This window comes from Vigna angularis, chromosome 2 (assembly GCF_016808095.1).
Source record: "Vigna angularis cultivar LongXiaoDou No.4 chromosome 2, ASM1680809v1, whole genome shotgun sequence".
NCBI classification, from domain to species: domain Eukaryota; kingdom Viridiplantae; phylum Streptophyta; class Magnoliopsida; order Fabales; family Fabaceae; genus Vigna; species Vigna angularis.
Window position 1 is genome coordinate 26,861,594 of NC_068971.1, and position 72,089 is coordinate 26,933,682.

General features: G+C 32.3%; 3 protein-coding genes and 1 long non-coding RNA gene across 4 annotated transcripts; 1 reads left to right on the forward strand and 3 right to left on the reverse strand.

Annotated features, from left to right (window-relative positions):
- The first annotated feature begins 7,400 nt into the window (after positions 1–7,400).
- Positions 7,401–8,673, forward strand: LOC108327716 (probable glutathione S-transferase). Its single transcript, XM_017561407.2, has 2 exons — positions 7,401–8,084; positions 8,187–8,673. The coding sequence occupies exons 1-2, from the start codon at positions 7,764–7,766 to the stop codon at positions 8,541–8,543; spliced, it is 678 nt and encodes a 225-aa protein (XP_017416896.1). The 5' UTR covers positions 7,401–7,763; the 3' UTR covers positions 8,544–8,673.
- Positions 8,674–23,047: 14,374 nt separating this feature from the next.
- On the reverse strand, positions 23,048–24,217 carry LOC128195204 (uncharacterized). The gene is made up of 2 exons (XR_008246772.1): positions 23,534–24,217; positions 23,048–23,448 (listed from the first exon to the last, which is right to left on the reverse strand). It is a non-coding gene; the product is annotated as an uncharacterized LOC128195204 (long non-coding RNA).
- Positions 24,218–27,072: 2,855 nt separating this feature from the next.
- Positions 27,073–28,330, reverse strand: LOC108327698 (probable glutathione S-transferase). The gene is made up of 2 exons (XM_017561385.2): positions 27,945–28,330; positions 27,073–27,624 (listed from the first exon to the last, which is right to left on the reverse strand). Exons 1-2 carry the CDS (start codon positions 28,263–28,265, stop codon positions 27,268–27,270), a joined length of 678 nt encoding a protein of 225 aa, XP_017416874.1. The 5' UTR covers positions 28,266–28,330; the 3' UTR covers positions 27,073–27,267.
- Positions 28,331–38,784: 10,454 nt separating this feature from the next.
- On the reverse strand, positions 38,785–39,960 carry LOC108327707 (probable glutathione S-transferase). Its single transcript, XM_017561396.2, has 2 exons — positions 39,591–39,960; positions 38,785–39,411 (listed from the first exon to the last, which is right to left on the reverse strand). The coding sequence occupies exons 1-2, from the start codon at positions 39,909–39,911 to the stop codon at positions 39,064–39,066; spliced, it is 669 nt and encodes a 222-aa protein (XP_017416885.1). The 5' UTR covers positions 39,912–39,960; the 3' UTR covers positions 38,785–39,063.
- Positions 39,961–72,089: the final 32,129 nt, after the last annotated feature.

Sequence of the window (72,089 nt, forward strand, 5' to 3'; positions counted from 1 at the left end):
TCCCTGCAAATTAACTTACATCAAACTATTCCAAACGATCTTGAGTTTAAGTTTTACTGGTCCATGTTTTTTAAGCTTTTGCTTAAAGTAAGAATACAAAATCAAAAGGGTATTATGTTTTGAAAAATATAATAAAAAAATGTCATGGGAAATCGTGTAAGCCACGGATCTGGCTATGATGACCAAATTTGTGATTCATCGTTCATAACTCTTGACTAACTCATTAATTACCCCTTAAAAACCTAAAACATTAATTAAACCAGTTAATTAGTCATCCTCATTTTAAAATTAGTAACTACTATTGCAGATTAGGGTAATGTCTTCACTTTGCAATGCCTACGCTCCAACATCCACTTCCTTCATTAAAGGGCCTCAACGAAATCACACTTTTGGACACCAGTTTCGGTAATAAAAGGGGTGTTCAATTAAATGTGAACAAGCAAGAAAATTGGATTCTCTTCGAGCACAGTTAAAAATAAAAAAGGAGAAGAATTTAAAATTGTTTGGCTCCTAATTGGAAGGATTAGAAAGTCATTTGACAAAAGTGATACACCCTTAAAAAGAAATGCCTCCAATAATTTTGGGGTTCCAAAAGAAATATATCAAATTCCCAATAGGGTACATTGGTAAAAATGCTTAATTAGGGTTTAGGGCTGCTAGGGTAGCTTGGTAATTCAAGATATAGATATGCTATTATTTTGTATTTTGCTCCCTTTATCTCCATGATTTTTCTCTTGGGTGGAAATATTTTGTTTTTAGATGTCATTCACGTTACGGCACAAATGACCACTATTATATATTTGGATTGTGAAATTGACATAATTGTAATTTGCAAACATAAGAAAATGTTTGGCTTGTGACCAATACTTTGGTGTGCTTCTAAAGAATATTAAAAGAAAAAACAGTCAGATCATGCAACACACAAAAGGGCACAACAACACAAACTGAATTAAGAAAAATGGTTTATAAATCCAAGTGAAAAGGACATAAGTTTATTAAGTGAGTTTGTGATTGAGATCTAATCTAATCAAATCAAAACACTTCAAATCATGATTATGATAATAATGTCTTTCAATTACATATTTTCTTACTTCCCTTTCAAGGCTTTTCCTAGTATCAAAACTAACATACATAGTTTTCTGATTTTCTCATGATGCTGGTTGTTCCAACAGAATTTGCAAAGGAAAAAAGGAAAGAGATCCCACCAACGGCTACCAACTACCAAACGTTTGAAAACCTTAAGAGGGAACAACAAAACTTAAGCCTCAAGAATTTTGAGATAGCATTAAAGCTACCCTTATTTACTTTCTTCCTTTTCCCTTTTGTTCATTTTCCTTCTTTTATTTACAAGTTCCCAAAGTCATCATATATTTAGATTATTCCTTCTTTTTATTTGAACCCACTTCGGTTCAAGTTTTGAATAAAAGGAACAACATTTGGTTTTCATTTCTTGCTTCTTCTGCCAAATAGTGTGCTTTTGATTCTCTATTAAATATGCATACGCTCAATGCTGTAAAAAGGCACGAACAATTAAAGACGAAATGGCTGTTTCTATCTTTTGAAATTTGAAATTTGAATATGAAAGAAAAAAGTTATGGACCAAACTCTCATACATTTGTCACAAAATCTGAAATTTATCTTTGTTACATGTATGATTCATTAAAGAATTGAACATGTTATGATGAAGATTCAAGATATTCACCAAAATGTAAGTCACAACCTAATCTAAAGAAATTGATGAGGATGAAAAATACAGCCACTTGTGTTACACGGAATCAGAAAGCAGATTAAAATTAAAATTAAAATTAAGAGTGATGAATAAAATAAATTAAAGATTGTTAAAGAAATAGACACTAATCAACATTATATTGATAGAATATGTCACTGGAACGAATATATTGTATTTTGTAATTGTTTCGGTTTTCGGCCCCTTCATGCCCAAGGTTCTGTTAGGCCCATTCGACATCGCAAAGGCCCAAGGTTCATAATAAGTTCGGTGTTGCTTTCTCCACCACCACCTCTTACTCCTTCCACCTTCCCAATTTATCTTATTTTCAAAACCACTCTTCTATTTTAACTTTTTTACTTTCATTTGCTTCCTTCCATTGTTGGTGTTGATTTGAAGAAGCGTAGAGAAGGAGCGTAGATCTAGCGGTGGATCTGGTTTTTCATCTTCATCCCAGATTAGTTTAAATATGTATGTCTGTTTATCATGTGCTGTTGTTGTGCTTGGTTGTCTCTCAGAGCCACGAAGGCCAAAACGGATGTCAACATCCGCTGAAGGATGCTCACTCCGTCTAAAGTTTACATTTTTATTTTAGGGTTTATTCTAGGATTGATTACGCACCTAGAGGAAGCACCACTGCACGCACTATCGCACCACTAAGACCAACACCGCTTGATCAATTCTTTCCACCACCACCAACATTTGCAATCTCTCACTAAGTATACCACTAAATGAAGAAGTCCAACATTAAAATGAAAGAAAAGCTTCTTGTTCATGTAGGGGACTAGTAATAGGTTATTAGTGGAATGGGTTGGGAATGGATAAAAATTCAAAAGTAATAACCTAAAAATAAAATTTTACTAAAGAGCAAAACAGTAAAAGGAAGGTGAAGAGAGAAAGGAGTGATGGTAGAGGGAGCAACACCTTACTAAGTTTTGTTTTCACAGCTTATTCCTCGAAAACTCCATAATAAATGTGAAGTTTGGTCAACATGTTGACAATGCTGCTTCAACCCACAACCACACATTTGTCACACCACAATTAAGTGTGAATACTATCTGACCCAACTAGTAACACAAAAAGTATCATAAGCGTGTGAGATTTTGATACTGTGTTTTGAATTCACACTTGCAGGTTTTTCTCCTCCAACCGGTGGTTTCATCTGTGAAAAGTTATACCAGTCAATAAATAAAGGAAGAATCATGCAAGCATGTTCACAACAAACATATTCAAATTTTGGTGGAAATATGTAATATAATTTAAATATAATAAATTAAAAATAAATTATCCTATTGTTGTTAAAGATTTAGCGTAATATTAATTCTAGAAATAAATGTTTTTTTTATTGACAAACAGTTTTCCACATTTGTTTTATTAATTACACATTACAATTACTTTTAAATCAAATCAATTATAATTGACTTTTAAATTATTCTCTTTTACATGAATGGGAGAAAGACACAACAAACACATCAATTAATTAAAAGTGTTTTCAGTATTTTGTTCTATATGGTCTTCTAAGACATTGATGTCTATAAGGTTTAGGGAATCGTTGCATAATATCCATTTAAAAGACTTCTTGTATTTTAAGATAAAAGTACATATAGTTTTTCTTTTCTCGTGCAGTAGAGTATTTTCTCTTTAAGGACTATTTATACATTTCTCCTTATTTACTTTTATCTTGTATTGTTATATTCTCTCCTTATTTACTTTTATCTTGTATTGTTATATTTTTTCAGGTTTAACCATTCATACAATTCCTATTTTCAGTGACTTTTCGCAATCAGGTCCCTCACTTTTTTTTGTCTCAATTGGATTCTTATTTTTGAAAAATTGAAACAATTAGGTCATTATTGTTAGTTTTGTACTAACACCGTTAAATAGGGTGCCATGTGTCAGCTAATTTTTTTTAAATTTTTTTTTAAATATTTTTTTAAATATTTTTTATTTTTTTAATTTTCTTTTAAAATAAAAAATAATTGTCACGTGTCAAGCTTACATTGTGCCACATGGCAATGATAGTGTGACGTGACACTAACAATGCCACGTGTCACTATCAGGTCATGTGTCATTGTATTTATCTCAATTTGGTCCCCATATTGTTATTTTGTCTCAATTTGGTCCCTACATTTTTATTTTGTCTCAATTTAATCCTCATTTTTTTTAAAATTAATCAATTATGAACTAACATACGACACATGTTTATTTATGTAGTACTAACGAAAATAACTTAATTGCATTACAGTTTTCAAAACAAAAACTAAATTGAGACAGATAAAAATAAAGAAACTTATTTAATTTTTTTTACAAAATTAAATAACAAATGGAATCATTTAACCTAAATAATATGAATGAGCAAATTATAAAAATTAACATTTCAATAATAAATATTTTTATGAAGGTGATCTACACAAAAATAGTTTCAATACCTGTTCAAGAATTCATAAAAAGTTGTTGGAGTTAAACATTAAGACTTATAATACATCATCACTAAAAATTCACTTAACAGAAAAAGATTTAAAGACAAGAATTTGGAAAACGTACATACCGGTATTTCATTTAGTTAAATCTAAGATTATTTGTGCGTCAACTTTCTCAAAACCCTTTCGAGCAAAAATTATATTTAATTTAATCTTTTAATCATTTAATGCAGGGACCAATTTGAAACAAAATAATAATACAGGGACCAAATTGGTTCAAAATAAAAATATAAAGACCAAATTGAGACAAAAGTAATGACACGTGGCCTAGCAGTGATACTTGGCACCGAAAGTGCCATGTCACATTGTCATTGTCACGTGACACAATGTCAACTTGACACGTGGCAATTTTTTAATTTTTCAAAAAAATTTATAAAAATAAAAAATTAAAATAGAAATAATTCAAAAAATATTTAAAAAATTCAAAAAACCAACGAACTTACCCGTGACACCTCTTTAACAGTGTTAGTACGAAACTAACGACAATGACTTAATTGTTTCAAATTTTAAAAAATAAGGACTCAATTGATATAAAAAATAAGTGAAAGACCTATTTGAAAAAAATCACCGAAAATAGGGACTATCCGAATTATTAAACTTATTCTTTATAATAAAAATTGTTAGGTTTGATTAATATTCTTTTATCCATATATATATATCTTATATTATTATTGTGGTTGTTATTATTATTATTATAATTATTAGTTATCTTTTGATTATTTTTTCTAACATTCTTAGAGAGAAAGATAGTTTTTTTTTTTAAATTTATTCATCATTCTTCTTATTATTATTATTTGTTTGTCATGAATATGTTTAAGTTACTTTTGTAAGTCTAAAAAATTTATGGATAAAATTGTTATCTTGGTAAATAAATTTGTGACTCATTGAATATTGTATATGTGATTTCTAGAACTACTGATTTTTTTTTCCTATTACATTAAGTAGTGCTTTAACATGTTATACTTCTAAAACATGTTTTTAGTAAAGATGTTTTATATCATGAGCATATTTTAAGTGTTTCGTATGATAAGATTTATAAAATGATTTTTCATACCAAAATTGCTATTGATCAGGGGAAGTATTTGAACTAAAATATGTATTTGTTAAATATATTTTTTTATCAGATTCATGAATTTAAAAATATTGTTTATTTATAAGGAATCATTTTACTTAACATTATGTTTACTACTTTTATGCGTACGACTTTTATGTTTTAAAAGTTATATTTAGGTTCCGATTCATGCATTTTGTTAAACATATATATTTAATATTTTTCTATATTTTATTTCTTTTCCCATTGCATTTGTTAGTAGGGTAAAATATCTAATTTAGAACTTAATAAGAACCAAGTTCATGGATTGATTCTAGGTTTTTTCCTATTCTACGTTAGGGAAAATTATTGGTTTTAGCAACAAAAAGGCAAGTTAACAAATGATTATGCTCAAAGTTTAAAACATATGCATGCAAATTTTCTTTTGGTGTTTTGCTTTATATTAAAGAAAAACATTACTTTTCTTAAAAATTTATTTAAAATTCTTAGTCTAATTCCAAACTTGGAACTAATACTAAGCTAAATTATGTTTTTACTCAAATAATTGACGTACAGACTATGTAGCTAATGTTCATCGTTTTTTTGGTAAGAACAACATTATGTGTGTCTCAATTAGACTATTTCTATTTCTACTCTATTTATTTTTATATTGTATTATTCTTTCTTATAAAAATGGTTGAGTCAAATTAATACTCTTTTATCCATATATTTGTGGTTATTATTATTATTATTATTATTATTATTATTATTATTATTATTATTATTATTATTATTATTATTATTATTATTATTGTTGTTGTGGTTATTCTTATTATTATTATTATTATTTTAACAGTTAGCACCTTAATAAAATCTACTTGCATGAAAAGTAAGGAAATTTAGTGCAAATGTTGAAATTTAGCAACTTATTCACCTAACGTAGAAGATTCACCAAAATTCATTTTTCGTTTTTCTTTTATGTTTCTCTTCTTAAATATTCACCTTTTTAAAATCTAACTTGCACGAAAAGTAACGAAAAGTAAGGAAAATTAGTGCAAAAGTTGAAATTTAGCAAACTATTCACCTAACGTAGAAGATTGACCAAATTCATTTATCGTTTTTCTTTTATTTTTCTCTTCTTAAATATTTGATTACATAATAATTACACGTTTTAGTTGTCATTTTGTTTTTCAATTAACATGATTTTAATGAGAATTGATTACTACGGTAATGTTAAACCACCCAATAATTCAGTACATTTTTTGAACACGCTCATTACCTTTGTTAAAGTTCACTTAATAAATAAAAGTTAAAATCGATAAATTTATAATAAATTTCAACTAATAAAAATGTATTTTAATAGGAAAAGGAAGGAAATATATTTTAAGAGTAACTTAACGATATAAATAAATCATTATATGGTACCAAAATATAAAAAAGCGTCAATATATTTTTAAGAACATATTTTTCTTCATCTAGATTCTTTTCTGAACTTCCATTTTCTTTAAAGGGCGAAGTGAGAGGAAATATAGTTTCGGAAACAAATTAAAGAACATATTTTTTTTTTCTAAATAAAATGAAAAACTTAAAAGAACATACAATCCCAGAATTTTTAATTTGAAAGATGATTTTTTACTGAATAATTTGAAACAGGAAGTGAGATGAAACACACACATTTAAGAGTAGAAAGAGTCAATTTAATATTAATACATGTGCAATTTTAAAGACTTATTCTACGTCATGTGTTTTCTCCATTTTTTTAATATTCTTGTAACAAAAAATCGTTCCATTTTATTAATTATTTTTCAAATTTTAAAATAACATATGTTTTAACTATATTCTTAATATATATATATAATAACACATACATGTATATTTGAATTTACGAAGTTAGACTAGATATATGAATTAAGTTAGTAAAATTAAATTACAAAAATAGAAAAATAGGATAACTTTATTTATTTTGCTTAGAAAATCGATACGCGAGTATCATAAAGAAATAGAAGAGGTATGTTACAAAATATTGAGTTCTTATTATATTTAAATTTATTTGTTTTGATGAAATAGTTAATGATTATTATTTATAACATTTAATTTATCACTAAATCGATTAACGTTGAAATAAAATATATAACATTGAATTGATGATTCCATAAAGAAATTTATGTATACGCGTAGGGAGTGGACTACACTTCAATTTTCTGGCATACCGGGGTTACGTAATCTCTTTGGTGTTTATTTGACATTGGGCAATAAGAATCTTGATGATGTGAAGGTTTGTTTCTAGATCTTTCTCATGTTCAATGTTCATGCTTTCACACGCAGCACCAATCAATTTCTTCGGCGCCTCTGCATTCAATGCAAATTCTCAATTTGTGAGTGAATCACGTTACGATTAGGTTTGCGCTGAATAGTTCTGGCTGGCTCTATAAAAGGAAAAGAGCTCAGGAATTATAGATCACAGACAAGCAAACAAATAACATGCTCTATAGATTGAATTGAGTGAAGGTTAGAGGTGCTACAAACAATGGCTACGAATCAGGAAGAGGTGAAGCTTTTGGGAGTTGTGGGAAGCCCTTTTGTGTGTAGGGTGCAAATTGCTCTCAAATTCAAGGGCGTTGAATACAAATTTTTGGAAGAAAATTTGGGCAACAAGAGTGAACAGCTTCTGAAATACAACCCAGTTCACAAGAAGGTTCCAGTCCTTGTTCACGGTGAGAAACCCCTTGCAGAGTCTCTTGTGATTGTTGAGTACATCGATGAGACATGGAACAACAATCCCATCTTGCCTTCCGATCCTTACCAGAGAGCCTTGGCTCGTTTCTGGTCCAAATTCATTGATGACAAGGTAACCCATATTTTCCTATTAATTAAGTTAATGAAGCATGTTTATTTGTTTGTATGTGAGTGAAACTAAACAGTCTGCCAACTATTTGATGAAATGAATCAGGTTGTGGGTGCTGCGTGGAAATCTGTTTTCAGTGTTGATAAGGACGAGAGAGAGAAGAATGTGCAAGAGGCATTGGAGGGTCTGAAATTTCTTGAGGATGAGATAAAGGGGAAGAAGTTTTTTGGAGGAGAGGAGATTGGGTTGGTGGATATTGGTGGTGTGTTCATAGCGTTTTGGATTCCAATTATTCAGGATATAGCAGGGTTGCAGTTATTCACCAGTGAGAAATTTCCTAATCTCTACAAATGGAGCCAAGACTTGATGAATCACTCTGTTGTGAAGGAAGTCCTTCCTCCAAGACAACCACTGTTTTCCTTCTTCAAAGCCCGCTACGAAAACCTCACTGCCTCAGCATAGATTGATTCAGAGATAATTGTGTGAACAACTTCTCCATCAATAATATTTTGTTGTTTCAATTTGATGTAAAATTCATACTATATCTGATTTCGTTACCTATTTCATAATATAAAGCTGTCTTGTTGTCAAACTATTTCTACACTAAAATTTACATTTTTTTTATGTTTCCCTTCTCGTAATCGACTCTTGGGATTTCCCTTCCGAAAATCCACTCCTCATAAATCGATTTTTGTGCAAAGTTTATATATATATATATATATATATATATATATATATATATATATATATATATATATATATATATATATATATACACACACACTTAGTGAACTTAGTTAAATATTATAGAAATGAAAATTCTATCATGACCTATATTTAACTAATTTATACTATACTGATATATAAATACTATTAAAAATTACTTGTAATGTACTTTTCATAATTAAAAAAAACATGCTAAAAGTTTAAAATGATTATTTTATTATTTCAAATATTTTAAATTTATAATTAATCTTAAAAAATAATATAATAATAGTTAATATATATTTAAAATTATGTTTATATAAAACGAATGAAAATATTTATAATATTAAAAATTATTCATGATTATTAATAATTAATTTGAAATTTTTGGTATTATTAAGTACAATTAACGATAATAAAAATGATAACTAATTCTTTAAGCATTATCCTAACATTAATAATAATGGATTTTATCTGATTTTATGCTTGTTATTAAAAAACATTACTAATTTAATAATGTGTATAAACTATTAAATTTATTAGTAATTTATAATGTGTAAAAATTAATCATAATTATCTTTACTATATAATAGTATAAATCAATATTTTAAATTTTATATTTTAAAATAAATCTTCAATATTTTAAATGCTATTATTAAATGTATAGTAATGCAATTTCAAAATCATTTATTATTATTATAAATGTATATAAATGGTTTTTATATATATTTAGCTGATATGCGAATAATGTTATAAATATAATATTTAGATTAAAAAGATTTAGTATGGATTACAATAAGTAGTATAATTAATTTTAAGAAATATTTATCGAGATTTTCCTTATTTAAAAATAAATTTTATATTTAAGTACATAAATATTGTAGGCTTATGATGAGTTTGCTTATGATGTTGGATATTGGATCTTGAAGTAATTATGACACCAGCAAGAAGTAAACAAAATTAGTAATGTACTATTACATTAATTTCCTTGTGTAGAACAATGATTTATTTATAGATTTAATGAGAAATTATCTATTAGACTATGTTTGTCTTGATTTTCAAATCTTTGTAGTCTTTTTTTTATATGTGACAACCTGAAGTCTATTTCTAAAAACAAACATGTTTTTTTTCAATATTTTATCAAAAGTAGGTTATACGAACTTTTCATCACGATTTTTGATGAGGAGAACATTCCATAACTATCTTCTTTGTCTATAACGTTCTTTTCTGACTTGTATATAATAAAGCATAAGAATATAGGCAATTGCAAATGCATGCAGGAAAATATCTCTTTTTTTTTATCACTTTTTATGTTTTGAAATGTTGTGCATTTCATGCTCTTTAATGTATGTTCAGAACAATATAAGCTTTTCAAATTTTTTATCATTAAAGATTTGAGCACTTAAACATTTATGTAGAGATACCAAACAGTTTTTAAGGGTTTCATCGTTGGATGAAAATGTCGTTTGGTACAAGGTATTGTTTGGCATATTCAGGGCGTTTACTAACAACACTTTGTTTAGTGATCTTAGTTTAGTTCAAGAGCGTGTTTAGCAAGATATCGTTCAACACATGTTTTTGGAGCTTTATTTATATCTTTTTGCTCGTTTACCAAAAACATTATTTTGCATATTATAGTGAGAGCTCATTTAGTATTGTCTAGCAAAGTATAACAAGAACACATTTAATAAGATTCTCTTATGACATATTGACATGTTTACTTAAAATCTCATTTGTTAATATGTTTGTCAAGATATCAGCGTGTTTACTAAAGCTTTTTATCTAGACTTTCAAACTTCATAAAGTTTTTTTCACAAAACGCTTGTATCTCAACGACATTATTTTTCATAAAGATAATACTTTGTCAAATATTTATTTTTCTCATCGTTGTTTGTTAATCCTCAAAACATATGAGGATGTTAGTCTTCCTCTTTTCTTATACTATTGATTAATTGTGTGTTAACAATGTTTTGTATTATATCTCTTCTTAGAAGTGAAATGTCGTCTTTTAAACTTAAAGATATATTCTTTCATTTTGTGCGTATGTTCTTTAGACGATGTTGTGACGCTTGTTTCATTTAACAGATTTTTATGTCTCTTACATAGTGAGATCTACTTAAACACTTTTATACCAATCACTTTGTGAGTGTGTATGTATCTTTTAAGCATAATTTCTTGATAAGCCTATGTAGGTTTTTCTTACTGGTTAGACGCTTTTGCTTGGGGATATGTTATGTCTTTTTAGCTTATCTCTTTCACTTTTTAATATTTGTGCACTTTATGTGGCCCAAGATAAATCCTTTGATCTCACTCTGATTTGGTTTTGCACTTAGATGATTCTATGTTGTTCATTATCCAGTGTTCAACCACTTTTCTTTATGACTACTCATAGTGGAATTTTGTTCTTTGCGAGATATATCTAAGTTCTTTCCATTTTCTTAGACATCTGATTACCTATGATTAGTTCGTTTAATATTGTTTGTTAAACTTCAAAATCAGAGATGCTTTAGACAAGCAGTCTCTTCTCTAGACGATCTTCTCTCAACATATACATCGGTCAAGAAACTTCTGGAAGCCGACTTCATATTGAGAAATTACATGTTGCTCGACTTCCTCCAACTCAACAACCAAGGAATTGCAGTGAATTCTGATCAGCTTGAAGCGTGAGTCGGAGGTAGTCATTTTGGCGTTAAGGGCATCAGTTCTCAAGGGACAATCTCTTTTCTTTTTCCACCAAGGCAGCAATCCTGGCAATGTAGTCATTTTTCCTTTTGCTCACACGGAGGATGGGCCGCCTTAACCTCTTCCACCAGGGATAAAAGTAACACATTTGCTTGCATGGCGGTGGCAAGACTCCCTTGAGCCTCTACCAGTTCTTTTTACAATCAGGCCTTCTCCGATCAGTCAGGTCCAAGTGCCACCCATTGATATAACACAATCTCACAAAGGTTTAATTCTTTTCCCACAATCAATGCTTTGGCCTCAAATAACCCCTTGAACAACTCCTTCTCCTTGGGGTTTAGATGGAAGGAGACTTTGTCTCCCATTCTGAAGCTTGTTCCAAAGATCCCCTTAACAAGGGGGGTCGAAGTCTTACCACCCTGGCAATTGTGCATTGGGGAGCGGGCGGGTGGTGGTTGACTGCTCATCATGCTTTATTTTTCTCTTCTTTCTCCTAGCTTCCTCTTCTTAGTCAGTGAGAGCAAGACGCACGATGATGACAGGAGGAACATTGAGAACTTGGAAAAGAGAAATTGGCGTTGCATTAGCAGGGTTGACCAATATTTGTAACAAAAAAGAAAACTTAGTCAAGTTAAAAAATAATCAAGAAAATAGACCAAACAAGGATAGACATGTTTACCAAAAACATCTGGGCCGAGATAACGAGAATAAGGAACAGTTTAAAAGTTCTTTGTTTAGGAGTTTATGAGACAATTGCTCCAAAACTCTAAGAGTAGTGAATTCCTCGAGGGTCATTGTGGAGGACTTCTACACGTCGATAGGAGTGAGATTTTCCGTCTAATATAGGGGGAACTTAGATCGATTTTCCCCATTAAAGAATAACTTGTGTCCTTTAGAGGTGATGGTGATTTTGAAGACCCCGTCCTTGAAGCCTTTATAGGAGGCCGCGAAGAGCTTATACAAGTTTCGATAGTTCTCCCTTATTAATGACACCCTTAACATTCGAACAAGTGCAGTAATGGTGAAGGAACAAAGCAGGGGGTATGATTGATACCCAAAGCTTAGCACAAGATGTCAAATGCCTGCATAGATGCCAAAAGTTCGTGTAGAGATGCGTGGGAGCAATGTTTAGTTCATGTAAGACTTTGACTTGGAAGTCATTGATTAGGATATGCACATAGAGGTTTGTGAAGAGGCAAAAGTAGACGAAAAAGAAGTCCAATTATGAATTCCCCTTATCATGGCATACCCGATCGTTCGCTCGGCAGGCATGAAGATGCATGATGTAACATCCCAAAAATACAGTATAAAACTATATCATAGAATACTCACAATTAACAATATTACAGTTCAGTCTGAGAGAAAAGAGATAAGCTTATTGCCAAACGACCTTACAAAATACTTCAGAATTTAAACTTTACAAAACAAACAGATTGGCCGAATGGTTCCAAAACTAGATTTAAACCGAACGGTTATACAAAATTAAACTAGTTCTAACGACCAAACGGTTCTATGGTTCAACTTTAACTTCCACTTCTTCTAGAGCTTCTTCCAGTAGACACTCATCCCCTTCTACTCACATCCACAAGATGATCATTGCAACAGAAAGGATAACCGGACAGATAACATGACATGACAGAAAAGTAAGGTAAGCTTATGTAATTTAATTAATTCAGTAAAACATATATTTCACATAAATCTGATATAATTCAATAGGTCAATCATGCAACAACCAATCATACATTTCCAACCATAACCATACATCAATGCATGCAATGACCAACCACTTTACTCTGACTGTCCGGACTGTATGAATTTTGTGTAACTACGAAGTTTTTGCACCCGGGTGATGTAGTAGCTGGGATGCCCTCAACAGTTGCCACCCGAGGTTAGTCCGTTATACATCGCCCATCTTAACCTTATGGACTACGACCTCCTGCCATTCTCACATAGGATTTACTCCTCTTTACTTGAGAATGAGTAATCATAGAATATCAGGATAAACGCCACCTTAGCATGACCACATTCATACTTTACCATTCCATAACAAATCCTAAGATATTCCTCCCTGGAATACTCTTTCATATCCATATTATTCCATTCATTTCACAATTTAAATACCATCATACTTCATCATCAATAATATGAGACTGAACACTGAAAACAAGATCCCATCTTATAACAGCAATGAAAGAAATAACTTCCATCTTAGAAGCAAGACCGAACGAGAGAATACCTTTTAGACTAATCTAACCGAACACTTAGTGTAAGATTGAACGGTCTTTCACTTATCCACATAATAAAACTTTGGTGACACAAAACGTTTACTCGATACTCAACAGTTATGATCTAACGGTCTTTACTAGACAGAACTCTAAGAATGTACGAAATACATATAATTAGACTTAACCTAAAATCATGAAAGCTTTAACCGAAACCAAAGAACTTAAACCGAACACCACAAGCTTTTAACCGAACACTACTGAGTTGGACCTACCACTCCTAGTTTCAGATATAAGTACATAATTGAGGATTATGACAAGACCGAGCGCTTGGTTCAAGTCCGAGCACTACTGAGACCGAGTGCTTGGTTCAGGATCGAGTACTACTGAGCTTATACAAAGAAGGAATATATTCTAAATACCCATACATATAACTTATTTTCAACAAAGGATAAATATAATATTGAAGAATTTAAGTATTATTGAATACCTTCACTAAGCTGATTTAAGAAGTAAAAATAGGAAACTATACGTAGACCGAACGCTTATTTACAAGTATGATAATATAAAATCGATCGGTCATTAACTGAAATTCTCTACAGAAGAAGAATCCAGTTCAGACTGAATGCTCGAAGGAAAATCGAACGGTCAAGACTGACTTTCGGAAACAATTATGGAATACTGCAGATTGAAACTCAGACTCTATTCATACCCAGTTTTCACCATGTATAACCATCACTCACATACAGACAATCATACAACATTTATAATTCATCTCAACCAAATATATATACAGAACATCAAACACCCAAGCCAACATTCAAAACAAAGAATCATAATTAAATTAAGTAAGTTTCCCTTACCTCTAAACTCAGCCGAACACTCACGGTTGCAGTATCTGGCTCACCACTACTAATCTTATACACCTAGAGTTTCCTGGTTTTACGAAACTAGACCAAATAAAAGACCATAACTGCTATTAGAATTTCGTAGAAGATGATAATCTCATGCAACCAGAAACTTTGTTTACATGTGCCAAAAAACAACAGTGCTAAGAGAGGAATGGACTTACCAGCTCAAACCAACAACTTGATCGGTGCAAAGTGAAGCTTTTGGCACCAGGAGATCTCAGACGTGGTTTGATTGTTAATCAGAAGAAGAAAAAAAATGAGGATTCGTAGAGAGAAGTATGAGATTTGTAGAGAGAAGGAGGAGAAAATGAAGAACTCAGAAGGTTGAAGAAGATGAGTGCATGCAGAAAAGTGGCACGAAATTTGAAAACTTCACTTATAAACTACTGTCAAAAACCGATCGTCCACTCTGCAGCTCACACCTGTCTTCCACTTTCTGAATTTCAGAAACCCTTGCACCTACATCTGTCTTCCACTAACATGGGGTTTTAAGGGTTCTGACACATGAAGTCGTCCATCACGTCATCCTTTAAAATCTAGGTCTGACCATAAAGCTCCACCAAATCAATTCCCCACTTGAAGCGTGTGGCATACCCATGCACCTCGTATAATGCCCTTGCGTGGCCAATGACTTTAAATAGGTTCTGTTCATCCCCTTCAGTACTGTATCCACTTGGATTTCTCGAACAATGTCACCACTTCTTTCCCTCGTAGCCTCCTCTCTCCTAACCTCCTCTCTCGGACCTTGTTCTTCGATCAAACCTTCTTCCTCGATTTAACCCTTATTATTAGGTGGGATGGGTGTTTTAATATTATTTACAGACATCAAACTTTTCTCCGATGACCCCGATCACTTGATGAAGACCTGAGCGACGACAAAGAAGACATAGACATTTTTACCTTAAGAAGAAAAAAAAAGTTTTGAACGGTGCACAGATGAGCGTCATAGCAAAAATGGTGAAATTGATGACATCATTTAGCCCCTATAGAAATCCTCAAGGACATGTGGCGCTCTCACAATTGTCATATATGGTACCATCCAACGACATAGGCAGGCGTCACTTTATATTCAACATCATATATTTGACCTAACAGTCATATTTTTAAACACAAACCGAATGGATGTAAACCTCAATGAAGCATCAACTCGATTTTCAGAGCAGCACAATCTTCCATCACCAACAATAGTATTAGAAAACCCTTTTCGCTTGTTAACTTAAGTCAAGCTCAAGGCTTGGAGGGTCTATGTACCGCATATGCACTGATGGACACATACTAACCAAACTACCCTAAATTGATTGTCCGAGCCAGGATGAAACTGATAGGTTTCAGTCAAAAGCAGTTAATCATCTAGTTAAGCTCAACAAATCAATAATAACATTTAACAGAATTGGATCGTGATTAGGTCGACCTTAATCAGAAATTCGTAGATAAACCTATTAATACATGTCAAATGTATGTTTACAACATCAGCATCATTGTATCTTTAACAATGATTGATTGAAGATTCAATTATCCAACCAAGAGAAAAAGGAGCTCGAGTGACATAAATGAATATTTTAAATAAAAACTCAATCTCGTACATCCAAAATATAATCTATAAAACAGTCGAACTTTTAATTGTAATAATTTATAATCTTTTATATTAATAACTTTAATACATATTATAATTTGGATTCATTATATAATTATCATAGTTTTAATTCTGATTATTTTATAATTTTTGTAAGTATTTCTATTAACTCAATTAACTGTCCACGATAGAATTATGAAGTTATTTTTTTTATTGTTTATGAAAAATATTTTTTTATAATTTTAATAATACTCTTTTATTTTAATAATTTTTAAGAATTAGTTTTTATCTTTTGTTTTCTATAATTAAAAAGTGGACACATATACATAATGATTGTATTTCTTTTAATAATATATAATTATTCGGTGTAAATTTTGTTTCTATAACATCTAAATAATTATTATAAAATGGATAAATATCTAAATAATATTTTCATTACATTTTAAAGACTTTTTAAAAAACTTTTTTTACAGGGAATTATAATAATTAGTAAAAATAATTTCTATATAAAAATTAGTATAATTTAATGTAGTGTAGTTTGATAAAAAAAGTAATTTAATTTAGCTTATTTTAACTAATTATCACTTCAGTTAATTCAGTTTAGATAAATTATCTTTTAATTCGGTATAATTTTTAACCGTTCATTCCGGTAGTCTTCGTTTTGTCTACGGAGAAACAGAAGTTTCAGACGAAGATGGATTGAGAGTAGCATTTGTGTGAAAACATTAAGAAAGTATATTCTAAAAGAAGGTGGGAAAGAGAAGATGGAAGAGGAAAAGGGCAATAAATAAGAGAGAGAAAAAGGGCAAGTGGGTGGAAAGGACAAAAGAAAAGAAGAATGAATAGAATATAAGGAAAAACAAACAAACGAATAAAAAAAAAAAAATAAACAAAAAGAGACAATAATATCAGCTGCACAAAACACGTTTATACTCCGTTTGAACGGTAAAAGTGAGAAAGGATAGGTAAAACAAAAACAATCAATAAAAACAGATAAAATATAAAAATAAAATTTAATTAAAAAAAAAGAAAAAAAAAGAAGAAGAATGAGATGAAGATAATAGTATAAAATACTAATAAAATCAATTTACTTTTTAATTTTTTATAGTTTTCATCAATTAAACTCGATGAAATTCATTATATTTTTGTTCTATTTCCAGTTTTCATCTTCTCCATGAATTCTTCAAATATGACAAATCCTTAATTTTATTTGGTAGAAGTAATTATTATTTTATGAAGACTTTTGGAGATTGATTTGTGAGAATCTATCTAATTGAGGTGAATTGTGATTAGCTATTGGAGAATTTTGAACAGACAATGAAGTGAAGAAAAGGAGAAAATGATGGGTTTATAGTGATTATTGAGTATATTATAAATTTATTTCTATACTCAAAATAAAAACAATTTTATTTATTAGAGTTTTCTTTATTTTTTATAAATATTATTGAAAAATGATAAACAATACATTTAAATAATTAATATTTTTAGGAGATAATTTATTTATTTTCAACTAACTTTTTATAACAAAAAAATTATATTTTAGAGAATACACCAAATGAGAATTTTGAAATTATAATAAAAATAAGGCTTAATATTATTGTCGGTCCCTATTTTTGTTAACTTTGTTTGATGTGTGGTTGATTTTTTTTAATGTTCAATGTACCCTTATATCCTAATTTATATTCAATTTTATCTTTTTTTGCTAACGACTTTTAACTGTTAATGGCAAAATGTCCAGATGACCTATCAATGGATGACTTGTAAGTTATTGACTGACTATAAGTTTTTCTATTTGGATGCCGTGATCGAATAAGAATTGATCGAATAATATAATAATGGAGAATGGATAAGAGGCTCGTGGGATTGCACGAAGGGCGGGGGGGCTATATTTCTGGGAGCGAACTCCAGTCGAATATGAATCGCCGGGATACAGGTGATGCCTTGGAATGAAAGAGAATTCCGAATCAGCTTTGTCTACGAACAAGGAAGCTATAAGTAATGCAACTAGGAATCTCATGGAGAGTTCGATCCTGGCTCAGGATGAACGCTGGCGGCATGCCTTACACATGCAAGTCGGACGGGAAGTGGTGTTTCCAGAGGCGGACGGGTGAGTAACGCGTAAGAACCTACCCTTGGGAGAGTTGACTAAGGATGGTTGTGCCAATGAGGGCTTGACATGTGGCAACCCCTTTCTTCATCCAAAAATTAGGGTTTCAGATTTGCATCTGCAGATTGGGGAAAAGCTTGCTCCAGTGCCATGTCATGCGAGAATAGGGTTTCTCCTTCACGGTGGTATTGGTGAACTTTGTGATAGTTGGTTTGCTTCTAGGTTTTTCTCCTAGAGGTGAATGGAGAAGGTGCGATGGAGAAGCTTGCAGAGAGGTGCTGGTGCGACGGTTGAAGATGATTGCGTGATTCGACTTTGCGTTTCTGCGATTTGGGTTTTGCTCGCGAGAGGTTGGTGATGATGTTGGTGGCTCTTCACCGTTGCGGCGCGAATCACGCTTCTGGTTTGAAGGAGATTTTTGGTTCTCTGGGTTTTGATCTTCTATGTTTCAGGTTGATGGTGACTGGTGTGGAGAATGAAGAAGCTTCACGACGACGTTGCTCAAAGGCTCGAGGAACTCGCTATTCGATTTTGCAATGCTTGTGGCGGTCCTACAGTGGCGTGTGGAACTCGCGAGGCAGTGGAGGATGTTCTGGTGGCCGTGGCGGCGCAAGACTGGTGGTGGTCCGGCGAGTCCTTCGCATGACAGCGGCGGCTAGGGTTAGGTGGTGGCTACGATTTCCGTGTAGGGAGAAATTAGGGTTTCTGGAGATAGGAGATGATGATGACATGTCAAAGGTGATATGTCCATGTCAGCCAATAACTATCATGTAATTCACTGATTAATGCTGTGAACATTTTATATTGAACATAAATTACGAAATTAGGGATTACATTAAACATTCGAAAGTCCCACATCAAACAATTGACGAAAATGAAGACAAAAAATGATATTAAACCTAAAAATAAGTTACCAATATTCATTAATTTATTAAAATCAATATACAAATAAAATATTTACTCATATACCATTAACTCAAACCATCCCATTTTTTATTCACTTTATCTTCAAATTCCTATAAGTAGATATCCTTCCTTTTTCTAATCTTCTAGGGTGTTTCACATAACTTTGTAAGCACGTAATCATTGGTGTGTAGAGTTTTTTTTTCTGCATAATGGTTATCCTGCACCTCTATGGATTCTTCCTCCACCTCCAACTTTTTTTCAAAACTTCTTAAAATGACAAATATAACCTTAAGTTAAAACAGGTTTCATTAAAATAATTTCTTTTTACTTTTCCTCTTTCTCTGACTTTCTAACTTTAAAGGTGGGTTGTCTAGCCGCTTTACCCCCTTCTTCAACCCTAAGCCCGTGTTTCCTTTCTCCACTATGTTCTTCTTCTTCTCATTTTCACGTTTTTTCTTTTCTCCTCCGTTGCTTCTTTGCTGGTTTTGTCCTTGCTGCCATACATTACCAAAGTAGTATATATGTTTGAAATAGGTTGATTGATCAACGCGAGTTTAAAAATTTCCAAAAGGCCTTAACTGGATTTTAAAAACCAGTTAAAGTTCCGTCGACTTTTAAAAATCAGTTAAGAGATCATCAACTTTTGAAAATCAATTAAAATTTTATGTTTTCGAAATCTATTAAAGTTTTAATCGAATTTTAAAAGTTGATTAAAAGTTTGCCCTGGATTTTAACTATTTTTGAAATCTGTTAAAATTCTAATTAGATTTTAAAAGTAGGCTAAGTTCGCGTCGGATTTTGAAATTCATTTAAGTCATCTACGTCTCCTTTTGAAATCCAAATTAATTTTTTTAATTTTATTTTATTTTTGTTTTGTTTTCTAAATTTATGCTTTCCAATATTGTGTTTAGGTTTATTATTATAGTTTTTCTTTATATATTTTGTTGTTTTTTTAATTATTTTTGTTTATCTTAATTTAACGGTTGTGAATAGGTTTTTAGGTTTTTTTTATATTTTGTTTTTTTTTCAAATTTTGTAATTTGTTTGTTATATATATTTTTTTTCGAAATTCGGTTAAGAGTTTAAACAATTTTAAAAATCGTTAAAATCTTAATCGGACTTCAAAATTACTATTAACCGAATTTTGAAAGTCGGTAATAGTTTATTGAATTTCGAAAGTCGGTTAATAATTTACCGAATTTTAAAAGTTGGTTAATAGTTCATCGAATTTCGAAAGTTAATTAATAGTTCAATAAATTTTGAAAGTTGATTAATAGTTTACTGGATTATGAAAGTCGGTTAATAGTTCATCTAATTATGAAAGTCGATTAATAGTTCATCGAAAATCAAAAGACGATTAATAATTCACTGAATTTTGAAAGTCGATTAATAGTTCACCGAATTTTGAAAGTCGGTTAATAGTTCACCAAATTTTGAAAGTCGGTTAATAGTTCATCGAATTTTAAAAATCAATTAATAATTCACCGAATTTTAAAAATCAATTAATAGTTCACCGGATTTTAAAAATTAATTAATATTTCATCGACTTTCAATAATCAGTTAAGAATTTAGTTGTTAGTTTTCGAAAGACATTGATTTCTTAATTAGCTTTCGAAATCCAACCAACTCTTAACAGATTTTAAAAATAAGTTAAAAGTTTTATGATTTTCAGAAGGTTTTGGATTATGAGTGTTGCCTTTGCACCTCACAAACACTGTGCGAACAAGGACCACTATGGACAACAACACCACACCATGAGGGAGCATGACCACCACTAAAAAAACCTAGAACCACCAAAGCAACCATGAAGATAGTGAAGAAGAAGAACGTGAAGATAGTGAAGAAGAAGAACGTGAAGATAGTGAAGAAGAAGAACGTGAAGATAGTGAAGAAGAAGAACGTGAAGATAGTGAAGAAGAAGAGTGAAAGACCATTTAATTATTTCGAGTATGTTTTTCTTTTTCCTATTTTATTTAGTTTAAAGGGCAAATAATCTTTTGGGAGGTGCAGGAAGAAGAGAAGGAGGTGCAGGCTCAAGCTCCCTTTTCTACATTATCATATGGCAATAAGTGTCTATAAGAGTGAATTTATAAACCTCTTCCTAGAGTTGAGAGCGGTCACTCGTTATTCCAATATAGATAATTTTAAATACGATTACATTCGAACATACTATTAATATTTAATTTATATTAGAATAATTAATAAAAAATAATGACTGCATTTAAAATATTGCTTTCCGGCAAAAAATAACAAAAAAATAAAAAACAGAGCATAAACTAAAACTTCGAATTCCCAAAACAACAAAATAAAATCTAGAAAATACTCACCAATCCTCTATTCTTTTTCTTTAAAAACTACTTAAAAAAAGTGCAAAAGAGAGAAAATCACACTCTTTGTCTAAAAAATACTTGTTTACTTTCTTTTATTTTTTTTTGTTGTACTTTGTACGAACTAAACACTATAATTTAAAGGTCATATATTTTGTTTTTTTACTAAGTTACAATATCTCCATAATATAATACAAATCATAATATATCAAACTATTAATACTTTCTCTCATAAAACATCAAAATATTATTAATAAAATCGGTTAAATATTTCCTCAGTTTATCCATATTACTATTAATAAAAAAAAACTACTAAATATCCTTATAAACTCTAAATCAAAGAGAGAAAACAGGAGATTGACGTTTTGAGAGAAGAAGAGAGAGAGATGGGAAACTCTTAGTTTAAAGGAAAATTGGTAGTATTTTAGGGTTTTAGATAAAATCTTATGATTGGCTAAAGTATGGGAAATCTTACCTTTATTTGTTTATGGTTGTATGTTATATGTGTTCTTGATTATCTTGATGGGTAATCCTTGTTTTGATACATGTGTATATGAATATGATTATATGTAGTTATTGTTGGATAAGAGTTTGTGTATGAATGAGCATAAGGTTTATGTAATATTTGTGATGAGTTTCCCTATGATTGTATTATGTATGTTTTGTTGGATTATCCCAACAAAGAGTTTGATGCTAAGAGAGAATAAAATTATGATGTTTGGGGGTTTCCATGCAAATATATGTTGTAAGTGTTGGGTTATTGGACTCCCTTCCTATGTAGAGAATATGCCAAATATGGTTTAAGGAGTTAACATCTAGTCTAAAAAATGGTCGTTGTTTTGTTCTCTCTTATTTGTTTCTTGATTTTGTCGATATTGATTTGTGTTTTCCGTTCATCGATGTTTTGACAGAGGACTTGTGGTTGGCTTTTAAGGAGTTACATGTCCAGTCTTATGTCATTTATCTCATAAAGAAGTACTTCATAAAATTTTCCTTCACTCATCACATCTCTATAGAATATTATCTTCTTTAATTTACGAGTAATGAGGCCCATAAGGCATAAAAAAAATTCTTAATAATGTTAGAATGTGCTTTTGTCTTTACTAACATCCTTATAATGATTTTGTACACTATGTTTGTTTTCTGCCATACATAAAACTTGACTTTGGATCGATCAAGTAACTTAAGGTTCGTCTTTCAATCAATTGTGTGTAATTTACGTTATTAACCTTAATCCTCATAATGACTCTCAATACCTTGAATAATTTATTTCTACTTCTCGATGCCCTCAATATTATTGTACATTATGAAATATAAATTTTATACTTTGAATTATGTAACAAATGCATTTTTTATTTTGTATTTTATAATATACATTTTGAAATACAAATTTTATATTTTAGATTACACATTCTGAAATATAAATTTGTATTTCGAAATGTATAATTTAGAATACAAATTTACATATAAACTCTATATTCTAGAACGTCTTCGAATTACATAAGTCTGGAAACAAAAATTCAAAACTAAAGGTAAATTTGAAAATTTTGAATTTATAAGTGTAGGTTGAAATTATGGAGGTTCATAAAGAAACTACGGAATGGTTAATTTAGATCGGGTTGTTTCATCCTACACCTCCAATCACTTCATCCTGCACCTCCAAACTTCTACAAAATTCCCGTATTATCTGTAATTAAAACGTTTTTAATATTTAAAAAATAAAAAAATTAAGCTTGGTCAAAGATTTTTTTTAATTACAGCAGCAGCAACATTGTGACTGGTGCATTAATATTCACTCGGATATCATTTCTTCATTCCCTCTGCTTTCCCCTTCTTCTTTTTTTCTTTTGTACACAGAGCACTTATTCTTCTAGCTTTCCTCTTCCTCTGTTCTTTTCTTTCCATTGCTTCTTCGGCACACAACACAAAGGACACTGCAAGCACAAACTAAGAACCAACTAACTAGAAGATTTCAGAAATTTTGAAAGGCAAGTGATTAATTGAGTAATACTCTCTTACTCCTCATCCACCAGTTCACCGACACAGTCTTCATAGACACCGGCAGGAAAAGAAAGTCTCTCCATCACTCTGAAATCAACACAGAAAAAAAAAAATATCTAAGCACCAGCACTACACTTGAAGCGGGATAAACCCAATTCAAGAAAGCATTGGGTATGTCAACTAAAAACCACTAAATCTTAACGTTAATTTCATTGTAGACTCTGTAGTTGAAGACAAGTAACTCAATCACTGAACATCAGAATTTACTAAAGACCTTTTGAAAAGTTCTTAATGTTGGAACATCTATAAATCAATACATTTTGCAGCAAACATTAATGGAAAAAAAGAAGAAAAATACAAATATGCAAAAGGACGAATCGGATCTCACCGTTCTTCGACATCCGACCACACCATTCTCGGATTTTCATATCTAATGTCAATCTTCACAACTTTAATTTTTCTAAAATATTTATATTAAATCTCAAAAATTCATAAAACTTATTTTTTAGCAATTATATATTATCTAACTAAATTCTAAATTCACGAAAAAACTATTTATAATCTTAAACATGATTATAAACTAATAAATTAATTATATAAATAATGTAATAAAAATTTTATGTAAAATCTTAAATATAAATCAGATGTGAATATCTGAGAATCAAGACATCGAATATCCACAGCTGATAAGCACATAATCAATTTTTTCTATTCTAAATTACTTTTATTAATTTTAATAAATTCATATAATTATATCAATTAAAAATTATATATTTTCATTATAAACTCATACATAAATTTATAAATAATTATAAACTAATATAATAATTATTAAATATATAAAGAATATAATTTAAACCTACCTTAAACATTTATTAGAATTGAAAAGCCAAAGTACGCTCTATTGGATGTCCATATCCGATTTGGCACACAGGGGTGCAGGGTGACGCGTTCCATGTTTTTGTAATAGGGGAAAAATGAAGATAATCAATGTTAGACACATAGATAATCAATAGACATAAAATTAATAAATAATCACCTAATTAAATAAGGATAATTTAGAAAATTGGAGATGTGATGAAATGCTGGGAGGTGAATGAAAGACCTCACCTTATATACAGAGCACAGGACCTTCTTGGAATGGTCAGGTTGCGCAGCAGCAACAGCCTCCTTCACCAGTTTACGGTGCACTTAATGCTTCTCTATTTTAATTCTTGTTTGGCTCAAATCCTTTCACTGATCTCCCATTTCCGTTGACGTTTTCAACCATTTTTCTTTAACCTTTTACCGAGGGGCAAATGTAGAATGGGGTGATGGAGGAAGAAGCATGTGGAGGTGTAGGGAGAAACCCTCCCCTTTAGATCGTAAATGGTTCTAAGTGGGGCTGATAATAATTGCCCAGAAGCTATTGCTTCTCGCACCCCATTAAATATATGAATTGTCCAAATTGCTCTTTTGATTTTTAATTTTACCCAGTATTTTTCTCTCTCCACCCCTTTTTCTTAAATTCCAATGTTATATTCTACCTAAATATGTTTCTCAACCCTCAGTCCTCCACCATTTCTTATACAGGTTTTGATTCTGCATATTGTTTTCTCTCTCGCCTTCTCTTTCTCCTTCAGTTTCTTCCTTCTCCTCCGTCCCTCACCATTGCGGTTATCCACCTCTGCCTCCGTTTCTTCATTTTTCTTTCATATCTTCTTTCTCTTCCATCTATCCTTACATTTCTGCATTGAAACCACCAGAGATAACCGTTGCTCCTAAGCGTCACTAAGGTAAGAATTTTTTGTTTAACTTCCCAAATATCTATCCCAGATTGGTTTTTCTTATATACATCCAAATAACCATCACACTTCTTCAAATATACAACAATTTTAATTATTCAATAGTTAGTTCTTTTATGAAATTTGATGTAAAATATCAGTATAATATATAATTATAATTTGACAAGTTTTCAAGAATTAATAAAATTTACATTATAAAAGAAAGTTATTAATAATATAATAACTATTGCAAGATACACCACATGTATATTTTCTAACATACTTTTTCAGTAACACAAGATAACAAGTTATTAAATTATATTTTTTTAATATATCTAACAACAAATGTTCCTAATTTAATAGTTCACGTGGGCATTTTTTTCTTCATTTTGACAATATTCGTATAAGTACGTTTTCAAAATGAATTGCTTTGATTTATTAAAAATATATGAATTCATTGTGAATTAGAAGTTATGCAGGTGAACAGGGAGGCTAGTTTTGAAACCAAGAGACCATTCCTTAACTTTAAAAAAACTTGATCAGGAGCACAAGTTGAAGTGACATGGTTCACTTCTTCGTGGCAACATAACCACAAGATTTTCTAGTCATAAATAAATTGTTGAGTAGAGAATGGCATCCATAATATGTATATAACTTGAGCTATAACGGTAGAACTCTGGAATTAACTACTTCATATTTGAAGAGCTTCTACAAGGAAATACTCACTTTCTGGTGCATACTAATAATTAATTTAACAAAAAGACAAATAATGCATGATAACACTAGTACAAAAATCGTGTGTAATGTCGCATATTTTGGGCTTTTAACGGCGAATTCGCAAACGACGTTATATCAGGAGACGTCAAATTGACGTCGAATTTAAAACATTCGACGTTAAATTAACGTCGAATTTTCTCAATATACGACGTTAACGTTAACTTCGAATTTTGTCAATATTCGATGTTAATCAATTTTTTTTGTTTTCTTTAATTGATTTTGATCCTTTTTTAGTACTCTACGAAAACTGAAAAGCATAAAAATAAAAAATTTCAGTTTTTGGTATTTTATAAAGCATGAACTATGAACGTGTAGTGTAGTATCAACAACAAATAATAATAACCAACAACAAACAAGTTCAATAAAGCAACAACAAACAAGTTCAACCAAACAACAACAACAAACAAGTTCAACAAAAAAAACAACAAACAAGTTCAACACATAAGTTCTTCAAAACGAAAACTAACCTTGGGTTCATCGGAATAAAGTTTGGTCACTAGTGAGAGAGAAAGCAGAATGCGCCTATGAAGGACAAAAACACAAAAATAATCGGTTAAAACAAACAAAAATCATACATAAAGTAGTTAATTAACATGCATTTGTATTAAATGAAAGAAAGATTACATGTGATACTCGTCAAACTTCGTTCGAGAAAAGTTTGAGAAGAGAAAAGGTATCGCACGCTAAGATAAAGTGAATGAATTTTCAATCTTCCGCTCAAATTTTTATTGAATTCAGTAACCTTTTAATGTCGAATTTGAAAGGCATTCGACGTTTTATATCCTTTTACGTCGAATTACAATTCTAAACTACGTTTAATAATTGCATTTATTTACAAAAATGTCATCGCTCATTTTTTAACTTTTAACTTTAGCTATTTAATGGTTGTGGAGGTTGAACGTGTGCAGTTATACACTACTTTTGTAATGTTTTTGTACTAATGATTTAATCTTGTTGGTCCTTATTTCGATTGACATGAGACATTGAATCCGTGTTTTTAAACCGTTCCAATATTCATTTCACAATACCTTCGACGAGTGCATAATTTATTGATTGAAATAGTAAAATATCAACACGACAATCCAAGGTTATTTGTTTGACATGCGCAAATCCTAGATTTCAACTTCAACCATAATTTTGAAACCAAATCCTAACTAAGTAGTACTCCACACAATTTTCCTTAGAAATTCTAAATCTCTCACAACATCAAATCTATTTTGAAGCAAAAAGGCCTTCATAGCGTCCTTTAAAAAAGCCAAAAACTGGGACTCTAGGGGGAAGACTTTCTTTCACAATTGGATGGTTCACAAATTCTTGGCCCCACCTGTAGAGATTAGGAAATTTCTCACTTGTCAATAACTCCAACCCTGCTATTTCTTGAATCAAAGGGATCCAAAATGCTACATAGACAGCAGCAATATCTACCAACCCAAGCTCCTCTCCTCCGAAGAACTTCTTCTCCTTTATCTCGTTCTCAAGAAACTGCAGACTCTCATATGCTTCTGCAACATTCTTCTCACGCTCTTTCTCATCAACCGTGAAAACAGATTTCCACGAAGCACCCACAATCTGATTTCATAAATCACACTGTTTATTAGCCACTGTTGTATAAATCACAATAATTTAAGGCAGTTTAAATTAACTTTATCAACTTAGAGTAACTCAATTTCACAATCCCACAAAATCAACTACCATATTCAGGATTGCTTCTCACTTGTATATTCTGTTCCTATTACCGATAGATACAAGATCTTCAACATCAACCATCATATGACTTTAGATAAAGTTGTCTAACTTATTCCAAGATTTAACATTTACAACATGTCATGAAAGGTGGTGTTTTTGGGATAAACGAAGAAAAAGGAAGAAAAGTGGAAAACAATGGTTACCTTGTCATCGATGAATTTGGACCAGAAACGAGCCAAGGCTCTCTGGTAAGGATCGGAAGGCAAGATGGGATTGTTGTTCCATGTCTCATCGATGTACTCAACAATCACAAGAGACTCTGCAAGGGGTTTCTCACCGTGAACAAGAACTGGAACCTTCTTGTGAACTGGGTTGTATTTCAGAAGCTGTTCACTCTTGTTGCCCAAATTTTCTTCCACGTATTTGTATTCAACGTCCTTCAACTTCAGGGCTATCTTCACCCTGCAAACAAATGGGCTTCCACTAGCTCCCAGAAGGGTCACTTCTTCCTGACTTGAACCCATCGAAGCACTTCAATTCAAAAGACTTTTGATAATCACTTTCAAACACTTAGCTTGGTGGCATATTCCTAAGGCTTCTACGGGCTTTTATAGAGTCAGGAAAGTAGTTCAATACAATATAATATTCAAGTTGAGCTGGCAAGAAAGTGGGAAAGAGTTGCTAACCAATTAAGTAATAGAAAAATAATACTTGATTAATATTATCTATCTTTTTATAGAATAGTTTATTTATTTCGTACATTAGCTTTATAAAATATTTGGCTTGGGCTCAATTCAAAATGATTCTAATTTTTTAAAAATCTTCAATGTAGTTCTAAAGATCTAAAGATCGTAATTTGTGTTCAATTTAATTTTTTCTGCAAACGTCGTTTAAATCGTTAATGGTCAAATATTCAGTTGTGCAATTAGTGAATGACATGTTATTTAACCGTTGACGTAGACAGTTTAAGGCGTAGTGAGGTGGATGTGGCCAATAAGGCATTGCTACGTGTCATTCCCTTCCCACCCAAAATTAGGGTTTTAGATTGGGGAAAGGGATCTCATGCGCCTCTTCTCTCTTCTTTCTTATGGCGCAAATTAGGGATGTATTTGTAGGTATGGGAAGAAGCTTGGTGGTGTTGTGGCTAGCAAGGTGGTGGAGGGGTTGATGACGGTGATCCTTGTGGCTGCACATGGTGTCGCGACATGGTTGAGATTGAACGGAGAAGATGCGCGATGTTGATGCTTCTCGCGTGATCGCAGTTATGTTTGCAGGTTTTGAACTGGTTTCGCGAAGGAGATTGCAAATATGCAATTTTAAGGTTCGCATGGTGGTAGCGACACTAAGGTCTTGTGGTGTTGATGGCGGCAGCGACCTGAGGCAGTGGTGGCAAGGTAGGCGCTGTTTGTGCTGCGAAGAAGAAGTGACTTGTCGTTGTTGCTGTTGGGTTGCGTTTTTGGTTCCTCTCATGCAGGTGCGTGTTGATGGTGGTGAGGTAGTGTCGCGGCGACGCTCGCAATGAAGGGAGAGTGGTGGCGCATTTAGGCTTCACGGCGGCAGGTCGGGTTTGATGGTGGTGAGGTGTTGTCCACGTCAATAGTTAAATGATATGTCATTCACTGATTGCACAACTGGACATTTGATCGTTAACAATTTAAACTGTGTTCGCAAAAAGAACTAAATTGAACACAAATTACGATCTTTAGGACTATATTGAACATTTTAAAAAAAATTAAAATCATTTCGAACAAAAATGATAAAAATTGGAATCAACAGTGGTATTAAGCCATAGTATTTTAATATAATTTGTTTTCTAGATATATTTTTGTTGAATAATTTGTTTGTTTTCTTTACCTTCTCTTTCATGTCAATATTGTTTAAAAAATTGTATATATTTATATGAATTTAACGAAATTTAAAGAAAAAAGAGTAGTTTTTCGCTAAACCAAGAATATAATTGATCTTAAACTAATGTGTAGAGAAGTAAATAAATAAATAGATAGGGTCAACGAGAATAATTGAGAAACCAAGGTGTAGAATTTATGTAAGCGATTGCATCATCATCAACATCTAAGTAACAATAAATACAAATCGAAATTCCTAGCAACTGGTTCACGTGCCCTCCACGTTACATGTTAATTCTATCCCGTTTTATCGTTTTCAACGTTCCAAATTGGTAAAATTTAAAATTTAAAACTTTTAAATTTAATTAACAAATTTGTAGTTTTAGTTAAATTTTAATTTTAATTAACATATAACTAGATGAAAAATTTTAATTAAACAGTATATATACGACAACGTAAAATCCATTGAGCTCTTTAAAATTGAAAAGTGGGAATTATTAAATTTTCAGTAAATGAAAATAATAAATTATGAAGACACGTAGTTGAAACTACTGACACAGGTACTTTAACACGTATATTGTTATGGTTTGATTCGTCATGGAGTTCGTCACAAGCGTGTGGTGGAAGTTGTCTAGTTCAGTTCGAATTGTGTCTTCTCTTTTTATGCGTACCTTCGTTCAACGTTCCTGCTTAATTAATTTCTAGCTTTCTTTATTTTATTTTCATTTTTTTTTGTGAAATTTGTAAGAAAAGAAATTTAAATTAAAAACTGAAAAACTCATGATGGTTGTAATTAATGAAACGATTTTAATATTAAATCGTATTTATAGTAAACAATAATAAAATAAGAAATTATAAAAAGTTGGGTTGAAAAGCATGTATAATATTCTTCATGGAGAGAACCTTCTCGCTAGTTGGATCAAAGGAAATAATACACACTACGTAACCATTCCATTAATAATTTATACGAGAAGACAACATCTTAAAAGAAAGTTCTATAATGCTCCATCTCAAATAATAACACCTATATATTTACTAGGTTTTATTATCATTAGTTCGGATTCCTAACTTATTTTTAGCTTCTTCTTTTTTTCTATAGATAAAGAGATATATCTTGGCAGAAACACAGTATATATGAAGAACAATAATCAGAAATCTTTTTTATTTATTACCGTGTCCAACTTCTTATTTTTTTTAGTTATGCTTATGATTTCTTCCTTTTTATAAATTCAGTTTTTTTTTTTGTGTTTGTATTTTTTCGTTTTAATATGTTGTTAGTTTTGTTATTATGCTTTTCCTTATTTATTCTTCTTTTTCCTTTGGTGTGTTTACACGTTATTTAGTTGTTGCTAGTCCTTTCAATCCTCTAGGCAAGACTTATTGGTTTTATTTTGTTTTAGCTCCTTTTATTGCATTTATCTACTATTGTTATATATTGTACATAATTGTTTACAATGGTTAAGAATTTTGAGAGTATAATAAGATTGATGACAAAAGGGAGACACTTAAACTTAGGGTTAGAATCAATAATTTGTGGTATGTGAAGAATAAGGATCGAAGTAAGCATCAAGAAACGATTGCTACGGATAATAAGGTTTCTAAACCTTCTTACCGCATGGAAAAATGGGCCAAGCTTCTGAGTTGTCGAGTTGCTCGAACTATCGAGCTATTCAAGTTGTTGAGTTACCAAGTTGTTAGAGTCTTCGAGTTGTCAAACTACTCGAGCTATCAAGCTACCGTGCTGCTTGAGTTGTCAAGTTGCTCGAACTGTCGAGCTATCGAGCTGCCATGTTACCGAGTTAGCCCTTCAGACCTAGTCCTTTTTACTAACTTTACTTTAATTATGTGTACTTCATTTAAATTTTCACATGATTGTATGTGTTGTAAGGTGACCTTATACCGACTATTGAGCTACTTAAGCTGTTGAGCTACCAAGTTGGTCGAGTGGTCAAGTTGTCGAGCTTCTGAACTATTCGAGCTTCTGAACTGTTCGAGCTATCAAACTGCCGATCTACTTGAGCTGTTGAGCTGCTCGAGTTGTCGAGCTACTGAGCTGTCGTGTTACCGGGTTAGCCCTTCAGACCTAGCCCTTTTCGCCAACTCTACTTTAATTATGAGTACTTTATTTAAATTTTCACATGATTGTATGTGTTGTAAGATAATCTTATATCGGTTATGGTTACGAAAGAAAATCCAATTGTATGGGAGGGTAGGTTGGTAGAGAATGAGACATATGTCATACATAAATTTAAAATTCTAAAGAACCAAACAAAATATTGGGTATGTGACCATGTTTGTAAGCTATTGTTTATTGGTGCTACTATTGTTAAAATATTCCTTTGAAAGCATTCAATTTTAAAACCATCAAGGAAATTAGGGAATGTGACTTTTATATTGCTATCATATTGGTATATGAAGTTTGTTTTTTTTTTGTTATTCTTCAAATGTCTTACGTTGATGTTAATTGTTTAGCTTATCCATTTAGATGTAATCGAAATTATGCACAATGTGAAAAACAATCCAAACTCTACAAATGTTGTTTTTGATATGTTTGATCTAAGGTGAGTGAGACCATTTGTTTGAATTATATTGTTAAATGTGTGTTTAATTACGTTAATATAGTTGAATTTATAATATGTAGTGGTTCTGAAATTGGTTGCACTTTATAGGATTCCTATGCAACAAAGTTTATGGATCATGAACATAAAAATATGAGGACTTTTTTATATTCTTGTCATAAGCCAAAAGCAAGCCTGCTTATGGAAAGAAATCAATTATGTATTTCTATATTTCTTTGCATGTGAACTAACTAAGTTATTAACTTTATCAAGGCCATGGCTTGTGTCCATATCCAACTCTTGGCATGGCACCAAGTTGTTGATGGATCAAGATTTACCATAAATAAAAGAAATGAATAAGTTACTGAAGCAATATGTATTATGGACATTTTTGTTATTAAGTTATTCCTATTGCTTTACTTTTCTCAATTTTTAAATTGCAGAATGCCTGCAACAAAGTTTAGCTTGAGTTAGGATCTAAGTCAACAAACATTATCATCATAGTATAGTGAAAAAAAGGTTTATGTGCATATATTAGTTTGTGTAAGAACACCAATCTGGTAATTCGAATGTTACCAGAAGTCTTTTGATTTTAATATGTATAAATTATTGTTCCCCTTTGGAATTTTAATTTGTTTTTCATATGTGTTGTGATTTAATTATGTTGTTCAAATTATTTTGTGATTTTAATTTTCTTCAATAATTAAAAGATTTGACAGAACAAACAATGAATATTGTAATGTTATAATGCATATTTGAAATTTACATTCCTTAATCCAGTTATTAATTAAAAATACTTCATAATCTAATTGTTCATTAATACAAATTACTAGATAGTAACATGACCAGTCCTTTATTAGAATTCTTTCTAAGACATTCACTTGCTCTGCCAAACAATGTGGACACTCCATCAAGCTTTTCACATGCTTCATCGAGCTCTTCAGATGTTTGATGAGTTCCTAAACCGAATTTCAAAATCTGGTGTGTTTTCTAAAGTTAGTTCGATAGAGCATGAGAAGAGCTCGGTGGACTATTAGTAAAGCTTGTGCAGCATGAGGAAAACTAGAGAATGACGAGAGTTTGGTGAAGTTATCTACATGTTATACCGAGCTACCAAGGCTCCCTTCTTAGCTTTTTGAGACAATCATTGACTCTGCCGAACAATCTTGGCACTCCACTTCTCCATCAAATTGATCCAACTACGTAGATGTCTCATTGACTTCACTGGTCTAGCCTCATGCTCCACCAAGCTAACCACACAAATGACCGAGCTCTCTCTATTTTCCATCGAACTTTCCACATGCTTCATAGCTCTAACAAGTGAACCAATATAAAAATTGTTTGTATAATAAAAATTCTTTAGTAAACGATTTATTCATGATGGAATTGATCTTCATACACACACAAGCCAACAACGAGTCATTAGCAAGCTTTTATATCGTCAAAAGATTACTGCATATATATATATATATATATATATATATATATATATATATATATATATATATATATATTAGGATATATTGAGTTAGTTATGTAAACGATCTCAGTATATTAGCATTTATAAAAAAGGCATAACTAACTCACAAGTGTTACGAACATCATGTTTAGTCTTCTAGTTGAAAAGGAAAAAGAAAAAGAAAGTTATGAAAAATTTATTCAACCCTCCTTTTAGTGTTTTCCTGCAACTTCATATACACATATAAAGAAAATATGATCATTGATTTTAATACAGCACTAGACCTATTAACATGTATGTAGTCCATTTAAGCACAAACAGACCACGTGGAGTCTAAAAATCACAAGAAAACGAAAAAACACATATTTGACTTGTAAACACATAAAAGAACGTGGACTTTCCATAATCACAAATTTAAAGGATGGAATGGAAGAACATCTTGTAGGATTTCCAACAATAGTTTTTTTGTAATGAGATTTGAGTGAGATATTGAGAAAAGGAGATAAAGACGTGATTTTTGAGAAAAGATAATTTAAATTTTAAACTATTAGTTTTCTAAGATAATATATTTTGTATTGGATTTTACCTAACATATTTATCTTTTTTATTTTTATTTTTCAATTACCTTATGTATTATAAATTTTCCATTTAGATTTACTCACTTTCCCTCCTTATTAAAAAAATTGATTTATACAAATAACAATAGCAACATATATGTTTAAATATTAATAAAATTGAATAATTAATTTTATTAAAAGAAATATTTTTCAAAGAACACAACATCATAGTTAAAAGCTATGATACGAATTTGTTATAAATATAATTTCAATATAAGCACGATACAATCCAAATTGTAAAATTTAAAACTTATATTTATATATTATTGATGGATGGTTAATAGAGTTAATGATTTGGTTTGTTTCTTAAAAGTGCTATCGGAAAATCTATTTAAAAATTAGAAAGGTATTTATTTAACGAAGAATAATGCAAAAATAATGGGGGCGAATGTGGCATTTTCTAAACTCGGTTTGTTTTCTACCTAAAGTTTAAAAGTAGTTTATTTGAAAAAGTTATCTCTCATAAGTGGTAAGACATACTCTTTAATTATATAATTTAAGAATCGAATTTCTAACTTGTTATTATGAAACAAGGTTATAATTATTATATTTCACCTTGATGATATTTTGGCACGTCACAAATCATATCTTCAAAGAATAATTATAGCTTTTGCATCATATCTTTATCTCATACGATACCCATATCCATGAAAACCATATATCCACCACAAACTTCTTATATGAGGAGATCTTTTTTCCCTTTTTTTGATTGCATTAGCCACAATGTCAACACTAAGACCCCAAAGGAACAAGCTTTACAAAAAAATCAACAATTATTTAACATTTACTGTTTCAATCATTACATAATTCAGTAAAGTATATTACTAATGGCAGATAAATTCCATTATTCTTTTGATTGAAATAGCAAAATTAATAATTACGTTCTTTTTTTTTCATTTTATAGAACCCGTTTAGAAATTTAAGGAAAATAAACACTATTCGAATTTCTTTTTTTTAAATTGCCGAAATGAATACTTTTTTAAGAAAGTTTAATGGTTTGAATAAGTGACATTTGGAAATCTTACCTCCCAATATTCATTTTTATTTTTTAATTAACAATCGTCTAACCTATTAGAACATCCTTTATTTCAATTCTTTTTAATAGATTAATTACGACATGTGATTTTTGTTTAATTTTTTATTTACTTACATGAAATGCTTCTTATGTTAGTTTTTATAACTTATAGAAATTCTATATTTATATTTCAAAACTACAGGCGATTTTTTTTGTTGTAAGAAAATAATTGGTCAACATTTTAAAGCATTCAGATATTAATATACGGGCGCCTAAATAATATATAAAATAGAAAAAATGAATTATTTGTGAAATATTACTCTACGAATAAATATTTGTATTTATCTTGCAAAAACTTAATAATTTAATTTAAAATTATAAGAAGTAAAAAATAAATATTTTATTAGATAAGTTAAAAAATTTATAAATAAAAAAATTAACAATTCAAATTTTATTTTATAAAAAACATTATATTTTAAAATTAAATTTTAGTACTTTTCTTCAAGAGAATGAGTTTACCTAAAACACATCATCTTCATCATATTTATGTTTAGAGTAAAAAAATTTCACATTTCTCTTGAGTTGTTTACATATTAGTAGTTTGATGTGATAAATGTGTTTACTTTAGTAGTTTGAGTGACAAAGATTAATTACTGAGTGTCTGGTAAATCTTTAGTTAAATAATCAAAATTTTATATCAACATACACTAACATAAAAAAAACATTTAAGTAAGATATTTTGGGATTTTTATGTCAATTATTATTCAACGGTAATGTATCATACATAAAAAAAAACAATTATTATCGACGATCAAAATCCGTCAAAAACGTCCAAAATTCGTTGATAATGTCATTTTTTCGACGGTTTACCGACGGAGTTTGGTCCATTGATAATAACGTTGTCAGTAATATTTATCGACGGGTTATTATGGTCATCGGTAATTACCGAAGGCCAAATCCGTCGGTAATTATCACAAAAATCCGTCGATAATTACCGAAGGAAAAAACTGTCGGTAAGTCTGTCGGTAAATATCTCAATCTGGTTCATCTTCTTCCTCTTTCCCCTTCTTCGGTTTCCTCAAATTTTAATTTTTTTTATCAAACTTTCTTCATTCCTAAATCAAAACAACAATCCAATTCATTCCAAAACCAAAATCAAAGGCTCTACTTAGGTTCTCCAATTGTTTTAGAAACCCTAAAATTGGGAAAAATCCCCAATTAGTTTTTGAGCATCCCGACGGCAACACTACTCCGCATGGTTCTCCGGCGGCAGTGGTTCTCCCACGGCAGGGGTGGCATTCTCCCATGGCAATGGTGGCGCTCCCCAACGACAGCAGTGGCGCTCTCCAACGGCAGCGGTGTCGCTCTCCAACGACAGCGGTGTCGCTCTCCAACGGCAGCGGTGGCACTCTCCAACGGCAGCGGTGGCGCTCCGCGTGGTTCTCCCACGACAGCGGTGGCGTTCTCCCACGGCAGCAGTGGCGTTCTCCCACGACAGCGGTGGCGCTCTCCAACGGCAACGGTGGCACTGTCCAACGATAGCGGTGGTAGTGTGGGAAGATGGTTGCATGAGAGAGAAAAATGGTTGCAGAGAAGGTGAGAAATGGTCTTGAGATGAGAGGAAAGAAAAAATGACGAAAGTGTTTTGTGAGATAGAAAAATATAATATTCTTCGCGCAGAGAGAGAAAAAATGGGCGGGAATTTTGCCGCTCTTTTTACCGACGGATTTACCGACGAAACTTGTTCATTGGTAATTACCGAAGGCTTTACTGACGGATTTTGGTCGTCGATAACTAAAATATGTATTATCAACGGAATTACCGACGAATTTTGTCCGTCGGTAATTACCGAAGAATTTATCGATAAATTTTGCCTGTCGATAATTACCGAAGGACAAATATCCGTCGATAATTATATTTTTTACATTCATCGATAAAATCCATCGGTAATGCATCATTTATCGACGGAATTATTTCCTCGGTAATTCCATGTATTTTTATACTTACGTCACATGAAAAACATCAACATAAACATACATCAAACTATATCAGAACATATTATTTTCAAGCTTATGAACTTACCTTAATGGAGATAACAAATAGTAGAACATATCCTATTATATTTATGTTTAGAGTAAATTTTGTTCTTGTATCTTTTGAATTGTTTATGTGTGAGTGGTTTGCATGCTTTGAGAGTTGTGTTTGAATGTGAATTTTGAGTCGCCAAGATGAATCTTTGGGAGGCTAGAGTTGTAATGGAATTGTTAGTTAAATAATCGGGAATTTATATGAGCAAGCATTAACACAACAAAGACCTTTTATATAAGTTATTTTGATTTTTTACATAAATTTTTGATTCACTGTTAATGCATGACACATAGGTTTACATCGAATGAAAAACATGCAACATAAATTTACATCAAACTATATCACAACCGATGTAAAACAAATTTTTTTGTCAGGCTATACCAAGTCTGACATAAAGTTTGCACCAATAAAAAAAACATGTATGAAATGAGCATTTATGAACTTATTTCAGTTTAGTATGTTGCATATCAATTGAAGGATTTTCATAAAGGTGAAGAAGTGTTGGTGAACAAAGAAGTCAAACTTAGGACAAAGGTTGGGCCACACAGGAAGAAGATTGAGTTGTACAAGTGTAAGGGTATTACCGTTGAGCATGAATACCCTTGAACTAGTAAAAAATCAATTTTCTCCCTAAGTGGTCCATCATTTATCTAAATTTTACTTTTCTATTAACTATTCATCTTCAACTTTATAAAAAAAATTAATTTGATACACAACACCCTAAATTGAAACAAGTTCAGAAATACTCATTTCATAGTAGTTTTTCTATTGGTGGTAGAAATGAATCAAAGTGAGAACCTATGTTTGATTTCCATTTTAAATGGCATGAAAGTAAAAAAAATGAAAATTTATTTTTACCACTACAACATATTCTTACAATGACAATTACGACATACAAATTAAGAGACATTCATAGAAGTCTATAACTAAGTTTCCCAATAAATAATCACTCTCACAAATGAAAATGAAAAGTTTAACAAACAAACCTCAATGACAAAGAAAATTCATGACTAAGTCGCCCCAGTAAGAAGTCCACAACGAAAGAATAAGACTTGTTCAGAAATAAATCTTTAAACCAACACAATTTCGTCATTGAAAAGCAAACTTTAACCCGTTGTGATGAGCATAATTGTCATTATCTTTTTTTGCATTTTTGTGTTTGCACAATAGTGTAGATTTGACATATTAACTTGCGTAATATGTTTCGGTTCTTGTACGCAATTGCAGATAATGGTCTGATTCATGATTCCGATAGTGAAAAATTTCACAATGAACCACATTGTGTCTTTGATTATACCCATTTAATTCATTCGTTGGTTGTTCAAATTCTTCCTCTAAAATAAGTTTTTTTAGAAGATTAGAAAGTGAATTCATATTTAAAAGTAAGTTTTTTTTTTAATTTTTGTATATAACCTACTCAAGTGTGTAATTTAAAAAAAAAAATCTTAATGTGCGATCGAGGTGATTTTTGTTGATCAAATATGTGTTTAGTGTAGAAGGAGTACCATTTAATTAGTACTACTCACCCACATATTTTATTGATTGAATTGAAATATCGAAAATGTCAACAACATCATAGGATTGGATTTTTTTTCACATGGAGAAACCCCATGTCATCACACATTCATATTAAAAGGGAAATATAACCACATTAACTAACCACGCGTAGAAGTAGCTTTCAGACGGTAGAATCTTGAAATTGAAATTAACATTCTTTGGAATGGAGTCTGACTATAATGTACTAATTTTTCCTTTTAGCAGCAAGGCTTTGAGCCCGAGCCTTGAAATAGGCAAAAAGTTGGTCTTTAGGAGGCAGAACCTCGTTCACAAGTGGATGGTTGTGAAAGTCTTGGCTCCATTTATACAGCCTTGGAAATTTCTCACTCGAGAACAATTGCAACCCTGCTATCTCTTGAACAATAGGTATGAACACTCCAGCAATATCCACAAACCCAATCTCATCCCCACCAAAAAATTTCCCCTTCAGCTCATTCTCAAGAAACCCAAGAGCCTCGAATAACTCTTCTACAGCCTTCTCTTTCTCTTTCTCATCAACTATGAAGGCAGATTTCCATGCTGGAGCCACACACTGATCTCACAAATTAAATTACCATCTTTATTAAACAATTACAACTAAACAAAACCATTATTACGGTAAATAGATCTGAAACTACTCTCCAGCCAGACCAAATATCAAACAACAAATCAAGGCACAAAAAATTGACACGAGATTTAGTTTGAGGAAAGAAAGGATGTAAAAGTTGTTACCTTGTCATCGATGAACTTAGCCCAGAAACGAGCCAAGGCTCTCTGGTAAGGATCCGAAGGCAAGATGGGGTTGTGTTTCCATGTGTCATCGATGTATTCAACAATCACAAGGGACTCTGATATTGGCTTCTCGTTGTGAATGAGCACAGGAATCATTTTGTAAACTGGGTTATGCTTGAGGAGAAGATCACTCTTGTTGTTCAAATCATCTTCCACGTATTTGTATTCTATTCCCTTCAATTTGAGAGCGATCTGAACCCTGTGCAGAAATGGGCTTCCCACAACTCCCAGAAGGGTCAGCTCTTCATCACCTGCAGCCATTACAACACCACTTCACTTCACTTATCTTCACCAAACCAATCTTGTAAGCTTCCCCTTCAGCAATTAACTACTATATATAGTACACTCACTTCGTGAAAAAAATTTAAATTCTTATCTTATCTTGCTACTGTGTAAAAATAGAACTTTACCCTTCAAATGCCAAATATGAAAAATTAAGAAAATATAAGTTTATGACTAGTCATAATATAAAAAATGTTTATTATTATCTAGCCATAAATTATTAGTAGTATATTTTAATAAAAATTAATTAACTTATATTTCAAAATAATTTGTAATTTAAAGAGAACGTAAAACATTTATAGTATTTCTTTCCTTGAAAGAATACTTATTCTTAAATTAAAAAATATTTTAATACATTTTTTTATAAAATTAGTAAATTTATCGTATATAACCGTGATGATTTAATATGGTATAAAAGTGTTTGCAAATTTATATAAAAATACCATACGTACTGTAAAAAATAATTATTTTTTTTGTTTGCGATCTACCTTTGGGATATTTTTTGTAAGGCGTGTAAGTCAAACTTATTTGTGTCAATAATACAAGTCTATTAAAATAGGAGGGATTAAGGACTCGGTTAGGACATCACATGGGATTAGTGGATCAATAATTAGATTAGTGAATTATTGGGCGCAGTTAGGAGTGAAAGACAACTACTATCAAAAATCACACATCATACTATTAAACTAGTATTCTGTTACATTTTAATTCTAATTAGGGTTTTTTTAATGATAAATTCATTTATCCTTTTAAAAATTATTTTGTTCTTTATTTTAAGTAATTAACACTTAAAATAAGTAATTAATTAATTAAAATTTAGCAAAAAGAATAATTAAGTTCATGTTTTATACATATTTATTTTATGTAAATAATAAACACTTTAAAATTTAAATGTCAATCTAAATATAAAAATATTTATGAACATAATTTAAATTTGTTACTTTATAAAAATTATTTCTTAGAAAAAAAAATAATTTATAATTCATTTCCATATTGTAACACTCCGATTTATGAGATGTCACGAATTATTAAAAATCGGTAAAATTCAAAATTCATCATAGCGCAAAAACTTACTTAAAAAAAACTTATCCAATTACATTATTTCAAGAAATAAAATAACGAAAGAAATACTCCAATTATATTGTCTTAACTTGTAAAACAAAATAGTTTTAAATGAATCTCAAGGTTATTCCCATCCTCTCTAGAGTCAATCACACCTCTGGAACATCTATAACATTATCTACTCACGTATAACACATTATATGATAATTCACAAACACACAAACACAAACATGTATGTGGTAAGCTACCGATAAAACAATCATAACAACAAGATACATACATACTGATTAGATCAATCATAATCAAACACACAAGATACATATCTTCTGATTATACCAACCATAATCAAACACACAACAAAATACATACATTCTGATTATATCAATCATAATCAAACACTTCATACATAGTAGTAATAATAATATGATTCATAATCCTCTAACATAAACAATTCAATCATACTAAATTACTCGATCATCAATCCCCGATCATTGAACTTCGATCATCAATTCTTGATCTCTAACCTTTGATGTCATCACTAACATCTCACACATAGACCTTTCTATCCACTCATTAGCACCCATGTTAACTAGTTATTACAACCATTATAGTAACATCACTATCAACATAACCTGGAACATCTCAAGTACCATGATCATTATCATAGGTACACCACAATCATGACTATCCTAGTCATGAACAATACCATGAGCTTCACCGTACCATAATATCATAGTGGAAATAGTTCATCTCACTCTTGTACCTTACCTCACCGATTGTAGCCGCTCTTACAGCCCACATGTAGCCTCCCCTACAAAACATCTATAGTTTCCCCTACATAACATCTCTTTCCCATGCACACAAGGCAAAAGGAAGCACCTATCCGCAAATAGAACTAGGATTTATGAGGTACAACAAGTAGATTTATCCTTCACTCTCATGCTCATCAATCACATACTTAGGTACATCCCAACACTCACTCATGCTCCACTCTCAACCACAAGTCAAATTGACCCTAAACATAGCCATTAACCTCAATCTTTGATTATCATCATGTTTCACAGCTCCTCTAGCTTGGTTCACATCCATTCTTCATCAAATTTGTTATTTTTCACCAAAATGCACTGTGATAATCGATTATCACTTAAGATAATAGATTATGTCAGTGAAATTTACCCAGAAACATCACGCAGGAAGGGATAATTGATTATCGTACCAAATAATCGATTATTCCCGAAACCACACTCAAAAGCAATACGCAGATAATCGATTATAACTAATGATAATCAATTATTGTCGAATCGAAACACATCCTGGACATGATTCAAGCATTCAAACATACATACATCAACCCTAGATCACCTGAAACATAGTTAGCACATCATACATGCATTCAAGCATCACATACCCATGTAAACATACCCAACCACATATAATACATCACTTAATCATCCAGATCCAGTCGTTGACATGTTATACCTCCAATAATAAGGTGCAAAAGAGTCTCTGATAAAAACACCAAATAGGATTTTCAACCAATTAAACTAACTAAGCATAATGCTTACAAATGAGAATCAAGAAGATGAAAATTCTTCAAAACAAAACTGCCGATGCGAGACTGTTTTCTTCCAAACTAGCCCTCTGATTGACGATCCGAACAGTCAGAGTGAAGAACCATACGTTTGGAACCCACTGTCCAAAAATCAGCTCGATCCAACGGTGAACAACTTTACAATAACAGAAACACCACTGCAAATTTTATGAAATTCTCCAAAACAGAGCTGCTGATGTGAGGCTGTTTTCTTCCAAATTAGACCTTCGATTTCCAATCCGAACGGTCAAAATTAAGAGCCATACGTCTGGAATCCACTGTTCAAATATCAACTAGATCCAACAGTGAACGACTTTACAACGACGAAAACACAAGTGTATATTTTATGTTATGTGGGAATGACTTCTTCTCTTCCTTTGTCTCTCACTTGACTTTTCTCTCTCTTTAAATGACTCTAATATGCCTACTAATTTGACTCATCTCCACTAAAACAAAATGAGACGACTTCGAAATTTTCAAGGGTAGTTATTGTAATTTATTCAAATATAAATTCAAATATTTTAACTATCCAAAAGAGGGTTAGAAAGTTTAAATAGTTTTTTTTTTTTGTATTTTACAATAGTGAAAAATTGTGGAACAATTCATACATTCTAAAATGTCTCAAAAGTGTAAAATGACTAATTTAGTGTTCCTTAACAATTTATGTTACAATATACTTTAGTGTTCCTGCTATTTTCTATGTTTTCCTTAACAATTTATTTTCTACAATATACTTTAGTGTTCCTGCTATTTTATAGTTATTCTCTCGATTATCACATCTCCAATTTTAAGTTCAATCATTCTTATTGTTCACTTCATCCGTTGTCATTACATTTCATCTTCATTTTTTCAAAATATCCAAAATAAACAAAAAGAAAATATTGACTTGTTATGCACGAGATTCTCATCGAAATCCAACTAAGAAAACAATTGAATTCATTAAACGTGCGGGTGGGATTAGTACACAAAATTAATAATCTTTACATCAAACAAATTCTTTGAATCGATATCGAGACTTGAGAACACACAAGTTAAGATTGAAAAATAAGTGTTTGCTAGTATTGTGGAAAAGAATTCACATCAAGGTGATTTAGTTGTAATAAAGAGTATAAAATAGATTGAGAATAAATCTTTAAGAAACATATTTAGAATATAAAATAAAAATATATTTTAAATTATACAAATTAAAATGCATGTTTTAATAAATATAAACAACAACAATAATAGGAACCGTTATTGGAATCAATCTCTTTAATTAATATGAGAGGGTAATGAGTATCTAAGAAAGTTTTTTAAAATAATAAAGTTTTTCAACCTATGTGTAAAACAAAATTTTGAGAAGGAGCGAAAGAAAGAGGTGAAAGACATATGTAGAGAAAAGAAAAGAAAACAAAGAAGATAAGGAAAACTAGATTATTTCACTACCCTACTGGGATGCAGATTGAAATTATGGGATGGAGGAAGAATTTATCCCTAAACTCTTTCAAGATTATTCCATTGGAAAGTTAGTGATCCAACATGATTTCATTTCATGCCTTAGTTAAAACTTTTATGTAACAGTCATATGAATAAATTAATAATTGAACTAATTAACCAAAGCATGAAAATGTATAAATTCTTAATCATTCTAATACTATTATATATATATATATATATATATATATATATATATATATATATATATATATATATATATATATATATATATATATTCACTTTTATTGGGATGTAGGATGAAATTATGAGAGTTGAAGGAAAAATTTGTTGTAAACTCTTTAAAGATTATAACATCGGTTCAGACCTCAAATAGACTTTGAGATGTTTGGTGTCCACCAATTCAAAAGACATGATAATAAGATGTCAAAGCTTCGAAAATCATTCTCTAAACTACATAGAAAATTGGATTATGCATTAAGGATCAATTCTTTTGGTGGTACCTCCGAAGACGAATCTGAAAGTGAAAAGAACAGTGCAGATGAGAAGTTGTTAGAGACGTCTGACTCATAATAGGGTCTTAAAGTCTTAATATGTAGTCTATTTTTTTTTGTTTTGTCTTTGTTTTGGTTTCTTGTGTTGTTTTTCTTTTGTTGATGGCATTGTATGCCATATCTTTTGGTCTTATCTGGTTGTAATCGTTTCTTATTATGAATGAAATTATAATTCGGTTTAAATCAATCTGTGTGAATTAAATTTGTGATTGATGACTTGATCTGGTTGATAAATCGATTAATCAGTGTGTATGAATGCAATTTGAACATATTACTGTTACATTATTATCATTGCATAATCATACTTTAACTGTGATGAAGATTACTATACTACATAGATACTAAATTGCTTGATCTAGATAAGCCTGAAGGGTTATGCAGGAATACAATTTGCTGACTAAGCTAAGATGGAAATTCAACATTACTCTGCAGCAAAAATTGATTAAGATGAAGTTCTAATCAATTAAGATTCGTCATTGGGTTTGAAAGTTTCTAAACTTCTGATATCTGATACTTTAAACCATGATTTATTTAATCTGTTGTGAATATGATTTGAGATTATAAGTGTTTAAACGGTTGTGATGTTCAACATGTATCAGTACTGCTCTGATATGAATTTTGTAATATTTCTTTGATACATTGCTTGAATATGCTTGAGTGATACATGCTCTGATATATCTATATTATGCATCTGTGCATTGATATTTGAAAATGCATAATGAAAGGGGGAACAATATATGTTAATAGTTCACATGTTACTGAAAGGGGGAGAAAATGATACAATCATGTGAAGATTATTGACATAGGGAGCATCAAATTTATTCTATTATACTGATTGATGCATCTCAAATTCCTTTATTATCTCTGTTTCAATTACAGTGTACTAAATGCCTTTTTTGCTAATGCCCAAAGGTGGAGAATATTTGATGTAATTGAATTGTGTTTTTCGAGATAATTGATCTGTGTTTAATCGTGGACTGTACAACATGGTTTTATTAATCATGGTTGTACATCATCAAAAAAAGGGTGATTGTTGAGATTGTTGATAGGGGGAACACAAGATTAGCTGAACCCATAATCTCTGTGATATCTGTTTTTGATGATGACAACACATAGTTAATAAAAACACATGTATATGTACTGTTTTATATGTGTTATATTCTTATGTGATTATTGTGAGATTTATACAAGCATAACTGTGAACATATTGTGTTGATTGTTGCATACTACTGTGTTTGAAATATGATTATATCTGTGTATGCATAATATGAGTTTTGAAATGGAAAAACCACATGCACCAAACATATCTGCATGACTTAATCGATTACAATGATGGGTTAATCAATTAAGGTCATCAGACAGCTTAAGCTTTAAACTGTGGCAAAACAACAAGTTTTAAATCGATTACGTTAGTGGTCGAATCGATTAAAACTCGTGTGTTTGCACAAATATTTTTCAAGTGTGCTGTGATGAATTTTGAGAAGAAAATTTTTCAAAAATATGCTAAGTGTTAAAACTTAAACGATTACATGGATCTTGTATTCAATTAAGTTTGTTAAAGATTTGAAAATTGTTTCATTGCTTGACATAACTGTCACAATGGTCATATTTTTGAATATGTTTACCAAGCATTAATTGAAAATCGATTACATTAATTGAGCATTCAATTAATGACTTTGACTATTGTTGATCTGTTATAACTGTGAAATGAATCCGATTAGATTAATGGCATAATCGATTAAAATGCGTCTGATTTGATTTACTCTATATATTGACGCATGATTTGAAATTCTATAAGACAATTGTGATTAACACTTTCATATCAGTTTCATATTAGAGCTTTGAAGTTTTACATAAGAGAGAAATGCTCCAATAAATAAGAATTGTCGTGGTGTACTAGTCTTGAAGATTTCTTGAGGAGAAGGATTGATTGATTTGTAAAGTCTGATCGTTCTGCACAACAGAGGTGCATACTGCTGGATTAGGAGCTCTTGCAAATGCTTAGTGCTGCTGTTTCCCTGTGGTGTATACAGGAAGAAGAACGTGGTTCTTGACTTTGAGGAGGATCTCAAAGGGTTGACTATAGGAGAGGATTGTTCTTGCTGCTAGTCTGTTTGTATTTGCCTATATTAGATTAATGAGTTAGAGAGGTGATTTACATTTTGACATTGTGGTTGCTATAAAGTCCTTGTTGTAAAAATTCAGATCTCTATAGTGCATTGGCTTCCAGTCTCGAGTTGAGTGGAAGGACATTGGATGTAGGCTGTGGCCGAACCAATATAAAAATCAGAGTTTGAATTTTCTTCTCCCTATCTCTCTGCATTTAATCGATTGCATATTATCTGTATTCGAATACACATATTATTACATTGTATACATTTTTTTATTTGCGGTTCAAGAAAAGTTTAAAGACTTTCAGTTTTGGTAAAAAGATTTCAAAGCAATCATTTTTTCTACGTCACCAATTCACTCCCCCCCCCCCCTCCCCCAGCCCCCCCCCCCCCCCCCCCCCCCCCCCCCCCCCCCCCCCTCTTGGTGTGAGAAACGAAACACATCTTTTCTAACACCATCCATTATAAGGAACAAAATCTCCTAAGTGTTGAAGTGATATGTAACCCTTTTAAACTCTCTTGTATTTGGTATTGTTTTATTTATTAATGTTTTCTTTTAATTACATATTTGTGAATTGGTTTATTCTTGTTGTTTGATTAAATGATCACTCATTTTATTTCACTGGCTTGGGATTGAGGGGTAATAATTGGTTCCAAGTTGTGGTCCAATCAATTTTCCTCCTACTTTTAAATTCTAGGAATATATCTAAGGCTCTAGTTGGTTATAGAGTCTCGATCTTAATGCAAGTGATCCATTCAAGCAGTCACAAAGGAATCATACTGAAGTTTGGTGATCTTAGGCTCTAGGTGTCAAGAATGAACCTAAAGTTACATTTAAAGAGAACTCTCAGGACATGATTAATTGCAACTTCATATTTAATAATTGAACCATTACAAGAGAGGGACAAAGTGGTGTAGTCGAGCTTCAACACATTTTCATTATGTAGAAGTCAATAATTTTCAACTTTAAATTGTTTACAAGACATTTTACTATCGAAACTTCTCTATTTTCATGAACCAACTTTGTTTTATACTCTATGCAATCCATTTACTATTTTATTCATGAGCAAACTAGTGAGAACATTATGTTTTTTACCAAATCCCTATGTTGTTATACTATAAACTACCTACTATACCTATTGGGATATTTGGTTGCTTTGTGGAACACTCAACACAATGTCACCAACATCCATCATATGACATTCATAGATGTCTTTGTGGACATCAAACCTTGCATCCTTTGAAGAGACCTCCTGGTAGAGGAATACAACCTACCTGAGTGCCTTGTTGAAGCCATTGGTATACTTAAATAATATTGATTGTTAAAGTTGAATAAACTCGGCTTTGGTTCCTACATGGGCCTTCTTATCGGCAATTTCCCTCTTCAAATATTCCTTCTCTTTCACCAAATCTTTCACTTCCTTCTTAAGTTTTTTCTAAAAATCAAGACATCTTGTTTCTTCATCCTGTTCTCGCTTTCAACCATCTCAACCTCAAGGGTGTTCTTCTCCTTGGCCCATGTCTTCTACTCAGTCTCATATTTCTTTTGTTCTAGTTGCCAACTCCTTCCTTAGTAGGTTGGAAATTTGGTGCCAGGGTACACATGTGCATGATTATGAAATTCCAAGGAACATATAAGGGTCCTCTACCACCTTCTTCTCATCTGTTAGGGTAACTTTTGGGCACCTTTACGCATCACAAGTTGAGGACTATCCAACCTACCAAACTTGGTGGCCTTACTATCGGATCTACCAGCTTAAAGGTCATACAAACCCTTAACCTCTTCGTGTATTTGTCAATACCCCTCACCTTGGCAGGCATAGCCTTGTTCGTAGCAATTTAGCGCCAATGAGTATCTACCACAAGACTCGTTAGCTTAGGCACTACATTGGTCGCCCCATTTTTCTTCATCCCACCATCTTGTTCCTTAGGTTGCGGAACAAGTCTTCAGTTCCCATTGTAGCCTCGCGTTGGGCAATGTAACCAATGAACACCACAAAATCTTCAAATTAGCTAAAAATACCCAAGTTGCAAGAAATTGTAAACTTACCAAGTAAATTAGTAATCAGATGAGCGATAAGTAAACCCTAAATAAATTCTTAACAAGAATTTTACGGGGGAGTTGCTCCAAGATGCTTACAATCCTCTTATCTCCATTAAACAAAATGTCCTTCGGCCACTCCTTATATCTAAAAGGGTCATTGGTAAAAATATGATCAGCCATAGAGTATGGCCACAGGAAAGCGTGGTCAGCTACATATCAACCAACCAGAAAGTATTCCTTACACGTTCGAATATGTCTTGGCTACCCATGCTTAGGTTTATTTGACCCTCATATTATGATCCAACATCAAGGCGGCTTGGCAGAATACATGTCGACCAACCAGAACCTACATATACAAAACATTGACTAAGTTAACTTAAGATTGTATTTAAGGTATGATTAAGTAGTTTGATTAACTATAGACTAATCAGGATAATAGCTACATGGGCCAAGTTCACTTAGATAAGAAGCCCATAAAACATGGTATAAATAACATAGTACACAAAGTAAATTAATTACATTCCATTATTAGATCATTTCATACTTTTTGACGCACTTAACTAATTTAAGCGCTGGTGTGTCTTTTACCTACACAACTGTATCTAACTTGTGGAGGACGACTACCCTTGTGAAAAACAAGTCCCGTTGAAGTTAGCGCTTGGAATATATGAAGTTGGAGTTTTGACAGAGTATATTTGTTCTACAAGAACCATAACTCTAATGTACCTCATGAATAATAGTTAGAAGTAAGGATGTTAGTTCTTTTCAATTTGATTGTTTGTAGGTAGATCAAGCTTTCTTCATTCATTACTTTCTCTTGACTTGTTGGTGATTGTGGTCTCAAAGTTTTTTGGTTCAATGGTCTCTTGACTTGTTGGTGATTCCCTGTCCATAAATTTATTAGATTCTGTTATCACTCATGTCATTCAGACTAAGGTTACTAAAAATATGGAATAGGTCATATTACTGTTAAAGAAAATAAAATAAAATAAAACTAGTAGAAAGAAAATAAAATAAACGTCAAACCCAATTATGGCATCTTTAATGCCTGTTTCAATCGTGCAAATGTCGATGAATATGCATATTGCTCAGTGCAACATTAAATAATTCTCCATGAATAGTAGCACATGTTTGTAGATTTACCTTTTGAACTAAGTTTTTGCAGTAGTTGGTTATTGACATATAAGAGATGCAACACATGAATCCCATGAAAAAGGATGCAATCAATGTGTAAGTGCTACAGTCATGCAATTTCTGATTATTTTTTTTTTGTTACATGCCTAGAATTATATTATTTCTAGTGTTATAGCATGTATGCTATCTTGTTTGTTTGTTTTTTCTAGTTTGTGTCTTTATCTCCATTCAATAGGAATCCTCCTCAGACATTGCAATCATTTATACTCTTTTTTGTTGATATTTCTAAATACATTGCATTGTTGTTTTACATTTTGGCACCCCAAAAAACTGTCTCCTAAGGGATGCATGCATATTTTCTCCCATAATCTGGACTTTGAATGGGCTTGATAATAAGCTATTTAGCTAGCACCTTTTCTCCATTGGACTCAATTGTGTCTTAATTATGTATTTAGTTATTCATTTCTTTATTCTTTTTTCTCTTTATTAATATAGTCTGATAGGTGAATAAACATATCTATGCAGTTGCTCAAATCTGTTATGCTACTTAGCTCTTAGTCAGTGGGTTAGTTTATGAATTTTAAGGAAAGATCGAAGAGAACTTCTAGTCATGGTAGTATATTCACCCTGTCCCTCAGTTGCATAGATTGAATGATAATGTCTCTAACTCAATGTTCTTCTGTTCAGCATTTCATTATGCAATTTTAGGAAGACAGTTGAACTACATTTTACAATTGATTGTTCAGAGATTATTGTATATGGAAAATCGTTTTTGTCTTTGCACTCACTAGTAAAAAAATGGGATTTGAAAGCGCCCCATAGGCATCGGTTTTACCAAAACCGAAGTGTATAAAAACGCGGTGGCAGAACCGTAAATAAAGCTACCCTATATGCCTCGGTTGCGCTACCACCCGATGCCTAAAGCTCTATACGAACTCGGTTCTAAGCAGAACCGAGGCATATGTGTCTGCCAGCAGACCTGTCAGCAGAACTGCCAACACCTGCAACGCACTACTAACTCGGTTCTGAATGAACCGAAGCGTAAACCTCAAAATCAAAATCGGTTCTTGGAGGAACCGAGGTATATCTCTCTGCTGCAGACCTGCCACCACCTGTCCGCACCTGCCAGACAATACTTGCGAGGCTACAAACTCGGTTCTGATGGGAATCGAGGCAGTAAGATGATCCAGACCTGAAAAAGCTCTGCCAACCTCTGAAATTTCAGACGTTTCAGCTTCCATTTATGCACCGGTTGGTTCTTAACCGAGGTCGTAACGTGTTTATGCCTCAGGTGTGTGAGAAACCGAGGCAGTAAGCTTCTGTTTAGGCACCGGTTTGTTTTAAACCGAGGTGGTATTGTGTTTATGCACCGTTTGGGTGAGGAACCGAGGCATATATTTTTAAATTCCTTCCGCGAACGGAACCATTTTCGCTCATCTTCTTCTCAGCGCCGCTACAGAAACAAAACGCTGCTTCCGCGTTTGCTCCCACGGCTGTCGTCTCCTCCTCTCGGCGTTTCCACCTCGTCGTCTACTCCTTTCCGGTGTGGTCGTGTGTGCCTCCGCTTTGCGTCTGCCTCTGCTTCCATCTGTGTTTGCCTCGGCTTTGGTGGTTGCACTGCCTCTGCTTCGTTCTCCGTCGCCAGTGCCGGTGCTTCCATTTCAATCGCGGATTTCATTCTCGCCAACTTACTGCCACGCTCCCAGGTAATTGATCCTAAAACTTTCTTCATCTTCATTGCTTGTGTAATTTGTGGTATTGATATAGAAACTTTGGCATGAAAAACAGTACTAAATTAACCAAATTAATTCATTGCTTGTGGTTAAGTAATCAAAACTAACGAAAAAATAGAAAATGTTTTACATGTGGTATGAGATAAATATGAAGGTTATTTTAATGTGTAGATTATTATTGCTAGTGTAGAAAAATGAGATAAATATGAGGGTTATTTTAATGTGTAGATTGTTATTGCTAGTGTAGAAAAATTTATTCTTGATAAACTTGATTTAATAAGGATATATATTCTTCAAATCTTATGATATGCTTGAATATATTGTTTGTTACTGTGAATTAGCCTTAGTTTCCCGTTTAAGATTCAGTACAAAAATTATTTACTATCTCCATATTTTTTTAACAAACATACTTTTTAGAAATGAAAATAGAGGAGATGGTAATAATAATTTACAAGTATGTAATTTTGAATTGTCCGGTTGGACAGTTTAAGAAGAGTAATAACTTTTTCATAGTTTATTATAACATATCAATTTTAATATACATGTCTTAAATTACATGAAAATTTGCCATTGTGTTTTGTATTGATCTTTGGGTGCATATTTGATTGTGATTTATAATCACTTTCATTTCGTGTAACCTGAAGACCAATGCGAAATGCTGGCAAAATTTTGGGAAATTTAAGATATGTTGTTTAAAATTAATATGTTTAATAAACTAAAAAAAATGAATCTTCTTGAATGGGATAGGGTCACACCTTGAATACAAACACGATCAAAGTGATCATTCAAGATTATTGAAATTGTGTAAACAATTTCAGTAAACATGCGTACGGATAGAGGGTGGATTAATTTACCACGCATCAACATTGAGTACGAGAGAGGGGTAGAAGAATTTATAGAGTTTGCGCAACGTAATGCGAGTAGAAGTGGTGATGATGAAGTGAAGTTCAGATGTCCCTGTGTGAACTGTTTGAATGAGAGGAAGTTGAACGCAAGTGATATTAGGGAACATCTTATCTGTGATGGTTTCATACGAAGTTATACAACATGGATATGGCACGACGAATTAACAGACTTTCCAACTGTCTCTCCAACTGAAAATGTTTATGATGTAACAATGGATATGGAAGATGAAGCAGAAGAAGACAACTTAGAGGACATGATCCGCGATGTTGGCGTAGAAGCTTTTGCCGAAGCGCATGTGTATGAAACGATGTCCACTGATGCGGAGACTCCTTTGTATGCGGGTTCAACTAAGTTCACACGGTTGTTAGCGGTGTTAAGGCTCATGAATTTAAAGGCGAGCAATGGATGGAGTGATAAGAGTTTTACAGAATTGTTGTCGTTGTTGAATGAAATGCTGCCAAATGGAAATACGTTACCCAATCGTAATTATGATGCAAAAAAAATTCTTTGTCCAATGGGTATGGAATATAAACGGATACATGCATGTCCGAATGATTGCATATTATATAGGAATGAGAATGAAGTTTTGATAAAGTGTCCAAAATGTGGGTTATCACGATACAAGTCAAAAAACAACGGCGAAGATGGTGGTCACACAGAAAAGAATGGTTCTGCTTTGAAAGTAGTTTGGTACCTTTCACTAGTTGCCAGACTTAAGTGTTTGTTCGCGAATCCCAAAGACGCTAAAAACCTAAGATGGCATGCAGATGAGAGAACAACTGATGGGATGCTTCGTCATCCAGCTGATTCAAAGCAATGGAAAATTATTGATCAAGAATTCCCCCAATTTGGTGAAGAATGTAGAAATCTTAGGTTTGGCTTAGCTACTACTGATGGAATGAATCCATTTGGTAATTTAAGTACCAATCACAGTTGTTGGCCCGTGATACTGATAATTTACAACTTATCTCCTGGATTGTGCATGCCATGTTATTTTGCACCATTAATGACTTCCCAGCTTACGGTAATTTGTCGGGGTACAGTGTGAAGGGTCATAAAGTATGTCCTATATGTGAAGAAAACACTACAACTCAACAATTAAAACACGGAAGGAAGACAGTGTATATGCGTCATCGGAGATTTTTACAATCTAATCATCCATATCGAAGGTTAAAGAAAGCATTCAATGGAGAACAAGAGAAAGACAATGCACCCAGTCCACTTACTGGACTTGAAGTTGCTGAGAAAGTTAGAAGAGTACATCATATATTTGGGAAAACGTCGAAGAAGTCTTCTGTAACGACCCCTTGGAAGAAGAAATCAATATTCTTTGATCTTCCATATTGGTCAAAGTTAGATGTTAGACATTGCATAAATGTCATGCATGTTGAGAAAAATGTCTGTGATAGCTTGATTGGTACACTACTAAACATCCAGGGAAAAACAAAAGATGGAGTGAATGCGCGTTTGGATTTGGTTGACATGAAGATCCGAGAAGAGTTGGCACCAAGAGAGATTGGTAAACGTACTTATTTGCCCCCTGCATGTTACACAATGTCCAAACAAGAGAAGATAAGTTTTTGTCTTTGTTTAAAGAGTATCAAGGTACCACAAGGATACTCTTCAAATATCAAGAGCTTAGTGTCAATGCAGGACTTAAAGCTTGTTGGACTGAAGTCTCACGATTGCCACGTCTTAATGCAACAGTTGTTACCAGTGGCAATTCGTGGAATTTTGCCCAAAAAAGTTAGGCTGACCATAACTCGATTGTGCTCATTTTTCTCGTCAATTTGTAGTAAAGTCATCGATCCTACAAAGTTAGATGAACTTCAAAGCGAAATTATCATCATCTTGTGTCAACTAGAAATGTTTTTCCCTCCATCCTTTTTTGACATCATGGTGCATTTACTTGTTCATTTGGTCAGAGAAATAAAGTTGTGTGGACCAGTATACTTAAGATGGATGTACCCTATTGAGCGTTATATGAAAATTTTGAAAGGGTACGTCAAAAATCAATATCGTCCAGAAGGTTCAATGATTGAAAGATATATTGCTGAAGAAAGTATTGAGTTTTGCTCTGAGTATATGACTAAAGCAAATCCGATAGGAGTCCCTCGGACATCTTGGTTGAGTAGATTTTCTATAAGTAAAAGCATCCGAGGTGTGAATGTGGTGACAAAAAGTCGTGAAGAATTGATGCAAGCACATCTGTACATATTAAACAACACAGATGAAGTGATCCCATTTTTGGAAGCACACAAAGTTGTTGTAAAGGACAACTATCCACGACAATCAGGGAAATGGCAGTTGATGGAGCATAACAGAACATTCTTGTGCTGGTTCAAATCTGAAGTTTTGAAAGAATCACGGTCCTCTAAGACTTTGTTGTGGTTAGCAAATGGCTTGAAGTTTGATGTTGTATGTTGTACAGGCTACGAAATTAATAATTGCACATTCTATACAAAGACTTTGGATGATAAAAGCACAGTACAAAATAGTGGCGTTAGTCTAGAAGCTGAGTCGCTACAGTTTTCCACATCCAAAGATCAAAATCCTATAGTTGGATCCATGAGATACTATGGTAGAATTGAAGAGATATTTGAAGTTGATTACACTAAGTTTTTCGTTGCACTCTTCAAATGTAAGTGGGTAGACAATAAGAGTGGTGTCAAAATAGATGAATCTGGTATGACACTTGTTGATTTTCGAAAGGTTGGTTATAGAGACGAACCCTTCATCATGGCATATCAAGCAAGTCAGGTTTTTTATGTCAAAGATCCTGCGTCTGACCATTGGTATGTTGCTCTCCAAGGAAAAAGGCAAATTGAAGATAAAGAAGAGAATCTAAGTAATCTTCATATCGTTGACAACCATCCATTTAAAACGACAATAAATTTGGATGACGACCCTCTAATTGATGATATACAAGCAATACGAGAAGATCACAATGAGGGAATATATATATGACCAATCCATATGATTATGTATGAATTTCATGTTTGTGTAAATATTTATGGCTTTTGTTAAATAATATATGTTATTTTATAAGTGCTTTATAAATATTTCATCTTATTTATCTTGACAGATATATGGCTGAGTCACCTCATTCGTCAGGCGATGAAGTCCCCACCACTTCTAGACGGACGAGAGGAACAACGAGGTTACGACAGCTTATACTTAGAAGAAATGCAGGTGAGAGGACACCTGTCATTATTGACGTGGTCAGTGGAGTTGCATCTGGCCCAAATGCAGATGTATTTAGGTCTTACCTTGGAGTACTAGCACGTGATCGTATCTCTATACTTACTCCATCCTTTGACCATGCTTCTTAGGCTGATGGGAATCTCATCTGGCAAGATCTATTGATAAGTTAAGCAATATTGCTCCAAATTCTATATTCATTATATTGATAAATCTGTATTGATATAAGGTTATATTTCTTTGTTGCAGATAACATTTGATATGCCAAACGTCAAGAGCTTAAGGAATAAGTGTTTATCTGCAATTGCAGAAAGACATCGAGGGTTTAAGACAAAATTGACGTCTAGATATATATTTGGACCAAAAAGTAATGAAAATCCATGTTCCAAATATTCAGCAATTGACGAAGAAACATGGCGTCAGTTTGTAGAGCTTCGTTCATCCGAGGCGTGGCAGGTAAGTGCAGTAAAATCATTCAATTCATCATTCATAATTCTCTACCATGACAATTGTTTCATTTTGTCACAGGAAAAAAGGTCAAAAGCACAGGGGATAAGCGCTCAGAATAAAAATCCACACCTACTGTCTCGTGGTGGATATAGGAAGCTGGAAGAAAAAATAATGAAGTAGAAGTCAGATAGTAGACTTCCACTATCTGAGGGTGGTGACCCTCCTCCTCCTCCTTCACCACCATCTCGGCACGAGAAGTGGAAGTTAGCCCGTATAAGACCATCGGGCTCCTACACTTCCGAGTCTGCCAGAGAAATATGTGAAAGAATTGTAAGATGTCCTTTCTTCAATCTGTACATATTAATTTTGTTATATATATTACATAGATCTTTCAAATGATTTTGAACTTTTGTTATGTGACAGGACTCCTTGGTTGAGCAGAGCTCCCAAGGTCAATTCACACAAGAAGGTCGTCAAGATATTCTTGCCACAGCTATTGGATGACCTGAGCACCCAAGACGGGTGCGTGGTGCTGGGACTGACATAGGCATACGACAATTTTTTGGGTCTTCCTCGCGTTCATATTCATACGAAAAGATGAAGGAGGAAATAAGAAAAGAGATGACGCAGGAGATCACAAAGAAGGTTCGAGCAGAGTTGTATGATGAAGTTGCTGAAATGGTTGCGCGCCAGTTCCAGAAACATTATGAGGATTATGGCAATCGTCCTCCGCCATCTCCTGTAGCGGAACATGTTGTGCTCCCTACAGGTAAACTTTTTGCATAACCTAATTTTGGTTACTAATTTACTTTTTGCATAACCTAACATTTAATTTGACAGGTAGAAGTGGTAAAGGAAGTTGCTCAGCTGCCGGTGCCCCAGGGGACGACATGGATGACACTCGTCCATGTCAGTTATATATTCTCTCTGATATTGGGACCATGCTAGTGGCTCGTGGTACAGTTTATGAGACAGCCACTGTAGTGCATGGTGTACAGCTTGCTGAAGATGAGGTCAAGGTCATGGTGGATGAAGTTGTCATAGCGGATGCCGTTCTTCCTGTGCCTACAGATGAGTTCTTCACTGTGGAAGAAGCATTTAAGTCCTTTGTCGCCTGGCCTAGACATTTGGTTGGTGATGTATCTAATCCCCCGGTAAACACTTGTACTATATACTTTTCAATTTTAATATTTACTTCTAATTGACGTTATAACATAACCATTTTTGCATTTAACAGCAGATAGGTCAAGAGGGAAGTCCTCCACCGAAGAAGACTCATTTATCTGAGGATGACCCTCTTGGTGCGTTAGACGAGCTTGCTAAAATCATTTCAGATGTGTCGATGAATGTACATTGGGATTCTACTACATTTGGAAGAGAAGCTCAGATCCCATTGTACTTGCATCATCAAGATGTTAGGGAGCTTGCGTCGGGTAGAGAAGAAATTAATATTACACTTATTCAGCTGTGGATGATGTAAGTTTATGAAAACTTTTATATATAATTCTATTTTATCAACTTACTTATATCAGATTATTTCTTCATTTTAGGTATATGTTTGATGTTAGTAACAAGAAGGGGTTCAACGATGTATATGGGTTCATTGACCCCTCTATGACTCATGAAAGAAATAAATTTGATGATATCCAGACATACATCACCACCTGCTTTGGAATGGGGAAGGAGATATATTTTCTCCCTTATATACATGGGTAAGTGAAGTTTGTTAACTTCAACACATTCATTTATTAATTTTGGTATATGATTCATAAGTTATTACCAATTTCAGGTGTCATTGGCAGCTACTTGTGATCTCCATACCGGAGAACACTGCTGTCTGGTTTTGTTCATTGTAGAAGTCTCCTCCCAGCCCTCTTAGACATGTAGTAGATTGGTAAGAATCTCAATGTGTGGAATTTTTTGTTATATAAATGTATGCTAAATAATTTTTTTTAATAGTTCCCTTGCAACACATATGATGTTATCTGGGAGATCTACTGCTACAGCTAAAAAGCTTGCATGGGTTGCCCTTAAGGTTTGATATTTTAGTCCATACTTTGTTACATTTGGTTCCATTCAAATGATGTTACTTAACATTTTATAATTATGATGATATATTGTAGTGTAATAGACAAATGAGGTCATATGAATGTGGTTACTACGTTATGTTTTGGATGATGACCATCATTCGTGCACATTACACCACTGGATGGGAAACGGTAATATTTAGGTTTGAATTTTATTTTCTCTATATTTGAATTTCATATACACTAATTAAAATCATTGTGTTTTATGCAGAGATTTAATAGGACTGCTCCAATTCCAGAGAAGTCAATTCAACTTGTGAGGAAAACACTTGCTAAATATGTAATTCATTTATATAATAGTATGTAGTAGATATTAGGATATAGTAAGTTCTAAGTTTATGTTTCTAAGTTGTTTTATGTTTTTCTACATTATTATAAGTTTAAGATGTACATTGCATTGATTTATGTTTGAAACTTGATTTATGATTACATTGGATTGATTTATGTTTCTAAGAAGTTGATTTATGATTCCATTCAATACATTTATGTTTTAATATAATTTTAATTTAAAATATACGTTTCTGCATTATTCTGGACTGTTCTGGTTATAAAAATATATGCAGGTCTGTTTCTGTGGTTGGGAATGTTGCAGAAACAGACATCATTTTAAAAAAAAAACGTACTTATATGCCTTGGTTCAGGTCAAAACCGAAGTCGAAAGACCACTTACGGCCTCAGTTATGGTCAAACCCGAAGCAGAACGTGTTGCGGATGAAAAAAAAAAAGAGTCTACTGCCTCGGTTGTAGCCTGAACCGAGGCAGTAGACTGGGACTTACTGCCTCGGTCATAGGGAACCGAGGCATAAAGTCCTACGAAAAAAAAAATAAAAAAACCAAAAACTTTACTGCTTCGGTTATGGTTGAACCGAGGCCAAATCCCCTCTTTTTATGCCTCGGTTGTAACCGAGACCAAAAATATTAGACTTTTTACCTGGCCTGGATATGCCTCGGTTCAGAAACCGCTGCCTATAGACAAAATTAACCGGTGCCATTTCCCCTGACTGTACTAGTGACTATAAGTATGCACTTATATATTGCTAACGTTCCTTGTATTTATCTGCTTTTCTTGAGTCCTTAAGATCCTGCAAATTTAAAAAAAATAAAATTGTTTCCATCCTACGTATTTGAATATTCAAAAATGTCAAAAAAAATTATTTTTTATTTTTATATGAATTAGTAAATTAACCTTTTTAACCCATTAACTCCATAAAATATATTAAGTTTGGTTTACTCATTTTTAATCTAACGTGTAAAGACAACGATTATCTCACTTTGACACCTCTATCATCATGTATGTTTTACACTATTTTACTCGTATAAGTCAAACAATTAACAATGAAAAATCACAAATTCTTAACATAATCACACAAACTGTTTTTATTGGATTTAGACAAGAGATCTCTAAAAGAATTGAACTATAAGATGCGGGTGAACCAAATTTAAGGATGAATGACTGATTTCAGATATATTAAATGTAAGTTTAATAAATATGTGTAATAGATACACTAATGTAAATATATGAATTAACTATGTCGATAAATTACGATTATATTGAAGTCCACTACAACAACAATTTAAAAATGTTTTCTAATGTAAAATTAAAAAACACAGCCTTAACTTTAGGTAACAGTTTGATCACGGTTTTCAGCCCGTGAAGTATACAGTCGTTGCCATAGCTCAAGGGCAACCGTTGTTTCCTAAGCCTACGAATATTTTTAAAACTATTACCTTAGAGAGATAAAATATGTCATTTTCCGACCAATATTTATGCAATGTTTTATTTTATAATTGAAGCAACACATTCTAATCACTGTCTATTCTTTGTAAAACCCTTATTGAAGTGTTGCATTCACCATTAGGCCTTAGTTATTCAAGTGTTACAATTGTCTTAAGACAATTTTAGCAACACTTTTATTAGTGTGATTTATTCGTTTGAAATTACATCTAATAATTTTGGAATGTAGCTTAGCCTTTCAATCATATTTATAGATCTAAAAAACATTCAATCACCAATTTATTTTGAACATTGTTATTATAATATTAAAATATATCAAGTTCCGTAAACTATTTAAAAAGAACTATTTATTCAATTTTATAAAATAATTAAATAATTTTTGAAGACAATTAAATCAATATTTGTAAATTTTTATAATTAAAAATAACATAAATAAATCTTATATCATTTCAAAATGTAATAAAATGTGCAAGACAACCAATGACAACTTTGATTACAATTTTATTTTGTTCTGCATGTGCAAAAGCTTCCAGACTATAACATAATTCACTTTCATCATCCGTTTTGGACTCAATGTCCTTGTTAGAATATTCATGTGCATCTTCATATATATGTTCAGCCCATTCTTCCTAACTTACCTACAATTGAATATATTCAGCCCATTCTTCCTAACTTATCTGCAATCACCTTAGATATTATATACTTTATCTCGAATTGTGAGCTTCAAAACCTTCATCTGCAAATACACCAGATACATACATATATTAATATTTTAATAATGATTGCCGAAAAAAAAAAGTTTTTAAACATTGATAAACATTTTTTTTTCCTCTCATTAACGTTTATAAGTGCAATGCAACTTTCAATTTTTGTTATATACGGTCATTTTGCATTTTTCCATAATTCTATAAATAAAACACCTCTTTCATTCTAAAACACAAGCACAGAACATCTTGCAGTTTCTACTTCTCCTCTTAATTTATTTATTCTCTTCTTTTCTTATTTCTAACTCTTATATCATTCTCAAATATTTCGAAAAGTTTTTATTGTATCTTGAGAGACTTACGTAATACACCACGGATAAATCCTTAAAGACAGTTGATATACACGTTTTAGGAAATATGGTTTGTGTTTTTGTCAACAATTTCTCCAACAATCCCAAGGACTTATCCGCAGTGTATTGTACAATCTCCAAAAGATACAACAAGAACTTTTCATAAATTTACTTCTTCAGAAGTTTTTGAGAATCTCAAAACTAGTAAGAAACTCTAAAAAGAGTAGAAAATAAACTCAGGATATTTTTATAAAGGAAAAGGAGAAATGATGAAACTAAGAGGAAGGAGAATGACAAAAAATGTTGTCTTTCAAAATGAAGGAAATGCTCTATTTATAGAGCGTAAGGCAACCCCCTAGGTGAGAAAGTTGGTCAAAGACCGTTGTCACAATAATGAATAATAAATAAAAACTAAACATTGCACCAAAGAATGTTTTACCTGCAATAATGAATAATAAAAAGTTGGTCGGTTGCCCAACGTTCAAATACCAAAGTTTCTTTTGCAATAAAAATATTATTTTACAATAGTTTTTAACCATATGAACATATTCATGGGATCTCCAATAAAAAATGTTGGGTTACCATCACTTGTTTGTTTGCAAGTAGCTTAAGTCCTATTCCTCTCGATGTTTCTAATATCATTTGTCTTTCTATGGTTTTGTCAGAGGATCTAGTAGATTCCGTTATAACTTCACACAGCCAATGAAAATAGTTCTACTCTTTAGCAGCTGCTTCACCAGATTGTGTCTCAATTGTATATGTATATTCTTTCCATTGCAATTCCTGTTTTTAGCTAAAGTTATTGCCGATTGGCAGTCACAGTGGATTGACACTGATAGGATTGGTTTCATTCCTAGTTGAATGTTTGCTAAGAAGTTTTTCAACCACTTAGCCTTATTACCAGCCATCTCAAGAGCAACAAACTCAGAGATGGCATGTTAAGTTTTGGTACAATGAAATGAGATTGTCACTAGAACGAAATTATTTTTAGGATCAAATTTTGAAATGAAAGACATGAGTGAAGCTAATGTGATTTTGGATATTAGAATCATAAGGAAGGGAGATAATATATTACTATCTCAAGAACAGTACATTGAGAAACTTCTTAAGAAGTTTGGGTTTTATGACATTAAAATAGTGAGTACCCCTTATGCTGTTAATTCTAAATTAATGAAAAATAAAGAAGAATATATTTTCCAACCTCAATATGCCCATATAATTAAGAGCTTATTGCACTTGATGAGTTTTTCTAGACCTGATATTGCTTATGTAGTAAGTAGATTAAGTAGGTACACTCAATGTCCAAATCAAGAACATTGGGACGCACTTGTTAGGCTTATGGGATACTTAAGAGGTTCAATATATTATGCCATTGAATATAGTGTATTTCTCGCTATACTAGAAGGGTATAGTGATGCTAACTAGATCTTTGATTCAGATGAGACAAAATCCATTAGTGGTTATTGTTGATAGGGGGAGCTATGTATAGCAAAACCCATCTCACATATGAGTTTTTGATGATGAACAAAAATATATGTTTTATTGTTTCTTGCACAACAAATGGTAAAACATTTGCTTGAATATAACTCTGTTTGTGCTTGAACTTATTGGTATATGCATTCATTTTATGAAAATGAATCATTGGTTGAAACGTATTGCACATTGTATATTTGAAAGAAATAATCAATTAAACTGTTTACATAATCTGTTAATTTTCTTCATATTTCAGTACATGTTTAACAATGGCAAAACAACTATGATTTAACCAATCACATTAGTTGTATAATTGATTAAAACACGTTGCTATGCCAACATGTGTTTGCTGAGTGCATTGATGTGTTTATAATGAAAAATGTTTTCAAAATTGCTTACGTATGGAACTTAACCGATTACAATATTTTCCTAATCGGTTAAAATGCGTTTCTTGTGAAAATCATTTTCTTTAAAAGCCATAACTACCTATAATGGTCATATTTGTTTGTTGTTGGCTTATATAATTTGTATAATCGATTACATGTGTAACATCCCAAAATATAGTATAAACTATATTATAGATCTATCACATATAATAATATAGAAGACCAGTTATCCATGAGTTGTTAAAGTATTTTAACAGTACAGTTATCCAAAATAACTATAAAATTAAAAACTTTAAGAAATAGCTACTACACAAAACATATGAACAAACCGAACGGTTATACAACACCCTGTATAAACCGAACGATTTACAAAATATAAATACTAAAACTAATGACCGAACGGTCCTAACTATACTGCAGGGTTATCGTCTTCCAAGACCTGCTCCAACGAACAATCATCACCTTCTGCTCACATCCACAGGATGATAATTGCAATAGAGAAGACGACCGAACGGAAAAGATAACACAAGACAAGAAAAGTAGGGTAAGCTAGAGTAATTTAATTAATCCAATAAAACATATAATTCAAAAAAAAATAAGAGTAAACAAAAACCAATCATGTCAATCATACAACAACCAAACACATGATTCCATCAATGACCGAACGTATAATATATGCAACGACCGACCACTTTTACTCAGATTGTCCGGACTGTATGAATTATGTAGCTACGACGTTTATGCACCCGGATGGTGTAGTAGCTGGGATGCCCTCAACAGCTCCCACCGAGGTTAGTCTATTATACCTCGCCTAAGTTACACTTATGGATTAGGACCTCCTGTCATTCTCACACATGAGTTACTCCTCTCTACGTGAGAATGAATAATCACAGAATATCAGGATAAACGCCAGCTTAGCAATAACCACATTCATACTATACAAATCCATAACCATCCTTGAGATATTCCTCCTTGGAATTCTCTTCCACATTACTTAAAACACCATCATCATTATATAACATATAGTTTCATTCAACAATCATATCTTTACTCATAAAACCGAGAACTCTGTGAACGTTGGAGACCGAACGAATAAATCAACATAATCTATGAACAAGACCGAACGGGAGAACACTCCTCATACATGAACATGACCGAACGATCATGTAAAGAGTAAAACTCAAGCATGAGTCGAACGTCTTCGAAGTTGAACGTCAGAACAACCGAATTCTAAAGCTAAAACCGAATACTTGATATTTAGAACGAACACTATTGTCTTAGACCGAACGCCATTGACTTAGGCCAAACACTATTGGCTCAAACCGAACACTATTGAAATAAGATACAAGAACAAGACTGAGTACTACTTCTGAGACCGAGTGCTAGTAAACAACCGATCACTACCAAGACGGTATATGACCAAGCGGTCAATAATAGTTAAAACCTATGATAGACCGAACGCTGTTTACACTCAAATGTTATGTCTAGACCGACTTCTATATTCACCTGAATATCAATACAAGACTGATCGGTCATTAACTAAGGATCCACAAAAGTAGAACTCAGTTAAGACCGAGCACCAATACAAACCGAGTACTACTAATAACGAACGCTAAACCTATTACGACTAATAACAAACAATAATACCCACCCTGAGACTGTCGAGATAAAAAATGAATACCTTTAAAACTGAACGTCAATATTAAACCGAACAACACTTAACTAGATTAACACTACGGAACCTAATACCGCTAAGCCCGATTACATGACCAGACCGAGCGTTCTATACCGATCGTTCGATTTTCTACAAAACTTGCAGAACTTCTCAACTACTTCATAGATTTCGTCCAAACACAGAATATTGCATACAATTCGATCAAACATACAATTGTTCATACATGCAAACGTTCAAACAGAGATTCCAAACACAACCATAGAAAAACATAATTAAATTACTAGCTTCCCTTACCTCTTAACTGAACAGAGAAATTTCAGTACAGAAACTTGCTCACCACCAAAAGTCTTAGAAACCTAAAGTTCACTTATTTGTGAAAATAGACCAACCACAAGACCAAAAATGTGATCATAATTTAATAGAAAGAGGTAATAAACTCATGCAACTAGAAACTTGGTTTGCATGTGCCGGAAAACAAACGTTCTAAGAAGAGGATGAACTTACCAGCTCAAAACAACAACTTGATCAGCACAAAGTGAAGTCCTTGACACCAGGAAGACTCAAGCGTTTCTTGATTGATGATCAGAATAAGAAGAAAGTGAGAATTTATAGAAAGAAGGAAGAGAATTGTAGAGAGAAGGAGGATAATATGAACTCATAAACTTAGAGAGAAGAAGTGCATGCAGAGTAGAGTGGCATGGAATTTTGAAAAGTTTGCTTATATACTACCGTCAAAACCGATCAGCCACTCAGCTACACACACCTGACTTCCACTTTCTGAATTTCTGAATCCTTACACCTACACCTAGCTTCCACTCACTGCTGAATTTAATGGTCCTTACAACATGTGCCATTTAATATGTTAAATCTGAAACAGATGTAAAATTGTTAAAGTAGAAGGAAAAACTTAATAGATTAAATTATGTGCTTAATCAATTAAATTGCGTTCGAGTTTGAAAATTCTATAAATAGATGCATTGTGTGCTGCTTCAATATGAATTAATGATCTTACACTTTCATAAATGATTGGTTTGTTGAGTATTGAATTGCAGGAGCGTCCTAGAGTTCTTGAAGAATCAAGATCACTCATTTGGAAAGATATTCATAAAGATTCTTGCAAGATAGTTGTTCTTACACATTGTTGATGATATTATGCACTTGAGGTGTATTCTTGGAGATTAGTGTCTACCTACAATCAAGAGGATTGTGTTCCCTATTGTTGTGAGCCAGGAAAAGAACGCGTGTGTTCTGCATATTAGAGTTGAGATTGCTCTAAGGTTACAGAAAGTTGGGATTGCTATTTGGGTTGTAAGATTGTGAGGTGATTCACGTCTTGTACCATAGGTGATATTGAGTTGGGGAAGGAGAGAGCGCATTGAGAGGGGAGTTCATTGTATTCTTGCTTGTAAACTCTATCAATATAGTGGTTCCCTTCAACTTAGGTTGTTGAAGGAAGACTGGATGTAGGCTTAGCCAAACCAATATAAATCTTTGTGTTGATCTCTCTCTTTTTTCTCTTTTAGTGTTGATTCATATACTTGCATTATAAGAAACCTTAAATATTTTTTAAAAGCTTTTAAAAGATCAAATTTTTAAAGGGCTAACCGATTCACCCCCCTCTTGGTTGAGATTATTGGCATCACTATTTCTATAGTTATGTATTCACACATGGGGGTGGTGCATATACATGGAGATCAACCAGACAAACAATTATTACAAAATCAACAATGAAATATGAGTTTTTACTTTTGAGATGGTTGGTAATGAGGTTGAGTGCACTAGTGCAGAAAGGGCATTTAACGTCTGTTATTTTAGCCTTTTAACGTCAGCTCCAGAATCGACGTCGTTGTGGGTGAAGTTAATCAAACTTCGGACTCAAACAGGCCCGACGTCTTTTTAGACGTCGATTATTGCATGACCCCGACGTCTAAAGGGCTTCATAGACGTCAGACATTGCATTAATCGACGTCTACTACAACTCATGTCTTTGGGTAGCGTAGTAGCACCTTCTTCCTTTGCTAGTTTCGTCATAGAAAAGGTTTCGTCTTTTAGATCTCTTATGGCATATTAACCGAAAACCGAATCTGGGTCCTTGCCTAGTTCAATTAAAACCGCCAATGAAAACGAACGGTGACAATAGAACTAGGCAAGGACCGAAGTTCGTTTTGGGTTGAAACACTATAAGACATCCAAAAGACGCAAGCTTTTCTTACGAGGAAACTAGCAAAGGGAGAATGTGGTACAACGCTACCCAAAGACACGAAAAAAAACTACAGCAAAACACAATTAAAACTCATTTTAATCGGTTCAAATGAAAGATAATCAACCAAAGACTAATATAATCAGAATAAAAGTACGTTTAAACAGTTCAAAAGAGACAAAAACATACCTGAAAAGTAATGTCGCGGAGAGAAAAGGCGAGAAGGAAGACGATGAAGTGCTCGTAACAGCGGGTTTGATGTTTGATTTAACAGCAAACTAGACGTCGGCTCCCCAAGTGAACCGACGTCTATTCTGGCCTAGACGTCGGGGCCCTTACTAATATGACGTCCAAAACAACTTTTCATCAGGCCATTTAGACGTCGGATGGCGTGATCCGACGTTTGTACGGCGGAAAAAAATAACTTTTCATCTACCTGTCAGACATATACACGTCCGTTAGAGGGGCACCGACGTCTATAATCGAATATAGACGTCGGTGTGGCGGGATCAAACGTCTCTAAGGTAGGAGGGGCCCCGACGTCTATAATATTATAGACGTTGGGGTCCATCCTAACCAACGTCTATATGCCCACTTATTTACGAAAATGCCACCAGTCAATAATTACGTTGGTTATTTTGTGGTCCGACGTCTACGGGGTGATGTTAAAGCCCAATTCTGCACTAGTGGTGGTTAAAAAACTTCTTAGCAAACATTCCACTAGGATTGAAACCAACCCCATCGGTGTCAATACACTATGATGCCCAATTGCCAATAGTTATAACTAAAAACAATAATTACAATGGAAAGAATAGACATATACAATTGAAACACAATTTGGAGAAGCACCTTCTAAAGAGTGAAATTATTTCCATTGATTATGTGAAGTCAGAACGAAATCTAGCAGATCCTCTAACAAAATCCTAGGAAGACAAATGATATTAGAAACATTGAGGGAATATGACTTAAGCCACTTGCAAACAAACAAGTGATGGGAACCCAACCTTTGTGATTGGAGATCCCATGAATAAGGTTCATATGGGTAAAAACAAGTCTCTCGTTAGCTTTGATAGCATTAAATTGATTTTAATCAATTATGTCATCAATTGTGTCCATTCTTATGGTGTGTATGAAAGTGGTAGAGACTACATTATGAGAGGTTAAACTTTGTCAATAAAGTTCTATATGGTAAAAATTTTTTAGCTTAAACAAAGTTTTTAATGATTTTTATATCCATTGTGGGTGGTGTATGATTTGCAGCATACACTTGATAAAATCACCTATATGAGTGTCGAGTGAGGCCGCTTGCAGGCATTATCTCTAGAGAACTCATGAATACTAGACACGTGCATTGCCTAATAAGCGCAACACAACGATAACAACGAAGATTGTAGGTGTCTGTTGTGATTGATAAACCTCTAACACACATCAAGTATCTTTGGTTCATATAGCTTGTTATACCAACTATATTGTGTGTTAAGTTTCTTGATATAAGACTGGTTCATATAGCTTTTTATACTAGCTATGATGCATTACAACCTATGAAACCCAGGATAAAAGTTTCTTATCTTTCTTATAATCTTTATTAACAATCAGAATAAAGATTTGTGTTATTGCTTTATATACAATCATTTTCCATGTTTACAAGAAGATGACATCTTTGAATTGAATAAGGATTACCTATAAAACGAAAAATCACTTTTGAGACAGTATTATTGGGTCAAAAACCTTTTCTATTTTATTTCGTTTGCAGTATGTGTACTAACAATAAAAATAATTGCAAAAGAAACGTTAATTTTTAAACATTGGGCTAACAAATTAACATTCATAAGTGCAATGCAACGCTTATTTTTTGTTAGCAAAGGTCATTTTTGCATTCTTTCCTAGTCTATAAATAGAGCACTTCCTTCATTCCAAAAAAAAAAAGCACAAAACATCTTCCAATATCTAGCTCTCCCTCTTAATTTATATGTTTCTTCTTTTCTTATTTCTCACTCTTATATTATAAGTATAACCTAATGTTTCTTTCTAGTTCTAAGATTACTCGAGAAGTTCTGATTGTATTTTGGGAAACTTGCACAATACACCGCAAATAAGTCCTTAAAGACACTAAGGCCTTGTTCTTTTGAGTGGATTTGAGGGGATTTGAGAGGATTTGAAGATAAATTTTTTTGTCGTTTATTTGAGTGAATTTGGAGGTAAATAAGAGTGAATTTGGAAATAAATTTTTTTAATTTGTCGCGTCAATACAATTGTATACTAATTCTCACAAATTTTATTTTCAAATTCACTCTCATTTACCTCCAAATTCACTCAAATAAACAATAAAAAAATTTATCTTCAAATCCCCTCAAATCCACTCAAAAGAACAAGGCCTAAATCTACACTCTTCAGGAAATACAAGTTTTTGTCCACAATTTTTATTACAGTAATTATATATATACATATATATATATACATATATATATATATATACATATATATATATATATATATATATATATACATATATATATATATATATATATATATATATATATATATAACGTTGTCAAAATTTCAACCTCTCAAATTTGTTTGTTCAAATCAATACAAACATTTCACCGAACAATCTTGTCATTTTTATTTCTTTCTTCGCTACAGTAAATCATTCTAAACAAACATAGCATAAGAGTTGTTGCAGTGGCTCCAAATCCTAGAAAACCATACCGTGTATATGATTCATATTTTTGTAAAATGGAACAAGGTTGTAGAATCAGGCAATATCAATCGGATGAATGCTCTTCCACGTTTATCGGGTGGAAACATGTGTTCTAAAATCAAGTGTTCTAATATCTATTACCTCAAATGAAAAACCTTTTTTTGCTAACTATCATGAACCCTTAAAATTCCAATCCTTCTCCAAAATTCTAAAACATCAGCTGTCACCTGCAAGCACTACATTTAGTGATTGACTCACACAAATGTGCATTAAGCATTAGCTAATATAATCTTACCTCTATCAAATCAGGATAGCTTCCTTTTGTTCCACACCTTATTTGCTTTAAATAAAAATAATAACTATATACATCAGTTTTAATATTTTGTATTTTTATATATCATATGCTGCCACCAATTTATAGAAATAAAAAATACTAATTATTCATTATTCTTAAATACACATTAGTGTAAAAATAATTTTCTTTTATGACAATTTATTATGTTGGTGGTAAAATAAGTAATATAACAGAGTTATAAATACAGTAAAACTTTATTATTATTAGAATAAGTATGAAAAGTTAATGCAATCACAATTTCGTAATAGAATAAAAAAAATTATGTGAATTATTCATGGCAGAAAATATTGAAACGGCAATAATTTTATAATAGATTCTTTCCCGTTAGACTTAAAATCAGGGTAGAAAGTTGGAAGGTTTGATTTTTGTAATATATTAGAAAAAAAGTTACCTTTGATATATAACAGTTCACTCTCTCTCCATGATTTTTTAAAATACTTTTCTTCTTTTTCCACTCGGCATGACCAACCCAATGGGGAGTGAAATCTCCGACGAAGCCCTTAAGCCTAGCACCGTCAAACAATGTCAATCAAAGGACCAATCACCATCACAAAACCACGTACTGTTTTGATGGCGCTGCTGCAGTTGGTGAGTTGTTATTACGTTTTGCATGTGCAGCTTTTGATTAAGACGCAACATAAGAAGTTGTTGAAGGAGGGCGTTGAGGTTGGGGAGGAGGAGAATGAAGTGAAGGAGGAAGCAGCGAGGAATATGAAGTTGAGAATGTAAAGATGGATGAGGTTGATAGGGTTCGGATACAGATATTGGAGGAGCAAGTTCAGGAATCCTAGTACCGACATAAAATATGTATTTTCATGTTCATTTCAAATATAAAAATTTTAAAAAATTTACAGTGTCTTTATCTATCTATGCTCATTTTGTAACAGACATAAAAAATATTTTAAATCGGGATAAAATTATTTTTTTTTCACTGATAATATATTTTATAAAAGAATAAAAGTGAAATAAAAAATAGAATGAAGAATATTAAGATGAATACATACTTATTTATAAGAAAATGTATAATGATAAAGTGAATATAATAATTTAGTTAGTGTGTAAACGAAATATCAAACTTTATGAGTTAAATAATATTTACCAAAGTACTGTTATAAAAAGTGATTTTATGACATAACTCATCATTAATGTATCATGGATGCATTAAGTCTGGCCTAAAGTTAAAAAACAAAATTATGGTATATCGTAATCTATTATTTACTGTAATTTGAAAAAGGTCATTGTCATTTTATATATATATATATATATATATATATATATATATCGAATATTTAAATTACTATATAAATGTTGTCCTGGTGGTAGATTGGTAGTAAAGTATCACATCCACTTGTTTTTCCATAAGTTGAAGAAATTTAATTTTTCAGTGGTGCCAATTTGCCTAATTGAGTAGGCAGTCCTTGTCATATATTTTAGTAATGTGTGTCGAGTTTTAGTAGACAAAAAGATTCTCATATATTATTATGGATTTTAAGTTTTAAGGTCAAGGATATTTAAATATTTTCATTCTCAAAATTAAAAAAAAAAAAAACAAGAAACCCTTGCACCTTTTGCTCACCCCCTTCATTCCTCTCAACCCTCTCTCTTTCATCTCTTTCACTACAACCTTTTTTTTGTCATCCCTACTATAGTCCCAATGGAAAAAATCAAAAACACTCATCTAACCATAATTCACCTTCCTCACTTATCCTATTTGTTTCTCTTTCATCTCCATACTCTCTCACCCACAGACAACAACCCACGACACCGTAATTTGTTGTTCTTGCTTTGTTAGTTCATTTGTTTACGACTTTAATAATAAAATAATTGATGATATTAATGTTGATTTTTGATTGGAGGGTTGTGTTATATCTTTTTCCTTTTGTTATTAAATTTCGTTTTTAAATTTTAGAATGAGTAGTTTATCTCCACGGAGATTTGATATTTTGACTATTGAGTTGTCCGGAAATATTTTACAGAAGAGAAAAATTGTTATATGAAAAGGGGATTTCGAAAGGGTAAGTCATTGTCCAAAATATACTTTTCACCTGCTTGCATATAACCAACGTCAAAACACAACCAAAAAAGAAAGCTCCTGCACATTGTACTAAATGATTTAACCAGAACAAATTATTGAAGAGAATTATGAATAGAGAAAATTGTTGTTGTTGACTCTATCCCCTTATTCAGAAAAGAGATCACTACTCGTTCCCTCTCGAATGTTTCATCTTGATAAGCATATTTTCATTTCATTTTTGTAAAAAGAATAAAAAT

What these genes read in the sequence shown, in the direction of transcription:
- LOC108327716 (XM_017561407.2), top strand. Translation starts at nt 7,764, where the DNA reads ATGGCTACGAATCAGGAAGAGGTGAAGCTTTTGGGAGTTGTGGGAAGC. An exon ending in CCAAATTCATTGATGACAAG is followed by an intron (nt 8,085 to 8,186) that starts GTAACCCATATT and finishes GAAATGAATCAG; the next exon opens with GTTGTGGGTGCTGCGTGGAA.
- LOC108327698 (XM_017561385.2), bottom strand. Translation starts at nt 28,265, where the DNA reads ATGGGTTCAAGTCAGGAAGAAGTGACCCTTCTGGGAGCTAGTGGAAGC. An exon ending in CCAAATTCATCGATGACAAG is followed by an intron (nt 27,625 to 27,944) that starts GTAACCATTGTT and finishes TTATGAAATCAG; the next exon opens with ATTGTGGGTGCTTCGTGGAA.
- LOC108327707 (XM_017561396.2), bottom strand. Translation starts at nt 39,911, where the DNA reads ATGGCTGCAGGTGATGAAGAGCTGACCCTTCTGGGAGTTGTGGGAAGC. An exon ending in CTAAGTTCATCGATGACAAG is followed by an intron (nt 39,412 to 39,590) that starts GTAACAACTTTT and finishes TTGTGAGATCAG; the next exon opens with TGTGTGGCTCCAGCATGGAA.